General features: G+C 37.0%; 3 protein-coding genes across 4 annotated transcripts; all 3 read right to left on the bottom strand.

The window, feature by feature from the left end:
* Positions 1–9724: 9724 nt before the first annotated feature.
* Positions 9725–12998, bottom strand: LOC127119138 (pentatricopeptide repeat-containing protein At5g40400). The gene is made up of 2 exons (XM_051049330.1): positions 10712–12998; positions 9725–10039 (listed from the first exon to the last, which is right to left on the bottom strand). The coding sequence occupies exon 1, from the start codon at positions 12880–12882 to the stop codon at positions 11011–11013; it is 1872 nt and encodes a 623-aa protein (XP_050905287.1). The 5' UTR covers positions 12883–12998; the 3' UTR covers positions 9725–10039; positions 10712–11010.
* Positions 12999–28656: 15658 nt separating this feature from the next.
* On the bottom strand, positions 28657–41747 carry LOC127119144 (protein RST1). Of its 2 annotated transcripts, XM_051049336.1 has the most exons (25): positions 41255–41747; positions 40219–40503; positions 39998–40081; positions 39602–39878; positions 38990–39240; positions 38556–38739; positions 38271–38455; positions 38051–38151; positions 37496–37571; positions 36831–36962; positions 36669–36750; positions 36439–36511; positions 35967–36126; positions 35729–35859; positions 35195–35286; positions 34765–34856; positions 34475–34690; positions 34282–34359; positions 33704–33886; positions 32466–33356; positions 32067–32363; positions 30379–31038; positions 30061–30211; positions 29794–29912; positions 28657–29392 (listed from the first exon to the last, which is right to left on the bottom strand). In XM_051049336.1, the coding sequence occupies exons 1-25, from the start codon at positions 41645–41647 to the stop codon at positions 29027–29029; spliced, it is 5559 nt and encodes a 1852-aa protein (XP_050905293.1). In that variant the 5' UTR covers positions 41648–41747; the 3' UTR covers positions 28657–29026. The 2 variants fall into 2 exon arrangements, with proteins under 2 accessions (XP_050905293.1, XP_050905298.1); XM_051049341.1 differs by lacking the exons at positions 39602–39878; positions 41255–41747 and having other exon boundaries at positions 40219–40273.
* Positions 41748–63671: 21924 nt separating this feature from the next.
* Positions 63672–64220, bottom strand: LOC127093629 (inositol-pentakisphosphate 2-kinase-like). Its single transcript, XM_051032574.1, has one exon. The coding sequence runs from the start codon at positions 64218–64220 to the stop codon at positions 63672–63674; it is 549 nt and encodes a 182-aa protein (XP_050888531.1).
* Between the last annotated feature and the right edge of the window lie 7869 nt (positions 64221–72089).

Genomic DNA, 72089 nt, shown 5'->3' on the forward strand with positions numbered 1-72089 from the left:
CACTTCTACAGCCTCCTTCCCTAGCTCCCTTTCTATAGCAACTCTCCTCTGTATAACAAATTTCCACTTTAATTGCTATAAATTCTCATGAATGCAAATCCCCAATTTCCCTCTTAAACATTCAAACTGATTAGCATCTAAAGCTTTTCTAAATATGTCAGCTAATTACATTTCAGTAGTAACATGCTCCAGTGCTATGTTTTTCTCTTCTATAAGTTCTCTAATAAAGTGATGACTAATATCAATGTGCTTTGTCCTGCTATGCTGAACAGGATTTTTGGAAATAGTTGTAGCACTCAGGTTGTCACAGTACATTGTCCTAACATCTTGTGTGATATTGTGTTCAGTCACCATTAGTTTCAACCAACCCTGTTGAGAACAGCTACTTCCAGTTGTTATGTATTCAGCTTGATATATAGCACAAACACCATTTTCATCTTTGAATACTTTCGAATGTGTAGGAGCAGGAGTCCTTGCACTCTTCATGCCAATCTTCTTAACATTGTTCTTGGCACATTTGCTTTGAGATAGAAAAATAGACTCTTGTATCTGCTTGACTTGTAGCCCAAGTCCAACAAAGCTCTTCCCAACTTCAGACTGCATTTGACGAGCAACATGTTCTACCATCTGATCTGACCTCTTACCAAACCTAATATTATCCACATTTGTTTGAGCCACCATGAGCTTTTCTCCTTGAGGTTTCAAACAACAATCTTTGAAGATTTCAACCACATCAGGTTTATTTTTGGTCCAGATGTATCTGGAGAAATCATCCACCACTACAAACTTCTTTCCACCAAGGCTTTCCACTTGCATGGGTCCCATCAACTTCATATGGAGGAGTTTCAACCCTTTGGAAGTGATGTTAAGTCTGAGTTTTTGGTGTGACATCCTTGTCTGACATTTCCCACAGACTTTCAATTTGGGAGTTTCTCTAGCAGATATAATCATCTTCATCCCTTTCTCCTTGACTGAGGTACATTTTGAGGAGTAACTAATTTGAGAGTTCCACATGTAACAGTTGTCGTTGGTTCTGACTCCTTCCATGATTACTTCACTTTCTTTGTTGGTAATCAGACATTCAGTTTTAGTGAAGTTAACATTTAGACCTTGGTCACATAGTTGACTAATGCTTATTAGATTTGCAGTCAAGCCCTTAACCAGTAGGACCTTGTCAAGTTTAGGCACTCCAGGACAATCAAGCTTGCCTATCCCCTTGATTTCACCCTTTGCTCCACCACCAAAGCTTACATAGCTTATGGCATGAGGATGAAGTCCAGTCATGTGTCTGGAACATCCACTATCAAAATACCACTCTTCTTTGGCTGAGACTCTGCGGGGAATGTGAGCTATTAGACTTGTAACATTAGTCTTAGGAACCCATTGCTTCTTGTTGACAGGCATGTGCTGTTTGGGTTTGGGTTGATAGTGAGTCTGATGATGAACAGGGCTAGGATAACCATACAGCTTATAGCAGAAGGGCTTTAGGTGACCAAATTTCCCATAGTAATGGCATCTCCATCTTTGGTGTTTCCCTTTTTGTTGTCTTCTCATATGATGTGACATCACAGGTTTGCTTTTACTATGGCTGCATTTAGGTTTGGCTTGAGGTTTGCAACCAGTGTAACTGCACTCAGGCTTAGATTCATTATACCCAATGCCAGATTTGTCTCAACTTATTTTTCCAGTTTGGAGAATCTTGTCTAGGGAGTCATATCCATTGTTTAACATTCTTACATACTTGGTCATCTCTTCTAGTTTAGAATTCAAGAACATAGCTTCAGTTTTTAACTTGGAGATGATTTCCACATGGTTTGCCTTCTCATTCTCCGGTTGTACTATCTTCTGGCTTTCATCTTGTTGACTTTCATCTATCTTGGCCTTCAGAACCACTACTTCTGTTTTTAATTTGGAGATGGTTTCCAAGTGTTCTACCTTCTCATTCTCAAGTTGAGTTATTTCCTTCTTCTGGCTTTCAACCTGTTTACACCACTCTACACTTTTGAGACACAACTTTCTGTAGGTAGTGGCCAACTCTTCAAAGGTTACTTCACCATCACTTGAGTCTTCATTATAATCCCATCTTCCAGTCAAGACAGTCATAAGATTTGCAGATTCTTCTGTTTCGCTTCCATCTGACCAAGTGGCAGCAAGATTCCTCTTCTGTTTCTTGAGGTAGGTCCCACATTCAGTTCTAATGTGTCCATACCCATCACATTCATGGCACTGAACTCCTTTTTCTTCTTTGGGCTTTTCATCTGACCTTGTTCTTCTTCCAATATTGTTGGATTTACTGATGTCAGATGCGATGTTCTTGACATTAGCCTTAGATCTTTCATCCATCTTTTTCACTAGCTTGTTGAACTGTCTTCCCAGCATTGCTACATCATCTGCCAGATCTTCATCAATATCTGGACCACCTTCCTCCTCTTCCTCCTCAGTGTTTGACTTGAATGCTATGCTTTTGGCTTTCTTTTCAGATCCATCACACATTCTCATCTCAAATGTTTGAAGGGATCCAATTATCTCATCAACTCTCATATTGGAAATGTCTTGAGACTCTTCTATGGCTGTCACTTTCATGGCAAATCTCTTCGGGAGTGACCTGAGTATTTTCCTCACTAATTTTTCATCTGACATCATCTCACCCAGGGCTCCTGAGGCATTAGCAATTTCAAGGATATTCATATGAAATTCATGAATATTTTCATCTTCTTTCATCCTTAAATTTTCAAACTTGGTAGTGAGCAACTGCAGTCTAGACATCTTCACTCTAGAGGTGCCTTCATGAGTGGTTTTGAGAATGTCCCAAGCATATTTAGACACTTCACAGTTGTTTGCCAATCTGAAGATATACTTATCTACACCATTGAATATAGCATTCAATGCTTTAGAGTTCCCAAGGGCTAAGTCATCCTCCTCCTTGGTCCATTGTTCTTCAGCCTTCTTATCAGCAGTAGCTTTTCCATTCTTGGTAACAACTGGATGTTCCCAGCCTGTTAACACAACCTTCCAAGCCTTATTATCCAGAGATTTTAGGAAGGCTACCATTCGAGGTTTCCAGTAGTCATAGTTGGATCCATCCAAAATAGGTGGTCTGTGAACAGATCCTCCATCTCTCTCCATAGTACCAGAAAGTATCGTCCCTAGATCTCACCCAGAACCAGAGCAGGATGTCTGCTCGGATACCAATTGAAATTCTGGTATCAGATATGAGATGTCGAAGGTAATGTCACGACACTAATATCTGAGTTATGCAAACAGGATAAAGATAAAGAATAGTAATGCAAGAGACACAAGCAATTGTTAACCCAGTTCGGTCCAACTCACTTACATCTGGGGGCTACCAAGCCAGGAAGGAAATCCACTAAAATAGAATCAATTCAAAGACTCTTCGTACACTTCAACAAGTTACAGTCTTTCTCACCTAATCTCTACTCGTGCAATTTCTACCTAAGCACTCTTAGATATGAGAACCCACTCACTTCCCTACAATCACACCTGTGATTTTAAACAACAATCCCTTGAGAAAAGAAAACACTTTTCAATAACACACTCTTGATTTTACTTCATAATTTCAATAAAGAAGACACACACTTGATCTTGCTTAACAACTTTGATCAAGTAGACACACACTTGATCTTGCTTCACAGCTTTGATCAAGTAGACACACACTTTTGCTTAACAGCTTTAGAGTGACAAATTACAACCACAAATCAGTCCAATTCAATCATCAAAAGATGACTTGTATGGCTTACAAGTCTCACGACTAAACAGACACAAACCCTAGCTCTCTCTCTATATTTCGCTCAGTATTGGTTGTGTTGTAAAACAGGTTTTCTAAGTCCCTTTTTATAGAAGCTTTCAGCTGGGCTTGGACATCTTGAAAACCCTAAATCTATTTTCCAATTAAATCTTTTCATAACAGCTGGTTAGATCTCCTTGGAAAATAAGTAAATCAGGTTGTAATCCATGATTGAATGCGCCTGCAAATCAGATCTTCAATCATACATAGATTTCCATTAATTGTGCAATCACAAAACACCAGACATTCATACTGAATGTTCTGTGTATAGGATGTCATGACATCGGGTCTGACATCCTGGAAAAATCCTGCCTAATTCCATAATTCCTTTTATAAATTCCAGCAGGTACACAAACATCAGATGTCATGACATCGTGTATGACATCCTGATACAATCCTGCATAATTATGTTTTTCCATTTCAACTCCAGCAGGAACACATTACCAAAAGCCATGGCATTGTATATGACATTCTGAAACAATCCTGCATGATCATGTTCTTGAACTCCAACAGGTACATAGGATATCTTATGTTAAGACATCACACATAACATCTTGTGAACTCTCTTTGTTTTACCAAAATTGCTGCCAACACATAGAACCAACAAAGAGGTCTTGTACATTCACCCTTTAAGTATTGTCACTTCACCTATCAAGCCTACTATATCAAAGTCAGATGGTGTCGTGACTTTCTTTGGTAAAAATTCAAAAACTTGTAAAAATAATGCTTTCAAACCACCAGGATTTTCTTCACAAAAGCTAAGTTGTAGTGATCCTATGAGTATAGACACATCTTCTGTGTCTATTCCTTCTTATTTTATTCACTTATGAGGTTTACTTGTGTTTCCTTCTTATGCATATTCCTTCTTATGCTAGGTCAAGAAACTGATACCAAAGAATAAAGTGAAGAAAAATGTTGATGTGACGGGTGCAAAAAGAAAGAGTGACAGACTAAGGATCCTGACAACAAGAGACATATATGGCCCTACTAAAAAACCCTGATGATCCATTGGTGATTACTGAAGTGGAAACCACAGAAGATGTCAATGGTGGTGGTAGGAACTCAAAAAGATGAGCTGGCATTTCCAAAGGGCTAACTCAATGAAGACTATTTGAAAATCCATTTGAATAAATTTATGTTTAGTATTTCTTACTGTCATATGTTGATATTTATGTTTAAGTTATGAAGATATTTATGTTTTGAAGAGATTTTAATGGTGTTGTATCACCACCATGACATATGTATTGTCATTTGACTGGTGTTCAAAATGCTTTTTAGATATTTAATGTAATGAATTGAGCAAATACTCTTTTGATATTTACTGTAATGAATGGAATAGCTACTTTGATTTGTACTTTAACAGATCAGTTTGGCCATACTATGTTAAAATATGTCAAAATAATGCCAAATTATAGGTCATACTCTGTCCAAATAATAGACCACACTATGTCCAAATTATACAAAACCTTATGTCCAAAATATAGGCTACACCATGTCAAAAAAAACAAGCCCGGATCATTTCAAAATCAATCCATACAACATTGCATTACTGGAACACCTTTTGAACAATATTTCGTCAACAATTGAACATTACATAACTGCTAGCATTTGAATACCATTTCAACAACAATTGAATACATCTTAATTAGAACAACATTGGAAGAGTATTTCAACAATATTACATTTCAATATATCCATCGACATTACACTTGAATAACAAGTACATGTTGAGCATAAACGAAAATACAAGACAGACTTACTTCAATTTTACAGAAAATGCCTCTGATTTCATCTTCAGATGCAGTTTCTTGTTCTTCTTCATTGAAGATTCATGCAACTCCTTCAACATTTCAACAAATTGCATCTCTTTCATCTTGCTCTCATCTTTGCTTAAATCTTCATCTACAACTTCATAAACATCCTTTTCTTGTGCTATATATTCATCCCATATGAATAAATTGTAAGTTTCCCCACATTGCCAAAATGGGCATCTCTAGAAAATCCTCTTTGTCGGTTCTTGCAATGGTATGATACCACACGGACATTACACCTACGCCTTCTTCCTGGATGGTTGTTCACACTTGTAGATTGATAAGAAATTGATTTGTTTCGCCTTGATGAAGATAACATTTGATCAGGATTTGTGAACTATTTGCAGTGAAGAAGAAGAATGGAACGACTTGTAGTGAAGAAGAAGAAGAAGAAGAAGAAGAAGAAGAAGAAGAAGAATGGTACAACATGTAGTGAAGAAGAAGGAAAATGGAACGAGTTGCATAAGGTTAATGAAATGAGGACGTGAAATTTGATCGTGAAACTACGGTTCTGTAATTGAAATATAAATAAACAAAAAAAATTACAAAAGAATCCAACATGTCAAAAACAAATCTCATTTGGGCCTCCACGTAGGCAACCGTTAAGTCATTTTAACGGAAGGGACCAATACTCTGTATAGAAAAATTTAGGAGGACCATTATTTGAAGGAAATTTTTGGAGGGACTAAAATTGAATTATGGGATATTTATGAGGACCTCAGACATATTTAACCCTATATTATTTTACATCTCCTCTCAAATTCACAATACATTAACAAATCAATCTCCCTTCAAATTCACAATGCATTAACAAACCAATGAAAGTTTATCAAACAAAAAAAAGCTAACATCATAACCAACAACAGAAAATAAGAAATAACAAACAAGAAGATGAACCATCATAGAAAAAAGTGGCAGCCTAAAAGAGAAACCAACATATAAGACAAAAACAAATAAAAAGAGGAAGCAAATCAAATAAAACATAGGCAAAAAATTCAAACATAAAAACTTATATCAAGAAGTAATCAAAAATAAATAAACACATTCAAACATAAAAGAAGAGTACTCTCCACACTCCATGGGGTGCTTCCACACCACAATAAAAAGTCACAAGTGCCCCTAAAATCCAGAGATGCATCGTCGGACGCATCATTTTTACACACTCATCAACGCAAATTGTTAGTCACCCTTATTCTTCCAAAATTGAGTCCATAGATGCATCTTTGTATTCGCATTAGGGTTAGTACGGAGATGCATCTCCATAACAATCCTTAATTCAAAACTCAATGAGTTTACAGAGATACTTCTCTGGAATATGCTATATTAGGTCAAACTAGAAAGAATTGTAGAATGTTGGAAAAACAACAAAAATTAACACTTAAATACTTAACATTGCATAGATAATAGTTAACATAACTTTAACATTACATTTCATTACAAACGGGTGTTTCAGGACGTTGCATTATCTTTAAAATATCTTCGGTCGATCTTGCAATCGTCGCATCCACTTCAATCGGACCATTTGATGAGTAATGGTAAAATATACTCCACATAACCTTTAAATCTTCATTCTTCTTCAGGTCAAGCTTGGTGAACCATATCTTCCCTTCGTCGTCAATCGGAAATGAACGATAGTCGAGCTTGACAACGATTTAATTTTCTGGATATTGTTGAATAATATTCAGTTTGAATTTCATATCAATGAGAGGTATGTCCTCAAAGACCCTAAATTAAAGTGGGGGGTTTTGCACTATTGAAATACACAAATGAAAGATGAGGATATATATTGATTCTGGTGTGTTGTATTTTTGTAAGGAACATGGGATGAGAGACCCCTTATTTATACAAGTTCTAGATCAATTTGGATCTTAGAAATATTATTATGTCATCAGGGCATATTTCGGATATGCATATCCGGATACGCCTATTTTTTTATAAAACAAGGATTTCTACGAATATGCACATCCGTAAAATCTCATGTTTAGTTGTTTTTACATTTAAAATAAGGTGTATCCGTAGATACATATTCGTAAATATGCAGGGCCAAATTTTGTAACAGAAAAAGTGTCTAAAAATTACTCCTAAATTATATAGCATTAGTGTAGAATATACATTAGTATGTCTCGAATTGTATCGAGATTACATCATTGACAACATTACATACAAAAAAATGAGTTACGTTGTTAGATAAAAACTAAAATGTATCAAAACATGTGTCACCATATAAATTTATATCTATTGTTGGTTCCTTCTTTGACCTTTCCTTATTTGATTCTTTTTCAATGTCGCTCAACTTGGTGAACTCTTCCATCCTTTCTAGAAAGTGATTTGGCCAAGTTTCATTGTGAAATATATCATCCCCTCCGGTTATGTCTTTGGTATAGGACACCCCGATTTCAAATAAACTTGAACAAAACGTTACGTTTTTGAAAGCCACCCAATACACATGATGTGTTAGGATGAATTCTAAGATGACTTATTCCGAAGTGGAAAAAATGCATGTGATAAACCACATTTTTTCAGATCGATACACACCCTATCATAAGCATTTTCTATAAGATGATTCATTTGAGGGAAGCACGTCCATTTTTCAAACGGTGTTGGGTCGCTAACACAAGGAACAAAAGTATTGAGAATTGCATCGTAATTTTCTTTTTTCGCGTATAGCGATGTGAATGATTCTCTATGCGTTGTCAAATTTTGTATAAGATGATGGCGAACAAATCGGTGGTTCTCCTCTTACCGAGCAAACTCAAAACAACTTGAAAATCACATTTGTCGTCACCTTCAACATCTACAACATGCTCAATGTATTTGTGCATAAAAAGTAACATCTCTTCAATGTGGGTGATTTTTGATAACGATGGTGGGGGGATGGTTTGCTAATGCGATCACCTTGAGAAGAATTGGTGTAGATTTAGGAGTTGGAGAATCTAAAAAATGTGAATCAGCATGTTCAAAGTAAGAATGGAATTGTCTAGTAGAATTGTCATTCTCTGTCGGTTTGACCTTTTTAGGGGAACCATTCGTTTTAACCAATTCCAAAGGTGGTTTCAAATTTGCGGTTTCAAGATAGGCAATATTGCTCTTTGATGTGCAATTTCATATTGTCATCAGCTTTCATGAATCTCTCTAGGATCGGATATCACTCGTTCATGATAGATATGTTTAATTTACCATCCTTCATCGCACCATCATCATCAAACTGAATCATTTTCCAATGAGTGTAAATCTCACCCATACGTATCGGTGTGTTGACATTCATTTTCTTTGCAATTAAACAAGCACATGGAAGACCATACGTCTTTCTAAGTGTACATCGTCAATTTAAGCTATTTGAACCTGTTTTATCTACTCGTTTGGCTTCGTGAAAAATAATATTCAATCATGCATGAGATATGTTGCCAACCAACTGTGAATAAAGGATGTTGTCTTTGAACTGGTGTTCTAACACAGTAATACTCCGACCAAAATATGTTAGTATTGGTGTTCTATTAGAACCATTGTCCAACCTTTCAATTATAACGCCAAATCCCAATTTCCTAGCCTCCACGTGGACCCATTGTAGCATATATTCATGAACAATAAACTCTTGTTTATTTGTAAATTGTTCACGAACATCTACCTCGACAACAATCGGTCTAGCACCCGATTAACATCATCATTCACTTCATCCGATTTAACAGTATCATTCACTTCATCTGATTTAACATTCTTCCTCACAGTAGCTTTGGAAAGATATTCGGATGCACCATATCTAACACCAGTTATAACAACAAAACATTAAAAACTCAAAGTATCAGGAAAATCTAGAGATACATATCCGAAACACATGAAAATTTGTCTGGAGATGCATATCTGAACTCAACGTTTTTTTCAGCTCAAAAACCAGATTAATGCAAGGAATGAGGATGTAATGAATGAACTTTACCTTAAATTTCAGCTTAATTTACTCTTTTTTATGTGATAAAATACAATAATGATGTTTTGGTGTTGAAAAGTTGATTGAGAATGGAAGAAATTTTTTTAAAGGTTTTGAGAGTGAAGTTGAGTTTGATCATGAGGAAGAAAAACATGTATTCAATTTTTAGGTTGACATTTTCGGATATGCATCTCTGAAATCGTCACTAAGTTGTTAAATAAACCAGCTTAGTGGATAAAAATATCATAAATGAATACAGGAGATTTTACGAAGATGCATTTCCGAATTCATACCATAAAATATACGAAAATGCATCTCTAAAAAAGATTTTGATAAAAATAGAATGGCTGATACGACAACTAATATAATTTTAGATACGTCCAGAGGTGCATCTCCAGTCCAGACATCTGTAATGACATTTTTGAGTTTTCGGAGGTGTGGGTGCGCCTAAGAAGAGGGATGAGTATTCCCCACATAAAAAGCCATATAGAGAAGCAACCACTGTGAGATAAAAACATCCAAACATAAAAACCCAAAAGAAAAAGCAACCAAATAGAAGACTAAATAAATGAGCAAGAAAACAAAAGAAACAATAAAGAAAGGAACAAACAAAGAGAAGAATCAAACAAAACTTAATAAAAACAAACCCAAAAAAAAACTAATTAAAAACAAATCAAATCAAACATTACATAGAGATTTAAATCACATATATAAAATAAACTACCTTACCCCAATTATGACAACAACAAAAAAAAAGACTCTACATATTATCTAAAAGTGGGACTTGATACAAGTGCACATGACTAAATAAGTATGCGAATAAACTTAAACATGTTGGTCTTTAGAGTAGGAAATTGATGAACCTCCAAGTCAATTTAGGATTACTAATTTCACTAGTTTATTGATGATAATTTTAATGATGATTCATTTTTATATTTATATTAATAATATTAACTTGTATTTTACAAATAGACACAACTTGATGATGATGTCAAAAATTAGATTAAAACATTGATCAGACCATAAAGACTAAATACAATTTAGGACTGTAATGAGATATCTGCAATCATTTATTGATCGATTTATATAATTTGACACAAATTCTTTGTCATGGTTGGTTAGTAGTGTGCTACATCTATGGACACTAATCTGCATATTCAATTTCATACATACCCGGAAGAATCTCAAACCTTGGCAATGGCGTTTGGGTTCTTCAATGGTGGCCCGAGCTTTGCTATCATAATTCAATTTGAACACATATTTGGACCAGATCAGACTCATTCAAACGTTCAAAAAGTCTCTATTTATCTTGGATTTATCAAACGGTTGACGTGTTTGCAGTAGAAAATGTGGCAGATTACGTGCTGCTGAGGAACTGAATCCTTAACTGGCTTGGTTCTTACCATACCATCAATTTCGCTCCCTTCGTAAAGTGAGGTGAGTTGACGAACGCAGACCTAGTTCGGAACAACTTAGACTTCAAGCATGTCGCGGTCCAATATATCGTCATCGAGTTCCATATCTTTCTGCAATCCTCGGATAACATACTTGCATGTTAAACTATTTGGAACAAAACCTATCTTGATAAGCTCATCTTGAAGTTCCATCAACTCAGCCACATTACCACCCTCACAAAAAACTTTAACAATCGCATTGTAGCTAACGGTATCGTAAACTTGAAACTCCTTGGCAAAATATTTCAATAACAACACCGCTTTTTCAACATCATTTTCTTCGCAATAACCATTTATTAATGCTCTCTTTATTTCTAAATCGGGTAAAATATCTAAACGAACCATTTCTTCCAACGAGCCTTCAGCTTCTGAAGTTCTTCTTACTCTACATAAGCAGCTTATGATAGCTTTATAGGTAGTGAGATTCAGTTTCATACTCTTTTTTGTCATCTCAGATTTCAAAATCAACGCTTCGTCCGCATTATTGAATCTACATAGAGACTCTACTAGTTCAACGTAAGTACTCATTTCCGGCACATAACCGTCTTGAGATATCCTTATCAGAAAACTTTGAGCCGCAAACGGTCGACCTTCTTTACACAATGCAACTAAGAGATAATCATATAAATTTTCAGGAATCTTAATTCCAAATCTCTGAAGCTCCGCAACCAAATTCAACGCCGACAAAAGCTTTCCCTCCTTTGCATATCCTTGAAAAACAATCCTACATGTGACACTGTCGGGACGGATCCCGATCCCTATCATTTCGTGCAATAGTGATCTACACATTTGCATCTTACCTTCTTTGCAATAACCGGATACAAGAGTATTATACGACACAATGTCCGGATCAATTCCTTTCTGAGCCATCTGATTAAAAAGCTGATGAGCCTCCTTGATCTTCCCTTCTTTACAAAGACCGTTCATCAACGCACTATACGAAATCAAATTAGGAACCACGCCTCTAATGCACATGATCTTGTAAAGATAAAATGCATCCTCCAACCTTCTTTTTCTACAATAGCCATTAATGAGTGTGTTATACGTAACCAAATCCGGTTCAAATCCTTCTTCCTCCATTTTCTCGAGGAATCCGTTCACTTTATCGGTATCTCCATCTCGACACAAAACATGTGTCATAATATTGAAAGTATAAACATTCCTATGTATTCCAAGTCTTCCCATTTCTTCATACACTTCCCAACATGCATCAATATAATTAAACTTTGACAAACCACTCAACAAACAATTACAAGCAACAACATTCGGAACAAAACAAGCCTCAACATTGTTCCTAAAAGTTTCCAAACCTTTATCAACCATGCCTAACTTCACATAAGCCTTAATAAGCATATCAAAGATTACAGGATTCCAATTACAATCCTCAGTGAAACCAATCAAATTCTTATAAATATCCTCATCAGGAACATTCAACTGTATCAACTCAGACAACAATTTCATAGCTTGAGAGAAAACTTGAGACCAAGCAAGTATGTGAACAATTATGCAATAATTTTGGACACTGTGTGTGATGTTCAAATCATTTTTAACCCAATTGAAAAATGTTAGTGCTGAAGAATAATCAGATTGGCATCTGAGCAAAACCCTAGAAATTTCATGGGAACCCATGTGAGGAAGAATCTCTTTGATTTCATTTTGAAAAAGGGAAAGATGGAAACTTTTCTGTTTAAGGATTGAAGAAATGAGGTTTACAATGTTGTTAGGGTTTTGGGTGGGTGGAAGAAGATTGTAAAAAGGACTTGAAATTGGTTTTGATTCAGAATCATGAAGAGTAATTAGAGAAGAGGAAGAAGAAGAAAAGAAAAAAGAATTTTTAGTGAGAATTAAGTGAGAAAGGGAATAGATTGAATTTGAGGGTCGAGGAATCATGGTGATGAAGAAGAAAGAGCATGGAAATGAACAACGTACCAGGTCATGGCAGACAACGGCGGTCGGAGTAAGATGAAGACATGAAGTTGCAGCGTAGAACGTTATTTGATGTTTCAATTTTTTTATTTTAAAATTATATGGAAAAAAATTAAGTTATTTTATTTTTAAATTATCGAAAATTTTAATTTTTAAGAAATATATTTTGATATAATTTTTTTTACGAAGTAACTTTTTTTATCAAATTCAAACATGGTGTTGAAGAATTGTTAGACACTAAATATAAATAAGTCTTGTTTAAAAAAAAGTAAAATTCTAAGGACTTTTTATAAATAATTCTCAATAATAAATGGTAGAGAAAAGGACCATGCACCTATCGTATAAATTATTTTTACACCAATGATAATTATGTATTTCGCTAAATCAATCAATCAATTTTAAATTATTTATATAATTTAATAGTTTAAAATAGAATATATGAATAATATATTTTTATAGTATCCTATTAATAAGCTCTAAGTTGTATGGGAATAAAAATATTAAAAGTTATGTTTTGGATATATTTTAAAAAAATATTTGAAATATAACTTCATATTTTTAGGAACATTGATAGTAGGCATGACAAGATATCGTATTTGGGGTACTCATTTAAATTCGTCTTAAATTTGACGGGGAAAATCCATTTTAATTGGGGATTTTTTTTTAAATAACCAATATTTTGGATAAAATACTGAAATAACCACGTTTCAAAACAGATGCGTCAGATGAACTAGCGCATCCATTTTAAAATAAGAGGAGGCGGCACTGGTGTTGGTGCATGCTTTCAAAGCATTGCATGGAGGCGCCAGCAGCCATGGCGCCTATGTTGGCCTTTGGTGTATGCGCCAATTCATCTGGCGCATACATCTTTGTATTATTTATTTTTTAATTTTTAATTGTTTTTTTTAATAAATAATGAAATATAACATTAAAAAAAATATACTCATGATATAATAAAAGTTACATGAGATTGACAAAAATTTAATGACCGGGCCGATCGAAACGTCTCCATGTTCCACATCCAGGTGTGTTAGTTTGTCTTCGAGGTCTCCCACGATTTTCTTGAGGTGTTTGGAGTCTTTGTGTGTTGACCTGATCCAATGATGGTTGGTGTGAAGGTCTGGCGGAAGTTCCAACAGTATTTGATAGATGTGTCATCATTTGTTCCCAATAGTCTTAGGGCTCTGGCCAACGACACTTCCGTAATGTAGTTCGGTGCCCATGTTGTCGTAGTTGGATCGATGTGCTTGGGTGAATTGTGGACGGTATAGTTGCCCGAATTGGGACATTTAATCGTTTTGGAAATGAAGCAATGGTTCATGAGGTGTACTATAGTTAAACAATGGTTGGCTATTTTGGTGATGGGATGTTTGGGTGGTCATTGTTGGGGGGGCTACGATGAAGTGACTCATATGAATCATCTGGGCTATAGACGGTTGTGGTTGATGCGTATGGTTGTTGGTGGGTAGGGTTTGATTTTTGATTTTGTGGTTGGGTGGGTGGCATGAATGGATTGTGAGGTTGGGTGTTTGGTTGTTGGATGGGTGGCATGAATGGATTGCGAAGTTGGGTGTTTGGTTGTTAGGTGTATGTGGTAGGTTGATGGTGTGAGGTTGGATGTTGGGTTTAGGTGGTTTGACATTGGTGTTGGACGGAGACTTGTTGTTGGGCGTATGATGACGAAGCTAGTTGGCGTGGATCAGTCAAATACCGTGGCTCAGACACAAATTGTTGCGTTGTTACCGACTTAAACCATGCCATATATTCTTGAGTTGGTCTAGCACCATGTATGACTGGTTCGTTTAAGATGTGTTGTCATCGATTCCTCCAATGACGACACATCTCTTTTGCGAAGTCTCTCCAGTTGGAATAATCCCATTGGGCGTCGACTCTTTTTTTATGCCAATCTCCCAAACACGTCGGAGGTTCTGGAATTTGTTGCTGCATGTCGAACTACAGTTTTACCTAGTCACTTTGGTGCATCTCCACAATAATGGACCGGATAATTTGTGTCTTTGATGTCCAAACTGCAACATCATCATGGTTAACCTAATGATCAAGATCCAGATATAGCCTCCAGATAAACTGTACAACAATATGACACGATTAGATGATAAATAATTTGATAAGTATCTTTAAATTAAAATAGAGTTGTGTAGGAGTATTACATTGTCTTGTCCAATGTGATCCAATAGATTGCGATAGACTACTATAGTGTGTTTCAAACATTTATTATAGTTCATCCCTCTAACTGACCACCTAGATCATAAACAATTGATAAATATTATGTCCAGTTAATAGTAAATAAAGTCTAATTAATTATATGGTAAAGTTTTAAACTTACTTTGTTGCAAACGGGAATATGAATGGCTTCTCGTTTACCTGGGCGAGTGACGACGTTCTTGACCAACCTCATGCTTGTAGCAAATACGCACATGAATAAAAAGTACAAGTATTTTTTTGGCATTTTTACACATTGCACTATATAGATGGGTCAGCACGGCTGAACCCCAACTATATGTGCTTACCTTATTAATGTTGCGTAACAACGGTAAATACATAATATTTACTGTATTACCAGTACTTTTTGGAAATAAAAAATTGTCAAATAAAATCATAATATAACACCAAGCTTTAATTATTTTTCGTACTCGGTTGATTCTTCGGACAATATTATACTCGCATAATATTGTTTAAGATATTTTAAATTTATACCTTGCCCCCTAGCTTGACCGGATAACTCTCCCTCAGTTTGGTCGTCACACAAAGGGGCATCCAATAATTCATTGCAGATAGAGTTGTCCTTGTTAACTCTATCATCACTGCCTTACCATCTATACGTAGGCCCAACAACATGTATATGTCCTCAAGTGTGATGGCACACTCACCGAAAGGAATATGAAATGTGTGGGTCTCGGGTCTCTATCTCTCCAACAAAGTAAGAATAAATTTGTAGTTCACCGAGTACGAGACTATGTTGAGGAGATTTCCAAAACCACATCCTCTAATATATGCTTTTATCAAAGGATTGTGGGGTACATATTCATGTACACGGCATCAAAATCGGTTTGGGTCCTAATAAAACATAAGTAAGAAATAAAATAAGAAGAAGTAATATATAATAAAAACATAGATAATAAAGATATACAAAATAAATATGAAATAAGTAAACAGAGAGTAATAACATACAAATATCAAGATATTGTTGAGTGTTCCTCTGTGTTCATCACCCATAGTCAATAGAGACATAATGCTGCAGAGGTTGAGTGTTGCAGAGGTTGAGTGTCGTAAAGATGGAGTGTTGCAGAGATTGAATGTTAGTGTTGTAGATGATGAGATGTTGTGATTTGATGCCCTAGTTATAGAAGAGGAAGTCTTTACTAGGTTGAATAGCTACGCAACATGTGATTAGATACGTGCATGACATAATAGAGGAGGCAGCATAGCCTTAGGCGCATGCATGCAATATTCACATGTAAGGTCACATGTGTCAAGGCTAGTGGCGCATGCGTGTGAATTTTGCCATGCAATAAAGAGACGCAAATAGCATGGGCGCCTAGGTTGCTTTGTGCGCCATTGAAATAGGTGCCTGCTTTGGACTATTAGGGCATAGATTTTTTTGAGATTCCTTGTATGTAGACGCATGCTTTCTGTGTGCAGAGATTCTACCAAGCACATGCATTGTATTATCTTGTCTCTGCATTGATTATTTTCATTGCATTGTCTTGTCTTTGCAGATGAATTGCGTGATCAATGCATTCAATGTTTACCCTATTTAATGGCATGTGAATAACACATCAATGCATTCATCATCGGTACCCATACAGATCAATAGAAATACTAAAGTTAGATTTAAAAAAATGTCTTCCTCACCACATTACATGATCAGTGCCCATATCGAAGGTGAAATATTTGAGCATCAATTATTCGGTTTTTGTTTTTGCAACACAGAGGTAACTCGGTTTACAATAAATCGACGATCAAATTTTTCACATCTGAAACAAAGAATAGAAAAGAAATTGCAGTGCAGTCCTGTGGGCCAAATCATCTATAAAAATCCGGTTTGGTTTGCAGAAAACAAGGTGAAGTTTTATCAGAAGGAAAATCGAGATGATGACGATGTTCATCATATGTTTGTCAATCATGAACAATCTGGGTACAACGATATAGATTTGTATATATCACCACAACAACAACAACAAGTGTCTCAATTCATTGATCAGTCACAAGTGTTTTGTGAAACTGATGGCGACGAACAAGCTGAGGTGAATGTTGTAGATGACGAAGAAGAAGAAGCTGAGGTTTTGGTTGATTCAATGTTGAACGCTGATGAAGAAGAGGAGCCATTACCAACTAGTCATGTATACTGTCCACCTTAACACATGACAAGGTTGAATTTGGGTTCCGATGGACCTTCATCAGATATATGGTACAATCCTTATGTGCAAATGCAAGGATCTTTGAAACAAGGAGACACATTTCGCACAAAAGAAGATTGTGTAAAAGCCATTAAAAAGTTTCACATGGAACTATCAGTTGATTTCAAAGTTGATAGAACTAATGCATTGAGGTACAAAATTTATTGTCCAAATGAGCACTGCCTTTTCAGGTTGTCAGCTTCGTACCAGAAGAGGAGTGATTCTTGGGAGATTAGATCCATGGGTCTAGTTCACACATGCATGCTCACAAACCCAATGCAAGACCATCCGAAACTTAGCTCTCAGTTAATATGTGATGAAATATTGTCTGTCATTGGCGACAATTCGTCGTTAAAGGTGAAATTCTAGTAACAGACTATCGATGTCACACTAGATGTTATGACATCCAATTCTGCGCAGACAAGAATGATGCAGAACGTAAATGTAAAGGATAGTAAATAACACAGACAATTGTTTACCTAGTTCGGTGACAAACACACCTACGTCTGGGGGCTACCAAGCCAGGGAGGAAATGCACTATAAGCAGTATTAATTAAGGACTTAAACCAATTGTTTAATCCTATCACTTAAGACCTACCCAATGCAATTTCAATCTTAAACTAAGACCAGAGTTCCTACTCACTCCCCCTCAATTACCACAGTGATTACAACCTTTAATTTGTTTAAAGTCAATGGCGAAGTTATACTTCAAACAACTCTTGATTGTGCTTAACAGCTTTAATCAAGAAACACAGCACTCATGCTTAAAAGCTTAGAGTGACACAACAGTTACAACTCAATGAACACCCTAGTCCAATGCAATCATCTAGGTGATAATTGCTTGGCTCACAAGTTAAACCTAATACAAGACACAAATAAAAATACAACAGTGAAGTATGATGGTATAATAAATTCTTCACGCTTCAAACCCCTGAGTTGCTGAAAGTAGGATTGCCATCCTTTTATAATGCAACACTTGGGTCTTGTACTTGTATTTCCTAAAATTAAGGTTAAGCAAGTCAACCTAATTTCCACACATTAGGGTGCTACAAAATAGGCTATATGTTAGGCCTCTTAATTGTATCTCAGTTGTTAGTTTCCTGGATTTTAGCTCAGCTGTTAGATTCCTGAAAACTAGCCGGAGAAAAATACTGAAACAACAAAACTAACTAGCCTACACTTTAGCATATGCTGTCAGGAATGAAAGTCATAACATTCAGTTTGACGTCCAGAACACGGGCCATATGCTAGGTCTGTTATTCTCCTGAAAAACAGACTGAAATAAATACTGAACTGTAGCAGAAAAACCAACCTGCCTATAATTCAGTATCTATTGTCAGGGATGAATGTCATAACATTCAGTTTGACATTCAGACAATAGGCTATGTGCCAGGTCTGTTATTCTCCTGAAAAACAGACTGAACTAAATACTGAGCTATAACAGAAAAACCCAACTATTTTATAGTTCAGTATCTGCTGTCAGGGATGAATGTCATAACATCCAGTTTGACATTCAGTAAATCCTGTATTAACTAATCCTGCAGCATACTACTCCAGCATGTCATGACATCAGTCAAGACATCAGAGTACAGTTAGTGTTTTAACACAAAATGCAGCCAATCAAAAACATCTACAAACTCCCCTTTTGGCAAATTTTTGGCTAAAACAACTTAGCATCACAACAGAGCTCACAGCAGCGGAAAACACACATCCAAGAAGAGAATTAAATTAGCTAATACACTCAGCACACATAGAAGTTGAATAGCAACACACTTAGCACACATAGAAGTTAAAAGAACCTTCAAACAGCAGCAACACAAGTAGATGACAAAACAGCAACACACTCATCACACATAGAAGTTAAACATCAAGCTGCAACATAACCTCTGGATTAGAGGACCTTCAACTTCAGATAAAGTTGTTCAAACAAATCTGTTGTCCTGGGGTACAGGTGTTACTCCCCCTTTTTGTCAAAAATGTTGCCAAAGCAACACTTAATATTACAGACCCAAAACAAAATAAATTACACACAAATTTCAGAAACCCAGGAAATTCTCTATTCATCTGACTCAGAGTCAGTATCATCATTTGTGCCATCATCAGGACTGGCATCCTCTTCTCCCTTTGCACCTTGTCTTGCAGCTCCTTCTGCAGCATCAGCAGCTTCACCAAGCACATCACCTTCAGTCATCTCCAACTTGGTAATCAAATTTTCCAAAGTGAGCTTCCTTGCCTCTAACTCCTTGCACGTTTCTTTGAGTATTGCAATGACAGCAGCTTTACCTGGTTGATTGCAAACACTTGATGTCTCTCCTGTTGCCATGGCAATGTCAGGAACATGCCTACCTAGGAACAGTTTATGATTGAAGGCCAAAGGGCTGTCTCTTCTCTTCACATAATCATTCTTTGTTAATATGTTTGGAAATTGATTCAACACAATACCACATATGAGGGAAGGAAAGGCTATAGGCCCCTCCACACTAAAGCTTCCTGCATGCTTCAAGGTTTGATCAAAAATATAGGATCCATAATCAAAATTGGCTTTGGTTCCAACAACATATATGAACTTTCCAAGCATTACAGCCACTATAGATTTATGATTGGTGGGCACCCAGTTAGCAGCTCCAATTTTGTGCAGCATTGCATACTTGACACTTAGTTTGCTGGCCACCAACTTACCTTTGAGAGGCCACTTCCTGACTTGATTAGCAGTGATGACTTAACAGATTTTGTTTTCAGTCACCTCAAGCTCAGGTTGAGCTACATCAGGTCTTCCCAAATACATGTTGATTACTGAGGGAGAGAAGTTTACACACTTTCCTCGCACATATACTTTTCTGAATTCCTTAGACTTTCCATCAGCATATTCTTCAGACACGTTGACAATAAATTCCTTTACTAACATCTCATAGCACTTTGAGAACTGAGTCACAGTCTTCATTAAACCTGCCTCTTGAATAAGGTCCATAATCTCCTTACATTCTAGGACATTCTAAGCCAATTCCCTTTCCAAAGCCAGCCTCTTCTGATAAACATATTTCCACCTGTTTACACTAGAAGCAAAATGGAACGATATGTTGTCAATTGGCACCTCAGGGACACTAGCTGCAAGCTTGCTAGTGGTTGGCTTCTTCTTTGACAGAGTGGCAGTGACATCACATGGAACATCTGAGTCAGACTCCACAACAACAGACTTGGTCTTCTTTTTCTTGGGCACCCCTTTGCTCCAAGATTTTGTTGGACCATGACCTTTCCTCTTGAGGGAACTCTCTTCCACCTTTGGATTAGGAGAGGTTGGCACATCAATCTTCTTTTTGGGGGACCTTGCGCCACTGTTTTCTTTTCTCTCCTAGTCCTAACCCTTTTGGCTATGCTAGGGACAACTGAGGACAACAACTCATTATCAAAAAATTCCTCCAGGTCTACTGTTTCAGCTTCACAGTTAGGGTTGTCACTGACATCATGAGTGACACGGACTTCCTCACCACCCACATTATCTAAGGGTTTGTCAATATTTGATCCCTTATGAGCATCAGTTTGCTCAGCATCATCAGAGACATTCTTTCCTAAGGAGATTGTATTTTCTTGACAAACAACATTATCAGGTACAATAGTGTTTAAGGGAATGGAAACCCCAAGAACCTTATGATTGCCCGACAGTATTCCAGTCACCATAGTTGCAATGGCATTGTGAACATACCTGGAACCTTCTCTAGTTTGTTCATCAAGCGCGATTGCTAAGGAGAAGCCTGAGACAGTTTCTTTAGGTCTTCTTGCATGTGAGGTATTCGCAGAGTCAGCAACAGGATCTTCCCTGTTAGGGTTGCAGGATTCAGAGCTAGAGGAATCAGACATGGTCGTGGAGGAAGATGAGTTGGATTGGTGCGACATGATGAATATCTTAGAGGCGAAATGAAAAGTTTCTTTGAGAGAAAGCTTGTGAGACTGAAAGTTGAAACGATGGAAGAGGTAACGCTTGTTGCACGAGCAGTATCTATTATTTGTTGACCAATCAGAGCGAACTCTCAAATGTTTAATAATTTGAATTATTAAGCAGGAAATAACTAACATCATTAGTTGCTATAATTCCTCAGAAGGACACATTCCCACTTTGCCCCTTATATTGTCAAACTGAGTAGCATCCAATGTCATGACATTCTGAGTGACATTGTGCTCAGTCTGCATCTGGTTCATCCATACCAGTGGGGAACAACTGCTACCAGATGCTAGGTACTTAGCTTTTGCAGTGGATAATGATACACAATTCTGTTTCTCCCTTGCAACTACACCATTTTGATGAGGACTAATAGGTGAGGACAACTCATGACTTTCAATCTGCATATGTACCATTAAGTCCATGGGCAAAAGTTCCAGGGTTTTGGATGTTTTTGGATGTCCAATCTTGGGATGTGACATCTTGGCTAGCTTGCCCATCTGACATTTTCCACAGACTTTTCTGTCATCCCTAAGCAGATTTGGGATTCCTCCAACTGCTTCCTTGGATATGGTCTTCTTCATTCCTCTTAAATGAAGTTGTCCAAGTCTTCCATGCCACAGCTTCACTTCCTGTTCTTCCTTGGCTAAGGGGCACTTTGAGGAGTAGGTTGAGACTTTAGATTCCCACAGATAGCAGTTATCTTTGGATCTGGATCCTCTCATAACTTCCTGATTACCTCCATTCATCACCACACATACTTCCTTAGTGAACTATACATTGAAGCCTTGATCACATAGCTGGCTTATGCTGATGAGATTAGCAGTTAGTCCTTTTACTAACAGTATATTATTCAGTTCTGGAACTCCAGGATAGTCCAGCTTACCAACACCTTTGATTTCTCCTTTAGCTCCATCACCAAATGTCACATACCTGGTAGTATGAGGTTGTATATCCACCAATAAGTTACTCATCCCAGTCATATGTCTTGAGCAACCACTATCAAAATACCAGTCTTCTCTGGTAGATGCCCTTAGAGATGTGTGAGCTAGTCTAGCAACCCATTGTTGTTTCTTGATGGGGGCATTATGCTTGGATGCCTTCAGCTTAGGTCTGACTTGAGGGGTCTGGTTAGGATAACCATGAAACCTGTAGCAGAAGGGTTTTATGTGACCAAATCTACCACAGTAGTGACATCTCCATCTCTGAAATTTCTTCTTCTGATGGTTACTCCTCCTGTTTCCCTGATGTTGTGACATTGGTTGTGACTTCTGCTTGAGTTTCTGAACTTCAGCCTTTGAGCTTTTGAGTTCAGTTGCAGATTTCTTAACAAAGCCTAAACCAGACATGGTTCCTGACTTCTGTCCCACCTTTAGAATCTCTTCCAAAGTGTCATTTCCTTTATTCAGCATTCTGATGGATTTTGTCATTTGTTCTAGCTTAGAGGTCAGCAAGGTTATCTCACCATTTAGACCATCTATGACTGTCAGATGCTTCTTTTTCTCAGATTCCAGCTCCTTGATGAGTTTCTTCTGCTTTTCTCCTTGTATACACACTTCTGCACTTTTGACACATAGCTCTTTATATGAAGCAGCAAGTTCATCAAAGGTAAGTTCATCTCCACTTGAGTCATCATCAGAGGCACAAACACTAGTTAGTGCAGTGACATGTTTAGCAGATTCTCCTTCAGATTCACTCTCAGAGTCTCCTTCAGACCAGGTGACAGATAGCCCCTTCTTTTGCATCTTGAGGAAGGTAGGGCATTCAGCTCTAATGTGACCAAAACCTTCACATCCATGGCACTGGATTCCCTTGCCTTGGTTGACCTTTTCTTCAGATTTTGATCTTCTACTGATGTCAGATGAAGAGTTCTTGACATTAGGTCTGCCCTTTTGATCAACTTTCTTTATGAACTTGTTGAATTGTCTTCCAAGCATGACTATAGCTTCTGAAATGCTTTCATCACCTCCAATATTTCCTTCTTCTTAATCCTCTTCAGTATTTGATACAAAAGCTATGCTTTTGTTTTTATTTTCAACATCCTCACACAATCCCATTTCAAAGGTTTGGAGAGAACCAATAAGCTCATCAACCTTCATATTGCAGATATCTTGAGCCTCTTCTATAGCAGTGACCTTCATGGCAAATCTCTTGGGCAATGATCTGAGAATCTTTCTTACAAGTTTTTCTTCAGACATTTTCTCTCCTAAGCCACCATAAGTGTTGGAAATTTCAAGAATATTCATGTGGAAGTCATGAATAGTCTCATCCTCCTTCATCCTCAGATTTTCAAACTTGGTGGTCAGCATCTGAAGTTTAGACATCCTCACCTTGGAGGTACCTTCATGAGTTGTTTTGAGAGTATCCCAAACTTCTTTAGCCAGCTCACAGTGATGCACCAGTCTGAAGATGTTCTTATTTATCCCATTGAATAGTGCATTCAAGGCCTTAGAGTTTCCAAGGGCTAATGCATCTTTCTCTTTGTCCCACTCTTCTTCGGGAATTTGCATAATAATTCCATCTTTGCCTGTATTCGTTGGATGTTCCCATCCTTTGTTGACAGCTCTCCAGACCTTGCTATCCAGAGACCTCAAGAAGACTATCATGCGAAGTTTCCAGTCATCATAGTTAGAACCATCCAACATGGGTGGTCTATTTGAGAATCCTACATCCTTGTCCATGGTACTAGAAAGTAACGTCCCTAGATCTCACCTAGAAATTAACAGGCAGGGTGCCTGCTCTGATGCCAATTGAAATTCTAGTAACAGACTATCGATATCACACTGGATGTTATGACATCCAATTCTGCGCAGACAAGAATGATGCAGAACATAAATGTAAAAGACAGTAAATAACACAGACAATTGTTTACCCCGTTCGGTGACAAACACACCTATGTCTAGGGGCTACCAAGCCAGGGAGGAAATCCACTATAAGCAGTATTAATTCAGGACTTAAACCAACTGTTTAATCCTATCACTTAAGACCTACCCAATGCAATTTCAATCTTAAACTAAGACCAGAGTTCCTACTCACTCCCCCTCAATCACCACAGTGATTACAACCTTTAATTTGTTTAAAGTCAATGGCGAAGTTATACTTCAAACAACTCTTGATTGTGCTTAACAGCTTTAATCAAGAAACACAGCACTCACGCTTAAAAGCTTAGAGTGACACAACAGTTACAACTCAATGAACACCCTAGTCCAATGCAATCATCTAGGTGATAATTGCTTGGCTCACAAGTTAAACCTAATACAAGACACAAATAAAAATACAACAGTGAAGTATGATGGTATAATAAATTCTTCACGCTTCAAACCCCTGAGTTGCTGAAAGTAGGATTGCCATCCTTTTATAATGCAGCACTTGAGCCTTGTACTTGTATTTCCTAAAATTAAGGTTAAGCCAGTTAACCTAATTTCCACACATTAGGGTGCTACAAAATAGGCTATATGTTAGGCCTCTTAATTGTATCTTAGTTGTTAGTTTCCTGGATTTTAGCTCAGCTGTTAGATTCCTGAAAAATAGCCGGATAAAAATACTGAAACAACAAAATTAACTAGCCTACACTTTAGCATATGCTGTCAGGAATGAAAGTCATAACATTCAGTTTGACGTCCAGAACACGGGCCATATGCTAGGTCTGTTATTCTCCTGAAAAACAGACTGAAATAAATACTGAACTGTAGCAGAAAAACCAACCTGCCTATAATTCAGTATCTGCTGTCAGGGATGAATGTCATAACATTCAGTTTGACATTCAGACAATAGGCTATGTGTCAGGTCTGTTATTCTCCTGAAAAACAGAATGAACTAAATACTGAGCTATAACAGAAAAACCCAACTATTTTATAGTTCAGTACTGCTGTCAGGGATGAATGTCATAACATCCAGTTTGACATTTAGTAAATCCTGTATTAGTTAATCCTGCAGCATACTACTCCAGCATGTCATGACATCAGTCAAGACATCAGAGTACAGCTAGTGTTTTAACACAAAATGCAGCCAATCAAAAACATCTACAAGAGGTGAGTACAATAATCTCGCATATTGTAGCACAATACCACTACACTTCATCATATAAGAAGGCTTGGATAGCTAGGATAAAGGTTGTTGAAAAAGTGTAAGGCAATTGGGAGGAGTCTTACAAACAACTTTCAAAATACATGTTGGCTCTTAAACAATATGCTCTAGAGACTATTGTCAAGTTGGAAACGTTGCTCGCGTATACACAGACGAGACGTGTGCTATTGGAAATGGAATATTCCATCGTCTCTTCTGGGCGTATCAACCATGCATCAAAGGTTTTTCTTTCTGTAAACCTATTATACAAATTGATGGTGCATGGTTGTACAGGAAATACAAAGGAATGTTACTGATGGCAATGGCATAAGATGGCAACGACAATATTTTTCCAATCGCCTTTGCCCTTGTTGAAGGGGAGACTGCTGAGGGATGAAGTTTTTTCCTAAGAAATCTCCTATTGCGTGTTGCACCTCAACCTAACTTATGTTTGATCTCTGACAGACACTCTTCAATCATCAGTGCATATAATAACATTGATAATGGCTGACAGGATCCTCCTTTGACGTATGTCTTCTGTAATAGACATATTACTCAGAATTTTATGCAAGAGATCAAAGACAAAACGTTGCGCAAGAAGGTTGTCAACGTAGGTTACGCATTATCAGAACCTTCTTTCAAACACTACCGCGAAGAAATAAGATTTTCAAGCGCAGATGCAGTACGGTGGATCGACAGTATTCCATTGGAGAAGTGGACTAGGGCATACGACAAGGGTCAACATTGGGGCCACATGACAACAAATCTTATGGAATCAATGAACTATATCTTCAAAGGCATCTGAAACCTATCTATAACCTCTTTGGTGCAGGCAACATATTTCAGACTAGGGGCGTTGTTTAAGACCATGTGTTCTAAATGGAGTTCAGTGTTACAATCTGGGCAGTTGTTCAATGATGCTTTAATGAAATTCATTAGACATGAAGTTGTCAAAGCAAACACATACGTGGTCACGGTGTTTGACCGTACTAAAGGTTGGTATAGTGTTGTCGAGTCCATTGATCACAATGAGGGCATGCCGATAGGACAGTACATAGTGGAACTAGATAGAGGTTGGTGCGACTGCGGAAAGTTCCAAGCCTTTCGTACGCCCTGCTCCCATGTCATTACGGCATGTTCAAAGGTTCGAAGGGATCCATCCTACTTATTATCTAACGTTTACAAAGTCACCAGCCTATCAAATGCTTACAAAATTAGTTTTTCCGTAGTGGCAAAAGAGGATTACTGGTAAGAATATCAAGGGGACATTGTCTGGAACAACGAAATTATGCGAAGGAAGAAAAAGGATCGCCCAAACAGCACCCGTATTCGAACCGAAATGGATATGGCGAACAAAACGGTTAGATTATGTAGTTCATGCCGTCAGTCAGGTCACAATTGTACTAATTGTCCTAGTGTTGGAACGAGTACAACAAGATAAATTCACATGTACCTTTGTTACAATATATAAAAAACTAATTTTATTTCATATTATAAGTTTGTGAGGAAATATCATTACATAAACAACAATACAAACAACTAAAACAATTAAAATACCATTACAATAACTAAGCGATTACAACCATCAAAACAATTTTGAACATGTAGTGCATCATCCTATGAACGTCTCTGTCAGTCTTAATATCCACTCATTCACGCACTTCTCCATTTTGGTTGAACGTGGACACAAGTCATTGGATTCTTCTAATCCTTTCACCATCTCCAATTTCTCCATCTAACAAAGTGTTAAACGTACGATTAAGACGTTCAAACGAATCTATATTCCAAAGTTGAATCTTTATCGGAGAAGCAACGACGGAAAATATTAAATTGGGATTTCACTTGTGAATGTATTCAGACATGGTTAAAACTCACAAACTGGAAGGAGGTTGAAGTTGAATGAAAGAAAATGTGGTTGTAGGGTAAAAGTTATGTGAAAAATATGGCTGAAGGGCGAAGTATTTATAGAAGAAGTATGAAAATGCATGTGTCAAAGGACTAGGCGCCACACATGTCAACACATGTAGGCGCAAGCACATGCAACCACATGCATGCACCAGCACCCTTGACGCCATCGTGCATTGCTTTTAAAGCATGCACCAGTGGTGCTAACCCCTCCTCTTGGTTTAAAATGGATTTGTCAGTTCATCTAGCGCATCTATTTTGAAACGTGATTATTTCGGTAATTTTTTTGAAATATTGGTTATTTTAGAATTTTTTTTGAAAAAAATCTTATTTGGGTTTGAGTTCGAGTTTGGATTTTTCTCAATTGTAAAATTTGAGGTCAGATCAAATAATCGGGACACCAATCCCACTCAAATTCGTCCCGAATCTTTTCCGTTTATTTAACTATGTACTTTACTATATTTAATTTTGATAATTTAAAATATTAAATATGTGTTTAATATTTTAATGTTTTAATAATTTAAAATATTAAATGTGTTCAATATTTTTATATTTTAATATGTATTTATTATTTAAAATGTATGTATGGAATGAGATTGTTTTATTTTGTGATTTGTAATATTTAATTTTAAGAAAAATATATTTTTATCAAAAAATAATTTTATTAGATAGATAATATTAGGGTGGGGATATCCGAACTCAATTTAAATTCATTTAAAATAGGTTTGAGTTTTAAGGAGGTAAAAACCATAGTTAAAAAGCTGTGAAAATATGTAAGTTATTAAGGTATTTTATTTTCAGAAACCTTTATGTCTGAAAATAACTTTAAATATGAGTATAATTAATTTCTAATTATTTCTTGCTGAGAATATAATTCTTAGACTTCAAACAAATACCTCTTAACACTTTTGTTAACGTTTATTTTGGATATAAGTTACGTGAAAATAAAAATATAAAAATTTAATTTACAAATATTTTTTAAAGAAATTATTTAATATATAATTTGATATTTTTTTAAAAAGAATAGTAGTTATATTTTCTTTTAAAAAATGTGAAATTCCGTGAGAAAGAACATTTTCACCTTCTTTTCTTGAAAATAAAATTATAAAAATAATGAAAGTTATATAAATTATTCCATTTCAAAAATTAAAAATATTTTTTCTCAATCTTATATAACAAAAGTGAAGGTATGAACTTTTACAGTAAGTGAAGAAAGCAATCAGATAGGACCTTCAATAAAAAAGTTAAAGTAATGTCAAAGATGAAAACAACATTTCAACTAAGTTGAAACTCATCACATCACAACTACTCAACTCTAATAAAGTTTGGAATGACGGCCAAAACTCAAGATAACACAATGCAAACCAAAATAACTCGTCAAGTGTCTCACTAAAAACTTTAGCAAAGAAAATCCAATAGGATAAAAATTTGATGAATAGAAAAGAGTGTAGCTTATATACAAAAAAAATAAATCATTGCTTAAATCTAAACTCTGGAGGACCAAATCTATTACGATTGGAAACTTCAAAAACATCTTTAGTTGAAGTTAGAACCATTCAAAACGAAAGAGGCAATCTTGTTAGCACAAAGGTTATATTCACTATATCTACAGCTGCTTCTCAAATTGAGTGTACTAGAACTTTTGAGCAACTCATGTTTGTGGAAACAATTTCCACTAATCCACGTTTTACATTGGCATCATGGTGTTGGTGTGTGTTGCTTTGAGCAAAAGATATATGGCAACAAGTTTCCTTTTGCATTTTCATGCAATTATCACAATTCTCTTTCAAGCAACAACCATGCCTGCAAGCTTAAGCTGCTTATCTAATGGCAAGTACTCTTTTAATAACACACATGTATGATGCATCACTTGCAGTAGAAAATCCCCCACCATATGATTCTCACTTTCATCAATGGTTTGTGAACCTTCAACATAAGAGCTGTCTGCTATGTGCATTGTCCAATCATATATGCGTTCTGTCGATGAAAAGAGATGGGAAACAACAGTTTCTGCAACAACATTCCAGCTTTTATCTGCTAGAAGAGACACAAGTGTGACTGGTAGATCATTCAGTACCGTTTGTTGGTCAACATTTATAAAAGGCATGTATTTGCAGCAGGTAGCCGATAGCAGACCAATAAACTGCAGTGCCTGCAAAATAATGAAAATTATGGATATATCGTGATTAGGGGCTAAAACAATTTCAACTTGTACATCAAGGAGTAAAAGATATTTTCTTTAGTTCATAATATAGAATTATACTCAAGTCCAATAATGGAGAGCAGTGGCATAGAAAAGCCAGACAATTCATATGTACATCAAGCTTATAACAAAAATTTACACTAAACCAAGATAATTTAGTTTTCCATTGAATGTCTTAAAATCTATGTATCATATACTTCGAATAAATGAAATATCAACCATTTGATCAGATATTAATTTTACGGATTTATTTTTATTCTTATTATAATTTTGAAATTGGACAAGCAAGATCTGCATAATAATTACTACCCAACAAATTTTAATAAAGATATCAATCTTGAGTTTCCTACCGTAGAAGGAAAACTGGACACACAGCTAATTTCAAGAGCATCAATAAGCCACTGCCTTTTAAAACCTATCTCTGCATGATACAAAACAGCCGCAACTTCCAAGAGAACATCCCAGATTCCTGCAAAAACTTAATCTTAGCATCGACATTTCCAGCTCAATATGTTGCCAAGTTCCTACCATTTTTGAAGTGAATGAATAAACAACAACTCTGATTCCATTTAGGCATAACAACTAATCTGAGTTATGATACAGAACAGAATACTAACCTTGTGATTTGGAGCTCAATATGTAAGATTTCATTTTTCCTAGTTCAATTAGAGGAAGAGAACCGGTTTTCACAATCTTGATTTTAGCATGAACCTTCTTTTGGACTTCAAAAGATTTGCATGAACTCTGAACAAACTCCTCTTGTGAAACCTGTGTATATAAATGATCATTTCTATCACATAACTCAAACAGACTTACAGACATCGAGTATCCAATAAGCTTGACCTCAATCAATTATAATCAGTGGCAAGGACGATTAACTTTAAGCAAACAATAAAACATAACATTTGAACATAATTGAATCAATGCATGCATACCTTCAGGAAATCCAATAGCCAACCCTGTGGAGCCTTCCCTAAGCATCTTACAGCCTCAGACCATTCCTCTACAGAACTTGTGTCCCCTGACATTACACTGCCAGAAGATTTCACAACTGGTAATAAGGTAAATAGAACCTCCATGCATCTCTCAGCATGTGATATGTGGCTCGAAGTGTCCACAGAAACTTCATTTAGGCACTCATAGAGACCCTTCCAGCATGAAAGGCGCAACAAGCATTTTTTGTAGGTGTCATACTCTTTGTATGAATTCAATGAAGACAAGTGATAACCCACATCGCCAAATAGCTTCTCAAGCCTGGAGCTTGAATATACTTTTACAAGGTCTGCTAGATGATTTAGCAGACAGCACTGCAGATTTATTTCTAGTGTCTTAAACCGAGAAAAGTCGGACAGCTCGTCAAGAAAAGTTAGCAGTGAATCAAATTGGTTTGCATGAGCTATTGCAAACAGCACGCACTCCTCCCTTAGAGTTCCTTTCTTACAAACAGAATCTGTTGCTATGGAATCAGTAACCTTGGCCTCATATCTCATACAACGCCTAATAACTGCCCCCCAATCCATGCTTGGTAACCTGGGAGCTCTTGAAAGGCACCCTAATATAGCAACAATTGTACCAGCATGTATAGTACTACCTTGCTGAATTTGGACAAGACATAAATTGAGAAAAATCAGACCACTAAAAGCAAACAACTTGGTTAATGTAATAAACTTGTTAAGTATAGGAGGTATATAAATATCCTATCATATACAACTATGCCAGCTTAATCTAGAACATAGAGTTAAATAGAAGAATCATCGTAGCAGATACAGCTCTGTGTAGCAATATGGTAGGCACCAGATGAAGTAACACAAATGTGAGTTTCATGGATGAACCAAAAGCAACAAAATTCAAGATGACTATGTTGTTTAAGCACAGCTGTTGCAAATAACGCATGCACTTGTGCATGCAGAGTTGCAGCCCCAATTACACTAGGAAAATAATATTGACAACGACTACTATAATATGTTGTAGCATAGTCATTAGTATTGAAATAATAATAATAATAATAATAATAATAATAATAATAACAATAATAAACTTATATAGTTTACAACAATATTGAAATGATTTTAGCATGATTAGTATATTTAACAAGACGAAAAAATGAAACCAATCAATATTAAACAAATATATGAGTGATCTCAAATATTGATTTTACGTGTCATGTGATCTTTGAAAGAAACGAATTTCAGCACCCAATTTGAATGATCAACAGAGTTACTTATAAGTATAACTATAACATAGTTTCTGTAATTTAAGAATGATCAGCAGATACTTATAAGTATAACTAACAGTTTCTATAATTTGAAGAATGAATTTTAGGATTTAAGCTGCTAAAGTAGTTAGTTAATTTTCCAACTCCCAGACATGAAACATAAACACTTCAGATAATTCAAAGATAAAATGTTTACATCAACTTCAAAATTAATTACACAGGAACACAAACCTCACATCAAGCAAAGAAATGTATCACGAAGGGGAAAAACAGAGTTACAGAGGGAGAGACACACAAACAGATAATGAAAGACAAATAACGAATATTTTATACTTAAAAAAATATACCATTCACTCAAAAAATAAGCACACTAAATATTTGCACACAAAATATGGGCAAGAAATCTACCTCAGTGTTTTTGAACTCCATAAGCCACAAACTAAGTTTAAAAACCACACTGTCCTCGGGAAAATTATGAGAGACGGGTTTTGAATTAGTTTCAGTCACATTACCATCACCATCAGCCCCCAAAAGTTCCTTGGACCATAAATGATGTCGAAGGAAGGCGAGTGCCCAAGAAGCAAACTGTTGTAGCTGATGATTATCGGGATTCTGTGCCACAAGAAACATTTCTTGCACCAATGATGTCAAATATGGCTCACAGACAGAGCTTGAAAGGAGGGGAGTCGTGACAGAAGAAGAATCCTGCAGTTTACATTACGATATTTGAATTTGAATATGAAACAAGGAAAAGAGACAAATATACATTGAGATAAATGGTAACAATTTTATGACAAGGTAAATTACCTCCTGATAAGTAGATTGCCTGGTGTAATTTGGAAAATTCATATAGACCAAAATCCCTGTACCAGCTCCCATAGCAGTAACTACTCCCAGCATACCACCAAGATGAACAAGAAAAGGGAAAGGATTGGAATAGCATTTCCTGAATAGTTCAAGTAAACATTTAACACACTCAACTTCAACAGAGTGAACACCTTCATTCAGTATACACGAAATTACTGTCCCTGCTCCAATGCACGACGCCATCAGTAAACTATGGTGCAAAACACCAGACTCTTTCACAGATATTAACTCAGAAATAAACTTTTTAAAGCCAAGCGCAATATGGTCCAACTCATTATCATCCATCAGTTCCATTCTTTGGCAAAAAGTCACTACTGTGGGAAGTGCAATACAAGATCCCAATGCCAAAACAAAATCAGATTTTCCCCTTTGCAAATCAGAGCTTTGAAATAGGGAATTCATGTAAGGAAGCCATGATATTATCAATTTTTTTATCTTGATAACAGTCTCTATGTCTCCAGCTCTGTATAATGCACTTATAGAGGTAGCCAAACCAAGAACAAGTCCAGCAACACCCCATATATCTTCTTCCAAGTCTTCATTGTCCTCGGAGGACGATTGAAATATGTCAGCATGCACATCATAACCAAGTGGAAAGGTTGAACATAAACTATCCAAAGCATCTAAAGAGCATTTGGTTCTCTGTTGTATCATTGTAGCTAGGGCCCCGACAATTCTTCCTAGTAACTTGGATTCTGGAACCTTTTCTGTTTCCTTTTTGACAGTAGAGTCATCAGCAGCTTCAACTCTGGTAACAAGATCTTGGCACAAAAACCCCAATCCAACACCACATGCACCTTTAACAAGGGAACTTTTGCTAACAAAAAGTACCTGGAAGATCACAAAATCAGTGAAACACTGCCCTATAATCTTATTGGTTAACTCCTCTCAAAACGAACCAAATAAATAAAATTGCAGGATACGTTTCACAATTAATGCTTTTAGCTTCTAAGTGAGTGTGTATATGTGTGTAATATGTATGTCATAGCCCCCTTCATTTTTCTTAGAGGTCTGAATCTTAACTAAATTCTCCTAAGAGTTTTCACATGACTAGTAAAAGCTACGGAAATGGAATAGGGCAGAGTAAAATCTTTCAATATCTAAATGTAAGAAAGAAGACTATCTATATCTTAAAAAACATAGACAATAGACAGACAAAAAGAAGAAATAAAAAATACCTCAAGAAGTCCTGTGATGTTATGATATCTTTCTTTATGATCGGTTACATGAAGGCAACTTGAGATCAATCCAAGAGAAATTGCAGCAGACCATTGACGATGTTCATGTTCATGTTGGAGCAACCACTCCAAAAGAAAATTTGAAGCAGCGGATTTAACAGTGTGAACAGATGGAGGCAAAACCTGACAATAATAATGTCAGACTGTAAAATCAAATGCTATTATGCTATATGTTACCAACCAAAAAGATTATTAGAGAATTGGCTCACTAATTCAATACTTATTTAATTAAGCATAGCTCTAAGTGAAATCCTATATATTGGTTAACTACTTACTACAACAGATATGGGATTGGATTGGGGGATATACAATACAATACTCTGAGACTGAATTACTTCTAAGATCATCGATATTGTAAAACTGTTCATTTAAAGTGTTGTTAAAACCCATGGAATTACATTTCCATTGTCCCAACAATGGCTTATAAATGTTGACATTCCATAACATTGCAGAGAAGATAACTAGTCTGAATCTATAAAGATGAAAAATGGGTGCACAGCCATGAAAAAGCTTCTCACCACACAAAGTGCACCAATGGCCAGTGCGATATTTTCGGCAGCTCTAGGTATAGCCTCATCTGCTATTACTGTCATACTCTGCATGAAATTCATATAAGAAAAATCCTACATCAGATATGACATAAACTTGGACAGTACTTGCAACTAAGGAGGGACAGGGATATTTTTTAAATGACAAAATACAGATCTTGACCTTCAAAATATCGCTAGCAGCTTTAGAAGTTTTATCTAGGACACTCAGTTGTGCCTTAGCATCATAAGACATAATGTAAGCCTTCACCCAACGTCGCATGAAGTCTTTCCATGATTGCAATGACATAAGCGCAAGCAAGATATTTCTTGAAAGGTGAAGAGAAGCAGATATTTCCTTGAGAGCATTCTCATAAGCAGCGTGTACATATCTTGGCCTCTAAATGCTCATAAAATCAGATTAAAAGTACAGTCAAATATAAAGAGAATATATCTAATGTACGGATATCTTACTTTTGATGCCTGAAGTTCACTCATGTTTTTAGGAGTGAAAGAAAAACACAATAAAGCTGCACCAGGTAATTCTATAGCCTCATTTATCTTTCCTGCAAAGATAATGCTTACATATCAAAAAAAATTCAAATAACATATGAAAATTACATTAAACCAGACAAAGTTTGATAAAAATAATTAGTGGCAGAAACTTCACCATTCCACTGAAGAAACCACTCACTTTTTCGATTATTAAAGCACTTAGTTTTTTTTCAGATTTCAGAAAATTCTAAAAAAATTGGTTTTTATTCATTTTATACATGTATGGCAGATTAAAGAAACACAACTCAAGCATTTTATTTTATTTTTCCACCAAGCTGATCTGAAATTTTTCTCACAAGTATTCTTGAAGGAAATAAAAACACAAAATGGACAGCCAATACCACCATACCAGAAGAGAATATAGCTTGTGGAAATACATCCATCAACTTTTCAATTTTACTTCCTGCAACTCTTTTCCCCTTGACTAACCTTCGACGATTGCTAAAGCAAATGAATGGAAAAATATCAAATTTTAACATACTATCGCATTCAGCAGATCAGTAACTGGATTGTAGGATTATTAGGTTTTTATAAAGAGTGCCACGCCTCACGTTACGAGTCATAATAGAGACACTAGTTGAGTAATGTCTTTATTGTGGCTTGTAAGGTGAAGGGTGTCAGTCTTTATAAACTTATTTCAGACCTTATCTCTATTCAATAATGAAATTAAGTTTTTCCAACAGACTTCCCTCACGCCCAACATTATTGGGCGTTGATGCGTGGAAATTAATGGTGGGTGACCTGATTGATAGAATATTTTTAACTTTTATACACACACACAAGCGGTGTCGGTGTCCTATGTTTTTGACATTATCGGAGTCGATGTTGTGTCGTGTCCCGGTGTTCATGTCGGAGTCCGTGCTTCATAGGATATAATACTTACATGTGTTCATATGTTATAATCTTGACATGAAAATCCCCCATAACCTTGAGTACCATGGGACTTGTCTCAGAAAAGAATAGCTCCAAATTCATTTTCTTAAAATCTGGAATAATTTTTTCAAGCTGTGGCACCTACAAATTGGAAACGCAGTTATTAATGGAAAAAGAGTAAATTACTTATTTTTAAACAAAAATTAGTTGTCCATTTGTGTAGAGCAAGGGTTGCATCAATGTTATACTTCATATTGAATAAGTGCCTCCAGGGCTGCAATTTTAGTTTTTTCCCACTTTGTCCCATGGCTAGAGGTAACTAAATCCCAGAGAGTTAACATCACACCCTTTGATGCTTCTGGATATGCTTCTGCGTCCATTGCACCCCACCTTAGCAGAAGGCAAGTGCTGCCATAAGACAAGAAGTGACTTTTATTAAGAATGACAAATGATATTTTGAAACATATGTTAATCTAGGGGAAAAAACAATTCAATCAAAGTTTGATACAGGTGTAAAGTTCATAACCTAAAAGTTTTATAATAAAAAAAAAAGTTATAAAAACCTAAAAAGTTGGGATGCAAAAGCGCAGGGTTTTAAACTTCAAATATTCCATTTAGGCTCTAAACCATCCCTTCTATTTTTCTGGATGAAATTACACCACATCAATGTTATAGTCAAAGTCTCACTATATGTCGGCTTAGAGCCTTAGAAATGCTTACCTATGTGCAATAATAGGATCCTCTTTGTAACCTTGCACGTGCTTTGCAATGACATCCCATGCAGTGTAAAAATCTAGGCACATGAGACAGCATTCACTTTTAGAATGCTTTCATTGTATATTAAAAATGTAAAATAAAAGTAACATAATCTACTATCAGATTTCATGAATAAATAACTATTCCTAAATATATTATTTCGTTAAATATATTTTGATAGTAACATCCATTACCGATCACATCTGCTTCACAAAGGTGGACAAGGCTTTGCAAGCCTAGAGCTTTAACTATAGGATCTTGACACTCAATGCAAGACTGTTTTTATTCAATACAAACAAATAGTTCTTAGGAAAAAACACAAGGAAAAGGAGAAAGAAGAAAATCGCCCGGCATACCGAAACAGTCAAGATAAGATCAACACCCCTATCAGGGCTTTTATGGCAAACATCTCGAATGGAAGCAGCCAAACTGATACAGATAGCTCTGTCTGATGTGAAATCAGTGAAACCTTTTGGGAGCAAGACACCCTAGATATGGAGAAAATATAGAACAATTTAGGAAAGTTTGATAAGTAAGACTTTAAAGAAACAGCAAGAAACCGTATTAAAGAGTAAACAAATTGGTAACTCAACAACAAAAGGCTTTGAAATAGGCAGCCCAGAAAGAAAATACAGGAAAATCGAAAGTTATTAGATTGCAAGTAAAACTAGAAAATTTGGGCAGAACTTTTTATGACCCTGCACTGGTCAGCAATACAGTATACTGGTGCAGAAAAAGTTCATATTTGTTGTCGGAAATTTGAGGCATGAAGGAATAAGTTCTGCTCTTAAGAGATAGCATATATAGTAAACCAAGAAAACAAAAAAGTCCATATTGTTGCCGGAAAATCGAGGCATGAATGAATAGGTTCTGCTCTTAAGAGATAGCATATTTAAATTTGATTTCATTTCATTTAAATATTCTCATCTTCTGCATAAAATAAATATAAATATGTAGAATACACCCATAGTAAAATGTGGTGGCATGGGATGGACAAGAAAGTGTGGAATAAAAAGCTCACTTGTAAACTTCCAAAGGCTCTATCATTGATCTCCCATGTTCGACACAGCAATCGAGTTCCCACAGCATACAATGAGCTGCATTTAGGGAGAAACATTTAAAGATGAAATGCATTGATATTCGATATTTTGAAGAATACATGGGGACCAAATTTGAGTTCTACAGCCAGAATAAAAAATGATGACCAAAATGAATTTTCTATCTTAAAACCAAAAGTCATCTTATTAATGAGGTGAAAAGAAACATTCAGCTGTACAGTCATATTTAGAGTTCTAAATTTCAAAGAGTACTGTTTTAGGCAGATGAGCACAGCTACAGATAGAACAAATCACTCACAGAATATGTCAAACCAGTAATACTTCTGAAAATAATCAAAAGGAATAGCAATTATGCACAAAATTTGGCCTTTAATTAACACTGATGCTCAATTTCAGAATGCTAAAAAAGGACCTCAATGGTACAACATGGTTGAAAACAAAAACAAGATACCGCAAGGCAACACTAATACCAAAAAAAATTATATGACAAACAATACACAGTCTAACAGAGTACCCACTTTTTTGCATCTTTGTTAAGCATTGGCAAGATAGTTTGAACTACAAGTGGAGTCATTGCTGAGTGCGAAGCAAGTGATGGCAGCATCTCAAAGATTTTTAGCTGCAACAAGATTTAAAAATAAGGGAAGCAAAAAATTTATAGACATAACAAATGACAGAGACAGCAGAACAAGATAATAATGCCTCACAATAAGTGTCATTGCTAAAGGGAGGACTTACCAGCATATCATGGCAAATGATATCATTTCTTGTGAATATATTACTATAGAACATAATTGCTAGCAACAAAGGAACTCCTAGTTTGGGATCCATAATGGCAATGGAAGACAGAGAGTCAACAGCAGCAGCCCCCATCGATGGATGTATCAACAAAACACTGAGAACAGCACTGAGGAAGGGCGTCTCTGCAAGGGAAGACATTGAGCACATTAATCTCTTACATCATTACATCATTTAACACAACTATGATAACTAACGCCATTTCCAAAAGCTAAAGGGTTATACCAGTTAAGAATAATTCTTGAGGAAGCAAGAGAGGCAATGTAGATTTCCTACGCTCAACAATTGACAAACAGAACCCTCTTAGATGAGAAGCCCAAGATAGTGGTTTGTCATGCATTATTTCACTTTCATGCATGCCCTTTAAAGCCAGATTCAGAAGGGAAATCCTAGAAGAAGATTCTCCATCCTGAAACAACAGAAGCATAGAATTTCTAAACTAAAATTATTGCTGGGTGCAAAACTATAATTAGTATTGATTCTCATTAATTGAATGCCCTCTTTGTACGCACAAAACATGCAAACTTGCATATAATCATATGTTCATTCAGAACAACAGCATACTAATGCTTCCATCCAGAACAGAAATAAATATCATTTATTGAGATCATCTACATAACATTTTAAACAGGAAAAATCTGATATGCCAGACAAAATACCTGATACCACAGTTGTCGCAAAAGTCTCAAAACTATAATTCCTGGTGTGCTAAGATAATGAGTTTCCTCATCAATGATTGGTTTATGTCTTGGTGCCACCAACATCTTGACAAGGAGCTTCTCCAAGATGAGAATCAAATCAGTAGCCAGTGCTTTCACATATTTAGAAGGAGATGACATGAGGCTGACACAGGGAAGTAGAAACAAAATCTCTTCAAATGGAGAGGACATATTTTTGGCAATAGCATCATCTACATAGGAAATTATTACAATAAATTAATAAAATGATGACATTGAGAGTGAGCTTCAAAGGAGCATAAGTACATGGATTATTTAATGAATTTAAGCATGAGAAAATTAGGGCACAAATAAATGTTTCAATAGAAGATAGTTCTGTGTATAAATTATATAAGGTGTTCAGAATCCTTGAAGACAGATTCTATGAAATTATGAAATATGAATCCCAGGGGTATAGATTACTTAGACTCAAAGGAAAATTCGAAAAATAAGTGTTGTCATTTCAGTAAAAGAAACCCATGCTTTTGTTCACATGGGTTCAATTCCAATACTTGCATAAACCCTAAAACTGGTATAGCTATAATAAAAGTTCACCCTTGTCGTATTTCCACTTCAGGATTAAGAGGAGGAGTTTAGATATAGAAATTTGTTCATGCTCAAGTTCCGATTGAACAAGGATTGTAAATAATGACGCCATGGTCGTTGACAGACCAGGCTCCCATTGCAAACCGAGATCTTTCTGAACAGAAAACAACCGCCTTGAGAGTTCAATTATGGGCTCATGACCACCAGAGTGCCACTGAAGACATGTCAACAGAGACAGAACTGTTCCCAGGAATTCAACAGCGCGTAGTTGAACCTCGGCAATCAGCTATTAACAAGGATCAAGATCAATACAAGAGAAAGGCATAAATTACATTAATCAAGAAAACTAAATTATTACAGCGGTGAATACAAATGTGAACATTAAATTACAAGGAAGATACATACCAATTTCTCTCCGGCCATAGACTTAAGTACCACTATATACGCCTCCACCATATGTTCTACAACAAATACTAATTTCATATAGTCCTGAGGAGTCCCAAAAAGAAAACAGCAATAAGATAATTATATCATTTCACCTACTACAGTAACAAAACGTAATGACAAGAAAAAAGTGTAATTTAACTAATATATCTAATGCTCCTTCTCAATATTAATAAACTTACTTCAGAGGTCTCGTGTGGAAGATACTTAAGGCACCCCATTAGCAGCTTAAGAACAGGCATGGACTCACTCGGACACGAGCAACAGAATGATGCCATAGACGATACGAGTTGCAATCCAAATGAAGAAGAGGGTGACTCTGAACCTAACAATCTTATGATCGAAAAATCCAGCAAGGGCTTTACAAACTCACAAACTTGTACCATACCCAGATGCTTATTCTGTAACATAAACAGCAACACTTGCTGCAGGAGTTCAGACTGAACTTCCACCCGGCAGGACAACATCTGTCAAACACCAAGACACAACAGTTAAAAAAATAGTTCAATAACCATACTCTGAAAAAGAAAAAACTTGCTTTTGAATCTAAATTTACTTTTCCGAATGGACGAAAATAATTCACCAAACATATCACGAAAACTCATTTTCTGTGGTCAAAGTACGGAAATCAAACATGCTCGCAGTTTGCTTGCTCACCAAGGTTCAATCATTCAATGGGTTATTTCTTGGTATGCTTTCATGTAAACCAAGGGCACAAGTTAATGATACATTTATAGAAATATTCATTTGGAATGCGTGCATTTGATTTCTTGAAACTTAAAATTTTGTTTCATTCCACACAAAATTTATAATAATAGTAACCTTAACTTATGCCCCAAGGGCATAAGTTAGCAAAACCCAAACTAAAAACACCTTCACAAACTTCCACTCATACATTATATAACACCGACACTTCAAGATTGTAAGCGTGTCTAGCATTTGAGGAATATCATTTGGAATCACTTCCGTTTTCTGTGTTTCATTTCACAATAGGGAAAGTCAAAAGTGATTCCAAACACATAAAATTGATTTTAACATGTTTGAATGATGTCCAATGAAATTGATTTCACCTATATAACTAATTCTAACTTGGAGCTAGAATGTATAACTTTTGACTTCAAACTTGATCAAAAATGTTAACAATTGAGTGTAAGCATTATTTATATGCATAAATTTGAAATGTGAAATTCTAAAGAGATAGATAGAAATGAAGTTAACCATAACAAAAGGATGAGTAAGAACCGAAGCAAACTTCCAACCACCATTGTTCTTCTGAAAACCAAACCGAACAAGAAACCCTAAACCCTTAACAAAAACGGGCACAAACTTCGGGTCGGATCCTTCAACCGCAGATTGAAGCTCCAACAATCCATTAGTAACAGAAACAACACCGTCAGTAACAAGACGACACAATTGACGAACAGATTCATCGACAACATTGGGGGAAGATGAAGTGAGGCATTGAGAAATAGCGCGTTTTCCAGGTTCGGATTCTGAATTGAGATGATTCGGCGATGATCGAAGCTTGGAGAAGATTGAAATAACAGCGAGTTTTTGAAGAGCGGGTTGAGGGATTCGAGTTTTTTCTAGAAGAGGAGCGTAAGACTCCATTCTCACTCGAGAAATGGAAATTGAAACTGATAAACTTTTAAGCTCACTTTTCTAGTTTGAAACTGATGAACTTTTAGTTTGAAACTTCACGCATTCTCAATGTCCAATTTTAAATATTTTTTTTAAGAATGATCCAATTTTAAACTTTGTTATTTGTGTATTTTTATTAATTTTTTACTCAAATAATCTATATTTTCAACTTTATTTTAAATTTTATTATCAAAATTATTCATGTTTTAAGAGACCACTTTCAAACAAAAAAAAAATATTTGAGGTGTAGTGGTGGTGTCAAGGGGAGTGGCGACTTCAGATATTTTTTTAAAGGTGGCGCCAATTGAATTGACGTTTGCATATAGTTTTGTTAAATTTTTAATGGTGACGTCAATTTATCTGACGCCGGTGTGTATTGTATTTTTTTAAACAATAGACTATATAAAGAAACGAAAATATTTAATTAAAATTACATTTACATACGAAAATAAAAATAACACTAAAGAAGATGACTGAGTTAGCAGTTGCATTCGTCTCTTGAATGTTCGATCCTCGAAAAATTGAAATATATCGGTGAATCATCCGAATGAGGTCAAACTTTGGAGTCACCCTCTATTTGTTGGGAGAGATGTCCATGCAAAAATTCGGATTAAAATTCGTTGTGTATGTCATGGTTATGTTGTTTCCGCCCCTTGAATGGACAGTCTGACCTGGTCACTGGCGGTCCGGACCGAGAAATTGTTGTTGACATGAGGACTAAATTGGAATTTGCACCCTATTTGTCGGGAGATAGATCCATGCAAAAAATCATCTCAAAAAGTTACGCATAGGTTAGGATTTTGCCCAGAAAATCGAAATACACCGAGGAATCGCTTCTGGTCCATCATGCATCACTAGTTCTGCTTACCAAAAATGTCACACTTGGAGCTCTCAATTCCATGGCATGGCTCAATATAGCAATCACACAGTCTCCACAGGCATTTCAAGAACCTAGGTTTGGGTCGTCGTCATAATTTGCATCGGTCGATGTCTCGAGTCGATTGGTGGACCGACGTAAATTGTTCCACATCTCGAGTGGCTGAGGACGCTTCTCCATACTACAATTTGAACGTTGAGGGCAGCCGATTCTCATGGTGGGCTTATCCTAGTTCGCTCGTCGTTACTAAGGGAATCCTTGTTAGTTTCTTTTCATACCGAAGGCCGGTATGACCAACCCGGTCGTCCTCGTTAGTGTTAGTTTTGTTTTCGTATGTAAACTTAATTTTAATTAAATATTATTTCATTTTTTTATATAATTTATTGTTTAAAAAAACACAATACACATTTGTGTCAGATGAATTGACGCCATCAATGAAAGTTTGTACATTAGCATCAATAGGGTTGGCAACACCATATGCAGACGTCAGTCCAATTAGTGCCACCATTGAAAAAGTAGGTGAAGTCACCAATTTGTATGGTGTCACCACTACGTCTCCAATTTTTTTTTTTTGAAAGTGTGGTATTTTTCGCTGGTGTTTTTAGCGAACAATCACGAGTTTAAAAGTTAGTGAGATTAACTCAAAAAATCTCAGGAGCAATTATGTGCAAACACATTTACAAAAACGTATGTATATGAAGTGACTATGAATGTCTGTGTGCAAACAAGATAAAGACAAAAAATCTTTAATTAAAGTAAAAGAGCCTTGCAATAAACAACATTAAATAAACGCAGTAAATGACAGAAAGTAAAGATGTTTCAATTAAGGAAACATAAAGATAATATAACAAAAGAGACGTTGACTCACATGTTACTCACAAATTGTTTTTCACTTTGACTTTAGTACTCCAGTTCTATAGAGAAAGTATATGAAATTTGTGACTTTGATTACAACATATGAAACTACTATATATACTAAACTAAGGATTAATGTCTCTGACAATTTACTCCTACTGAATCGACATGTCTTCAAAGACATGCAACTTAATCTTCTGATGCATTGCCACGTCGTCAGTACTTAAAAACTGCTGAAAATCATTATCCCACGTTCATAATTGCTCTTAGCGACTAGTAATTGTCTGCTCATCAAAGGTGGTTGGTTATAGCGTTGAGTCCCTTCTTCAGTCTTTGGTTTCTTCAAACTTCTAAGTGTTTGGAGTTTGTCGAAAGCTTCAACCTTGACATGGTGTCGAGTGATAAATAAGACATGTTCCTAATACTCCTTCAAACCATATCTCAAGATTTTCTCTTGAGATTCTTTCAAACCATGTCTCAAGATGTTAGTCGGGACGCTCTAATTGACGTACCCATTTCTGTCGACTCATGCCAATCAATGCTAACACTTAGCATTTTCCCAATGCATCACTCAATTGACTTTTCCAAAGTAGAAATTTCAGGCTAACAGATGCCCCCCAAAAATAACATTTTGGATCATATGGTCAGATGGAAGAAATCTGGCATTTTTATAACCCTTTGACACTGTTTGCTGAGTATGCACACATCACACCAATGGAACATCTTACTATTTAATTATTATTCTTTGGTCATTATGACCACTTTACACCAAAACGTCATGTCACAGACCTGTGTGCAATTGATCATTAATAACAAATGAAATCAAGACAAAAACTATTTTGATTCCATTTTTCATCTTTCCCAATGGCCTTTAGCGCTAACTATCGACTTGAGTGCACCACGTGTCCAAAAACATTTCGTCTTCTCCCTTTGGGTATTTAACATGTTCTCCCTCTTCTCTTTCACCATTTCCATATTTCTGAAACATGGGTAGAAAAAAGAAACCTTAAGAGAGTTTTTTATGTTGTTTTTCTTCTTCTCCAGTACGTTTCTTCTCAAGAAACCTTTGGAATCAACAATGGCTCCCAAAGTTTACTCACATCCTCATTTTGTTATTGTCATTGATGGACCACTCTTCTTGAATGAATGCACCTACATTCTTGAACCTCCCATGGAGGATGGAAGAAGAAACATATGGTATTGTGCTTCTTTGATCCTCTACTTTATTGCAAGTACCATTCATGTGTTCATTGGTCCTCTCCCCAAGTGCATCAAGAAACCCCAAATATTGAGATATTTCTTCCCTACCTTCCCTGGTTATGAACCCTTAGTGTTCGTTGATGCCCCATTTGATTTTAAATATCTTTAAGAACCCTTAGTGTTCGTTGATGCCCCATTTGATTTTAAATATCTTTAAGAATAAGGTCTTTTATTCTTCTCCTCTGACTAGGGATGTTGATTACATCAAATGGTTAGATAGGGCCAAAGAGAAAAAGAAACATTTTTTGATGGATTTGGGCATCTTTAACCTAATCCAAGTGTCACGAGTTGGACTTAAATACAACTCGCATATGCTCATTGTAGCCACGTGCTTATGGGATCTTCGACCAACATGTTTCACCTTCCTTGTGGGATGATAACCCTCACACTCTTTGAAATTGCTGCTATTATTGGCCTTCAACCAACTAGAGAGACCTTTAAGATTTCAACTAAAACAAAAACAAATCTTAGGTTTACCTTGAACATATTTAATTACAACTCTTTCATCAAAGATCATCGGGCTTCAACATATCGAGTAGATTCTCAGGAACATATTGCTTTCCTGATCTACTGGATTTCTAGGTATGTTTTTTGTGCTTAATCTATTCAGGTGGCAAAGAAGTATGTCCCTTTAGCTACCCAATTTCATGAAGAGAGAAAAAATTTCCTCAGTAGGTTAATTCTTTGTGGCCTATATGAATATATAGGGTTTGCCTCCCAAGACTTAAAGAAAAGGACGAATCCTAATAGCCTTCAAATAGGTGGCCCTATTTGGCTTTTGTAGTTGTGGGTCAATGCCATTTTCAAGTCTTCCCTCAAAACCAACATTCCTCTTAGCTCGGAGGTGGGAGTCAAAGGTCCAAGGCTGGCCCAACTTACTCCCGACGATGGCAAGGTTGTATCCTTGGATATCTTCGAGAGTTATTTCCAAATGATCTATAGGTGCAAGATGTTCACTTTGACTATGGCACCATTTGCAAGTCAAAATTATGGTCATGAATGGTTCAGGAAACCATTTCTCAATTTGTCTCGATAAGAAGAGAAGGATATACATGATACTTTGCTCACATACTTAAATCCCACGGCTCTGTAGAAAAGCCTTACCTCCTCTAAGTCAGGACTAAGGGAATCTCCTTACCAGCCAAACTTGTTAGCCAGGCAGTTTTGTTTGAGCCAACTACTTCCTAAGATTTAGTTCCTCGAGGAGAGGCTTTTTTCTTCTCCACCAACACACCAAACGAAAAGTGGCTTAAAATATGCCATTTATTTTGCAAAAGGAAATAGGTTTTCCTTAGTTCTTTCGATTACTCTCTATCTTATCACTGCACCCGAGAGTTTAAGGACTGGTGGGCGCTTCATTATGCTAATGTGCCAGATCATACACTCATGGCATAACGCTTGATTGATGCTTTCTCTTTCTTGAGGGACCAAGGTAATCTTTGTCGACTAGCTCTGAAGTGATAGTCGCCTTGTATCGCCTTAAATTCCTTTTGGATTCTAATGCATTTTTGTCTATCCTTTACAGGTGTTCCCTCCAATCCAAGGATGTCAACTGTTGGCTTTCAAGGCACCAGCACTACAAGAACTTCACATATAAAAAGTATTTATAACCTTATCTTCCTTTAGTCTTTTCTTGTCAACTCCTTTATTCGTTTTGTTCCTTCAGAGTCGAAAGACATCAAAGACCTCTACTGTTGTCGAATTTACTCTACTTCTGACGAGGAAGTTCTGGTTTTCACCTTCAACTCTACTTTTACTATAATTTTTTAACTTTTTAACTTCTCTAGCATTGTCAACCAAGTTAGTCTCCTCAGGAAGAGAGTGAATTCGACATCAATCATGACAGTATGCAATCTCCTTCTCCCATCCCTCTAAAATATCAAATGAGCGCGACTATCAAAATTGTTGAGGACAATGTTGCGCATCAAGAGGCAAACAAAGCCAATGCCGAAACTTTTAGTCTTAGAAACAAAAAGAGGGTTAAGCATGAAATTGTCACCGTCTTCGAGGATGATGGGACATATGAGAGTAAAGTTCAAAGATAACACTGAATCCTATAGTTTATTTTGACTCAATTTGCACATGTTTTAGTATTATTTTGTTATATTTTATAGTGTTATGCTGGTAGTTTATGCATGTTTCAAGTACTTTACGAGTAAGAGTCGATTTATAAAGAAACCGGATGAAAATGGCGAAAACATAGAAAAATGGAAAAAACTACACACGTGGCCACCTACATGGCACCCTCCATGACTAAGTGAAATTCTAGTTATCAGACTTTGGATGTCACACGGGTTGTTATGACATCCAATTCTGCACAGACAGGAATTATGCAGAACTTAAACGTAAGTGCAGTAAATAACACAAGTAATTGTTTACCCAGTTCAGTCCAACATGACCTACATCTGGGGGCTACCAAGCCAGGGAGGAAATCCACTATTAGTAGTATCAATTCAAAGCTAAACTCACCCGTTTACAACTTATCACTTAATCCCTACCCAATGCAATTTCAATCTTACACTAAGATCAGAGTTCCTACTCACTCCCCCTCAATCACCTCAGTGATTACTACCTTTAATCAATATTAAAGACAAGTTGAAGTCACACTTCAAACAACTCTTGATTGTGCTTCACAGCTTTAATCAAGATACACAGCACTCACGCTTAAAAGCTTTGAGCGACACAACACTTACAACTCAATGAACACCCTATGCCACAACAATCATCTACTTGATAATGGCTTGGCTTACAAGATACGTCTAATACAAGACTCACAAAAATACAGCAGTGAAGTATGATGGACACACAAAATCTTCACGCCTCAAAATCCCCGAAACTGAATGAAGGAACGCCTTCCTTTTTATATTGCAGTACCTGGGCTTTTGCACTTGTATTCTCCTGAATTTAAGGTCACGCGAGTTCCCATAAATTCAATATCTAGGTTACTAACAAATAGGCTATTTGTTAGGTTCATTAAATGTAACTTGGTTGTTGATTTCCTGGTTTTTCTCTAAGCTGTTGACTTCCTGAAGAATAGCCCAAGAAAAGCTGAAACAGAAAACTGAACAACCTACAATATAGCATATGCTGTCAGGAATGAATGTCACGACATTCAGCTTGACATCAAGGTCCATATGTTGAGTCTGTTTTTCCAGAAAACAGACTGTACAATTTTGCTGACCTGTACATGATCAAAATGACCATACTACAGTAGCAGCTTACATTAATAAATGTCAAAGTGTCCAATTTAACATTTACACAGTTGGCCTTAAGTTAGTTCTGTTATTCTCTTGAAGAACAGACTAAGTAACACGCTGAAGTATAGCAGAACACCACTCTGTCTAATATTCAGTATATACTGTCCATGATGAATGTCATAACATCCAGTTTGACATTCATACATTAGGCCTTATGCCAGATTTGGTTCTTCCTTGATAACCAGACTGCAAATGAATACTGAGCTCTAACAGAACACCAGTTGTTCTATTCCTCAGTAGCTGCTGACAGGAATGAATGTCACAGTCTCCAGTTTGACATTCAACAAATCCTGTATTAGCTAATCCTGCAGTAACTACTCAAGTGTGTCATGACATCAGTCAAGACATCAGCCAAGACATCAGAGTACAGTTAGATATTCTAACCTACAATGCAGTCACACATACACACCATGTCATGACATCAGTCAAGACATTAGAATCCAGCTAGTGTTTTACCATATAATGCAGCCAATTAAACACCTACACTAAGCAAGCGTGGAACCCACCAGAGAGGAAAAAGGAAGGTTGAAGACGAAGTCAAAAGCTTATGGCGGCTCATGGCGTTCGTCATGCGCATCAAAGAAGACCAAAAGCACATTTTGCACTTATGGCGACCGCCACAAGCTTCATGGAGACCTACATGGAGTTCGGCTCCTGAAAAAATGCAACAAAAGGAATCAGTCCTTCCTCATTCCCCCGTATTTCCATCCCATGAAATCTATACGACTAGGACTCGGTTCAGCATTTAATTTCACTATAAAATGTTAGTTTTAAGCAATTTTTGGGATCGAAGTTTTGTACGCGTACATTTTAGTTCTTAGTTTTAAGTAGAAATTACATTCAAAAGTGATAGAGCTCTCGCATTAAGGAACTATCACACCGTAGCTTTTAGAATCTTCTATTGTAATCTTGGATCAAAGTTGTCGACATTTGAAGTTATTTCCCATTCAGTTTAGTGTACTCGAAGTATTTCCGCATTTAATTCCAGTTTACAGGTTCTTTATATAATTAATTTAATTTAATTTTATCCGTTTGAAATTTATTTATTTGCAATGATGATTTTAATTTCTATTACCATGAATCACATATTTATGTTTAATACCATGTTTGGCTAAACTATTTTGAGTCTGATATGTGAGGATCGTCGTTCCGATGGAACTCTTTAATAAGTTGGCGTAAACCTCTTTATAAATCATTTTTTCTGGTTTTGATTTTTAATTGTAATTTTGAAATGTTTTGCACGAGAGTGAAAACATTAAGGTTTGCGTCAACAAAATGAAAGTATGAGACTTAAACCGGATAGTAAAAATTTGGCATTGATCCTAAATACAACGAAAGCGTTTTAGGATTAATTAGAACTTATTGATTTTCAAAAAGTATTTCCTGATGCAAATGGGCTAGCGAGAGCAGGCGTTTGATTTGGAGGTATAGCTAGAGTCAACAAAATGGGAGTGTGATAAAGACTTTTAAATTAATATTTCTTTACTAAAAAGTGATTCAATACATTAACACACGCCAATGAATTATTGAGTCCCCGAGGTACAATGGGGTCCATGTTCCGGCCTCTCCTTTCTGCTATATTTTCTAAACTTTATTTTAACTTTAGTATTAATTTCACCCAAATCAAATTTTCATTATCCTTAGATTTGCATAGCACCAATAGATAGTGATAAGTTTGATTTTTGGTCCCTGTGGATTCAATATCTTTTAAAACTATGCAATATAATTGTGCACTTGCAATTAGATATTTCAATAGACTCACTAAGTCGCGATCAAGTTTTTGGTGCCGTTGTCGGGGACCAATTTAGTCAATATCGTAACTCAGTTGTTATGCAGTATAGACTAAGGCAACTATCTTTTTCTTTTTATTTGTTGGTTGCATGCCAGACACTCGTTCCTCGGGGGACGAGCTAATACAACCCATAAACGATATCGAGTGTTTTATTCTAAGACGCCGAGTTAGACAACTTCGTTTAGAATACAATATCCCAACTTCAGATATGGCTGCAAATTAGAATCGTCCTCTCAAGGACTATGCTTCTCCATCCGAAGAAGAGCCACACTTGAGCATTGCACCTCCTGCAAATGAGGAAAATTATTTCAAGTTAAAACCTTCGACGTTGCAAGTTGTGAAACAAAACCTATTCTCTGGTAACCCTACAGAAGACCCGAATCTTCATTTGTCAGTGTTTGTGCAGTACGTAGACACATCAAAAGTCAATGGTGTCAATCCCGAAGCCATAAGATTACATCTCTTTCCCTTCTCTTTGAGAGCTTAGCTCCAATCTCTACCATCTAATTCCATAACTACATGGAATTAATTAAAGAGAACTTTCTTAGCACGATACTTCCCACCTAGAAAAACGACTATGTTAAGAAGCCAAATTAACGAATTTAGGCAAAGAGACAACGTATCTCTTTTTGAAGCTTGGGAGAGATACAAGGATATGTTAAGGCTCTTCCCACATCATGGACTTGAGCCATGGTTGATTATTCATACTTTCTACAATGGTATCTTGTACAACACCAAACTAACCTTAGACGTCGCAACTATCAGCACTCTAATGGATAAACCCTACAAAGACGCCTATCAACTCATAGAAAATTTGGTGCAAAACCACTATCAATAGGGAGGTGGGCGAAATTCTGCATAGAAACCACTGATAAAGGGTGGAATGGACGAAGTAAATAGCATAGACCATGTCAATGCTAAAGTGGACACCCTCACTAAGAAGATCGAGAGTTTAACCATAAGTCCAACAGCTACTATAGCTACTACAACTTCTAATTATGGGTTATGTGGAACCCCTGGACACAACACTCCTAAATGCCACCTATTAGCTGACATTTTGCCTGACCAAGTAAATTATGCCCAAGGTAACCCATACTCAAATACTCATAACCCTGGATGGAGAAACCACTCAAATTTCTCCTATAAGAATAATAACGCATTGTTTGCTCCAAACCCAGCATCTGTTGTTCCTCCAGGTTATAAAAAAGGAGCCTCCGCTGCTCCTTAAGCACCTAAGAAGTCAAACCTTGAACTAATGATGGAGAACTTTATTGCAACCTAAAGCCAAAAAAAACAAAGAGTTTACTAACCAGAAAGTTCACACGAATAAGCTGATTAAGCAATTGGCAAGTAAGGTTGACTTTATGGTTACTCATAATAAAATGTTGGAAACCCAAATTTCTCAAGTACCCTAACAACAAGCAGTCACAGCAGCCCCAGTTGGAACATTTCATGGCCAACCATAACTTAACCTAAAGGGCCATGCTAATACCATCATACTGCAAAGTGGGACAGAATTAGATGGGCCATCGAATCCAAAAATTCAAAATCTGCCCATGTCTCAATGAAATGAAAAAAGAAACTAAAAAGGTAACAAACAATGAACAAAATGACATTGGGCAGGATAATAAAACCAAAGAGGCAGTTGAGAAAGAGAAATCGTACATGCCTTTGCCACTATATAAACCACTCATTCTTTATCCTCAAAGACTGGATAAATCCAAAACCGAAGTTCAGTTTAAGAAATTTGTAGAGCTTCTGAAACTGCTTAATATTACGATACCTTTTACAAAAGCTATCACACAAATGTATTCCTATGCCAAATTTATCAAAGAGATCCTGTCCAACAAGAAGAAACTTGAAAATAATGAGACAATGACACTCACTGCAGAGTGTAGCCCCCTAATTCAAAACAACATGCCCCCTAAGTTAAAAGACCCAGATAGTTTTTCCATTGCTTGTGTAATCGGAAAATTTGTCATAGACAAAGCCATTTGCGACTTAGGAGCTAGTGTCAGTTTAATGCCACTTTCAATCTGTGAAAAACTCAAATTAGGAGAACTAAGACCCACGAGAATGTCTCTCCAACTAGCTGACTGCTCTGTTAAATTCCTTATGGTATGCTAGAAAACATTCCCATACAAATTGGTCAATTTTACATTCCCACTAACTTCATAGTAATGGACATACAAGAATATCCAACATTCCAATCATATTAGGAAGACCCTTTTTAGCCATTGTTGGTGCCATTATTAATGTGAAACAAGGAAAAATAACCTTCGAGGTCGGTGAGGAGAAAATAGAATTCATTCTTTAAAAAATTCTGAAGGCACCGACTATAGATGAAACCAGTTATTTCATAAACACATTCGACGAATGTATAAAAGAAATGGAGATGGAACCACCTAAGGATACTGAAGTCCTAAAAATCCCAGCACCTCATATATTAGATGACGATGAATGGCATATTCCATATGGATGACAACATCAAAGAATGTCTCGCACTAACTCCCAATCATATGCCTTGCCCAAAGAAACCTTATGTGGAACTTAAGACATTTCCCAAAAACTTAAGGTATGAATTCCTAGATAAAGAGCTTGAACGCCCAGTAATAGTCAACGCAGACTTAGGTCAGAAAGAAATCGAGAAGTTATTGGATGTTTTAAGGAAGTACCCTATAACCCTAGGATATAACATCTCTGGTCTTAAAGGGATCAACCCCTTTGCGTGCATGCATCGAATTATGCTAGAGGAAGACTAAAAAACCTCAAGAGAACACCAGAGGAGAATAAACCCTATTATGAGTGATATAGTAAAGAGGGAGGTACTAAAGCTACTAGAGGAAAGGATTATATACCCAATATTCGGCAGTAAATGGGTCAGCCCAGTACATGTCATACCTAATAAGGGAGGTGTTACAGTAGTCAAAAATGACAAAGGCGAAGTTGTAGCAAAGCGTGTTGAGACATGGTGGAGAATGTTCATAGACTATAGAAAATTAAACAAAGCCACCCGAAAAGATCATTTCCCTTTACCCTTTATCGACCAGATGCTTGAACGATTCGCTAAGCATCTCATTTCTATCATCTGGATGGCTACTCTGGATTTTTCCAAATCCCAGTTCACCCTGATGACTAGGAGAAGACCATTTTCCCATGTCCCTATGGCACATTTGCCTACTGATGAATGTCGTCCAGATTATGTAACGCTCCCGCAACATCATGAAAGTGTTTATGTATGACTTCTCAGTCTGCGGGCAGAGTTTTGAAGGATGTCTTGCGAACTTGGAAATGGTACTAGAAAGGTTTGTAAAGGTCAATATTATGCTCAACTGGGATAAATTCCACTTCATGGTTCAAGAGGGAATCATACTTGGATACACAGTGTCAGACAAGGGGATTGAAGTCGATAAGGCAAAGATATAAGTAATAGAAAACCTTCAACCTCCCAAAACGGTTAGAGAAATACAAAGTTTCTTAGGTCACCTCAGTTTTTAACGATATTTCATCAAGGATTTCTCTCAAATAACTAAAACCTTAACTGGTATGTTTATGAAAGACATTGAATTCATCTTCGATGACAAATTCTTAGAAGCGTTTAGAATTCTCAAACAAGCTTTGATCTTTACACCCATTATACAACCTCCATATTGGAATGAACCTTTGAAATAATGTGTGTGGCAAGTGATTTTGTTGTCGGTGCTGCCTTGGGACAACATAAAGATAAGAAGCTCCACGCCATTTATTATGCGAGTAGAACCTTGGATGAGGTGAAAATGAATTATGCCACCGCAGAAAAGGAACTCTTAGCTGTAGTATTTACATTAGATAAATTCCGCTCTTACCTAATGGGAGCTAAAATAATTATCTATACTAACCACGTTGTTATTAGGTACTTATTAAGAAAAAAGGATGTTAAGCCAAGGTTGTTAAGATGGATTCTAATGCTACAAGAGTTTTATTTAGAAATCAAAGACAAGAAAGGAATTGAGAATGTTGTAGCGGATCACCTCTCTAGACTCGATAATGTAAAAGCTGACCCAATGCTCATCAATGATGACTTCCCATTTGACTGGCTTATTTCCCAATTAGAAAATGACATATCTGAATGCTCTCAAAAAGTTGATCCTTGCAAAAATGGAAACTACGAAATTGAAAATGAAGAAATTGTGGAAGCCGCTTATGCTCAACAAAAGAAGAAGAAAAATCCATTACCTAAACACTATTGTTGGGATGAGCCCCTCCTATTCAAGAAAGGCGCCGACAATATTTTCCATTGATGTGTCCTTGAAGAGGAGATAGACAACATTATAACTCATTGCCATGTTGCACCTTATGGAGAGCATGCAAGCACGTCCAAGATCTGTGCAAAGATCTTACAATTTGGCCTTTATTGGCCAAGCCTATGGAAGGATGTTCACACCATAGTTCTCAAATGTGACAAGTGCCAACGCACTGGAAACGTTTCTAGACGTGACGAGATGCCATTGAAAAACATCCTAGAAGTAGAAATATTCGACGTATGTGGTATTGATTTTATGGTCCCCTTACCATCCTTATTCGGAAACAAATTTATACTCGTTACTGTTGACTATGTGTCAAAGTGGATCGAGGTTGTAGCTCCTCACACAAATGACGCATGAGTCATGATTAAACTTGTCAAGAACATCATCTTCCCTAGATTCGGTGTGCCTAGACTCGTCATTAGTGACGGTGGATCTCATTTCATTTAAAAAATATTTGAAAAACGGTTGCTTAAATATGGAGTCCGACACTGCATAACAATGCCTTACCACCCACAAACGAGTGGTCAAGTTGAAATTTCCAATAAGGAAATTAAGAAAATATTAGAGAAGATTATTGAAACATCTAGGCAAGATTGGTCCTATAAACTTCACGAGGCTCTATGAGTCTATAGAACAACTTACAAAACTCCCATAGAACCACACCCTTTAAGCTAGTTTATGGTAAATCCTTCCATCTTCCGGTTGAGTTAGAACACAAAGCTTATTGGGTCATTAAGGCCCTAAACATGGACTATGTTGCCGCTGGTGAAAAGAGAATCTTAGAAATTCGGGAATTATAGGAATTAAGATTAGACGCCTATGAGAATGCCCAAATCTATAAGGACCAAACTAAAAAGTGGTATGATAAGCGTATAACAAGGAGAGAATTCAAATAAGGCTAATTAGTTCTTCTTTTCAACTCCCGATTGAAAATCTTTCCAGGAAAACTCAGTTCTAGATGGTCAGGACCTTTTGAGGTTGTCAAGGTCTTCCAAAATGAAGTCGTTGAAATAATAGGTAAATCTAACGAGATATTCATTATGAACGGGAAGAGACTTAAACATTATCATTGTATCGATGACACGAATTATTATACTAGCTTAAATTTAACAAAGTTGCACATCGCCTTGCAAGATTAAATGTGCAGGAAAATTTGTCGAGCTACCGAAGTTAAACATTGTGTTGTATGAGAGGCAACCCACAATTTTTGAATCTTATTTCCCCGATATAACAAAAGTATATCTATTTTTATTGATCAATACTAACTTGACTCATGTCTCCTTTCAGGCTACAATCTTGCCAAGCTTATTCTCCTACTAACTCTAGAGATGTAGAACATCATAATATGGAGATCCCTTTCAGAAATAAGGCCCAATGGCAACATTATGAGGCTCTGTTTCATAGAGAAATGGAATTAACTAGGTACCCTGATGGCCCAATTATGTCCACCCTAGGAATTAGAGAGAGTGTCTGTTTTATGCTTAACCAAATTGGTTGGGATAGTTTTGTTGTGACGAGGAGATTTTGTACGTTCCATAAACTAACCCTTAAGTTTTTGAGTTCCTTCTTCTATGATCCAAACCGTGGGATAAGTTTTAATAGAGGCTTAACCACATTTAGGTTGTCTGGGTATACCTACTGCTTCAACCATTGTGAGATGACTGACCTTTTAGGATTCCCTAGTGGCCCAGATGTTTTTACTGAAGCACGGGAGGATAGGATTATGGACAATGAACTTGATTAATTTTTGGGTAGCATTTCTGGGAACTCACACCCAGGGCCCAATTCCATGGACTCGAACAATATCCACAACCCAACTATCAGATATTTTCACATGATCCTGGCCTATACCCTTTTCGAGAAACAGGAGAGCATTACCTATGTGTCCCGAAACGAGTTATTTATCTTATTTTGTGTTTTTTAATCTAGGCCAGTCAATGTTGCCACTTTTATGATTGCTAACCTAGATAGAATTGCACATGCTACACAGGGACCCATCATGATAGAAGGCCTTGTTACCATGATTGTTGTGACCATTAGTCTTAAAACTCCACTTTCCCATTTGACCCCTCTATGAGGTATCCAACCAATGAACATAGTATTCTGCTTCAACCATAGGCTTATAAGAAACCTAGGACCCGATACGTATGAATTGTTGATTAGAAATGAGGTGGTACACCATTTTACTTTACCTAACCATGAGAGGACCAATGTGCACAATAGAGATAATTGGCTTTATGGCCTATAAGATCAGGGTGAATCACCCACTCCACCTGAGACCCCTCATACCTGTGAATACCATCCAACACCCCTCTCTGACGCTCATTCGCATGCCTCTGCTGCTCATGCCATTCCTCATGTCAATCATGATGGTGCACTCGACGCCCTTAGGATTGACGTTGCCACTCTTCGAGATGGTGTCACTACCATTCGCTTAGATTTCCATGGTTTTATGGATGTTACATATGAGCAGTTCAATCATCTTTATTAGGAGATCTATTATATCCGCAAATTCTTACATCCCAATGTCAGACAACGTGACTGATTCTTTGTTTAAGTACTACAACATTCATACCTCCCATTTGAACAGTGAGGACACTGCTCCTTTTATGTGTGAGGGAGGATATTAATTCCCGTTTTTTCTAGTTTAGGATTGTTATGCTTTCTAATTTAGGACTCATTTTAAAATTTCAGTCGAGCTACTGACATTAAACTTAGCGTTGTGTGGGAGATAACCGATAATTTCCAATTTCTTTCATGTTATGTTATGATATTTTTTCCATTATATTTATATTCATTTTTATTACTCATCAAGAATAAAAATTTGCACCACTAACAATGATGCAGGCCAAATATAGCCCAGAAGCCCAAAAGAGAGAGCCCAAGCGCACTAAAGGGCATTGCGTTTGCCACACACCTTGTGGTGTTTGCCACAAACTCTAAATCCCGAAAGCCCAAAATTATAAAAGCATGACATTTTTCATACACCCTATGGCAGTCGCCACGAACTTGCAGAATGCAAAAATTAGTCTGAAACCCATATTTTTTACTTTCCCACTTAATCCTCTTAACTTTCAAACTACCCTCATTCATTAACCCTTTCAAATCCTTATTCCCCAAAACCCCTCATTATTTCTTCACTCTTTCACCTTTCAATCTCATTACTATTTAAACCAACACCTACCATCACCAATTTCACCACTCTCACTCTTACATATTTCTCTCTTCACCATACCTCACCTACAAACTCTAACAATGGCTCAAGGAGGAAATGTTGATTCTAATGGAGTAGTCTTTCGTGAGGTTAGAGACGGTCAGAAGCAGCAAAAGCACTACGAAGCTCTACTGACCCGAGACATTGTTCTGACAAGGTATGTAGATGACTCTTGCTTACGTAGTCTAGGTCTGTACGACATTGTATATTGGATGATAAATAGGTTGAGTTTAACATATTTCTATGCATGCAGATATCCCACTTATGTTAGTTTGACCTTAGAGTTTCTTAGCTCCTTATTTTAAACTACAAATAATTGGACTGCCAGCACAGTAGGCACTGTTAAATTCTACATGTTCAACAAGGAATATAAGTTTAATCTTAACTAAATGGCTGACTTGTTATAGTTTCCTCACAGAGAGGGTGTTATTTGTGAAACACCCTTGGATACCCATTGACCACATGAAGTTGGTCCATTATGGGAGCAACTAATAGATAACCAGACTGATAGTTTTGAGGGTAATAATTCCACATAAATCTATAACCCGACCATATGTTATTTTTGTCAAATGTTCTCGCACACCACCTTTGGACAGGAAAATAAAAGTAGGATTATTGTTAAGGAGTTGTTTTATATACACTCTGTTTTTGAACTTACATGGGTTAATTCAGCCCCATCTTCGTTGGCCCACATGCAAGCGGTTTGCACCGCTAAGAATGGGCATATCACATTTGGAGGACTCATTACTTCCATAGCTCGTGCCCTAGACCTACACGTAAAGCTTTCTATGCTTACCTCTCTACCCATGCTCTCCCTAGATATTGATATATGCTGCCACATGTGGTTAATTGAGAACATGAGTGGTGAGAGGTTTTCATTGATGATAGCCAACAGGGTAGTCTCTAGTATTATTTTACCTTACCCGAACCGCACTGATGTGTGAGTGAAGGCAAATTGGATATATAACCTGAATGTCGGTGTTAAGGCCAGTCTAGAGCCCATGGATATTCCTGAGAATGTCGTTGTTGATGGCGCTACCGATTATGAGTATGATTAGAGAGAGTGAGTCTCCCATGTACACTAGTCTCCACCATACCGCTCACCCCATATTCTTGCTTCACCTGTACACATCACACATTTTTTGACCATTTTGCAGGTACTTCCTCCAGAGCTACGCATGCCTCACTTGATGACATACTCAATGAGATGAGTGCCCGAAACACCGTCGACAACAAATAGGTATGATGCAACATATAGGCCAAATTCAAACATAATAAGCAACAATGATGGAGCATATGGGTCAGATGCAAGCCTTTCAGACTAATATGACAAACGATGTGCACCTGATCCAAGTCGCACAAGTTTCGCTTCTAGGGTGCCAGCGACACTTAAGGGCAGCCTAAAACACCATGTAAGGTACCATGCAGCAGGTTCAGACATCACAAACCGCCATGGTGGAGCAATCACAATAATGGCAGACCTTTCAGGGTTCTATGGAGCACCACCACCAAGAGATGCTAGAACATCTCCAATTTTCTCAAGCAACTAAGGATCACTGTAACAACCAAATGGACTATTTATTTGAGCAGTTGGCTAGCATGGAGGTCCAAATGCAGGTAGAACATGGTCAAGGTGGACACAAACGAGGTGGATATGGTCGAGGTGGATAAGGCAGCTGGTGGTAAGGCCAAGGACGAGGCCAAGGCAGATATTGATTCTATCGTCCAAGTTCTTCATTCCTTTTTCTCACTTTCAACAAAATATCAAGGACAATGTTTGGTTTAAGTGTGGGAGAGGAACTTTATCACTTTCATTTTTACTGTTTTTTGGCTAGATTTACTATTTTTAGTTTATTACATGATTTTAAAATTTTATCTGTTTTTTTTTTTACTTTTTAAATACTATCAAGTCTTTATGTGTGGCTTTCTGTTGCTTATTGATTCCCCCACTTTTTTAAGCCATACAAAAAAATTGACTTAGGCTATAGACAATACTTAGGATAGACTGTAGAAACTTGGGAAAACTTTACAAGATTAGTATCATTTAACATCGTGAATCTCCCGAATATGGATATCAATTTGAGTACTTTTCATGTCGCAACCTTAAACTCTTATCCTTTAATTTTCCTTAAGTAGTTTATTCAGCAATCATCACCATCCCAAACACACATTACACAAGAAATCGATGCAAATAAGTGTAGAAATCGATGCAAATAAATTTCCTTAATTTTTTTGACTTATAATAATGATCACACTGAATCACACCGCGTTTTTGACTCGGATTTCACATGTTTATTAGGTCTTTATTACCATTTTGCTTGTGTTATGCTATCTTTTATGTTGTTTTCAGATATTTAGCTCTTTCGGGACCCTTTTAGAAGAAACGAAGCAAAAAGACCAAAAATTAGGGTTTTTCGGCAAATATTGTACACATGGCGTTATGCATGGCGGCCGCTATAGGAGAAGCCATGACTCATCAGTCCTCAACCAGGAGGTAACCGCCACAATCCCATGAACTTACCCATTTCCACACATGGCGGGCGCCATGAAGGGGTGGCGGGCGCCACCTTTGTATTTTACGTTCCCACTAAGGAGAAGTTGAAGGGCACCATGGTCTTTGCAAGCTGCTGAATTCCTCTATAAATAGGTCATTCTAGTTCATTTCCAAATCATCCAACTTAGTTTACAACACTAATACTATAGTTATCATATGTAAAAGCGGTAATTCGTCACATCGAGGGGTTATCGCACCTTAGTGAGATTGAGTTGGAGCACTTCGATTTTGCTGTCGTCTTTATCTTCAGAGTCGAAGGTTTATTTTCCTTGTACCAGATTTAAAGCCTCCGTTTGGAGCAGGTTCTTATTTAATCGCTTTTATTTATTTTACTTGTCATGCTTTACTTTATTTAATTTCTTGCTATGCTTTACTTTATTTAATTTCTCGCCACACTTTACTTTATTTAATTCCTGTCATTGTCTTTACTTTATTTAAATTTATCGCCATTATCTTTATTGCTCGTTTTAATTACTTTATACGCTTTACTTGTTCTTTACGCCTTACATTCTAAAACAACTTTTCATCATGATCAACATATGTGTTGGTTTATATTACCATGTTGTCGCACCTCGAAAAAAATGGGGATACGACTTCAAAGCGAAGCGCGATCGCACGCCCGCAATGATGGACTGAACAGAGTCGCCACCGAACTTTATTTATTCCTAAAAAGGAAAGGGGAAATATCGATAAAACCCAAGACAAATGAAAGGACAAGATATGGTCATCGCAACCAATATCAGGGTTCGGGAGTCGATTACGCAAGGGGAAGGTATTAGCACCCCTCACGTCCGTTGTACTCAACGGGAACCATTAGGTCAGTTGTGTGCGTTAGTGTTAATTAAAATATTAGGCTTTTCAAATTATTAGGTGGGAAAGAATGAATAGAAGAGAGAAGAAATGTTTTTGGATTTTGACGAAGGACTAAACCTAAGTTTTTTTATTAGTGGGCCTGACAAAATTTACAAATCCTGCTCCTACGTATCTCAAAAGAGAAATCAAGGCTTACGTAGTTCTGGGTAGAAAAATGTTTGTTTGTTGGTCGATTTTAGCGAAAGCTATGTTGTATTAATCGACAAAAACATCGTTTTACCCAAAACAGATGAGGAGTGGACGCGTACCACACATCGAACGGATTTATAGATCTACATTCGGAAAAGCGTCATTTATCTCTACTCAACAATCGTGGCCGAAACATTGTTTTGTATCACTTAAGACAATATATCTTTCATTTATGAAAAGGTTTTTGATTAATCGCACGGCGGCGAGAAATGAGTCTGATTGGTTGGATGTATTTTGAGTGATGGCGAGAACTTGGATGAGCGAGATATACATCTCGAATCCTAGCCTCAGGAGTGCATGGTATACACCATGTTCCATTTCCATCTTTATTGAAAAAGTATTAAGGTAGGAATTAGGTATTTTGAAGTTTGAAAGACGAGTACTTGTGACCTACAAGCTCTTACAGCTTGGGGCTAATACTCGGGACTACGTCTGGACATTCCACCCAGGCAGTCTGTTTCTTTCCAATATTGCTAAGAAAATGATTCGGACATTTATGAATGTTTCGGAGGGAAGACGAATATTTATGGCTTGCAAGCTCTTACAGCTTGTGCCTAATATTCGGGATTACGACTGGACATTCCATCGGTAATCTTTTTCTTCACGTTTTATTTAGAAGGTGATTTGAGGTATTTACGGATATTTTGGCGAGAAGACGAATATTTATGGCTTACAAGCTCTTACAGCTTGAGCCTAATATTCGGGATTACGACTGGACATTCCATCCAGGTAATCTTTTTCTTCCAACCATTAAGAAGATGGTTTGAATTTTAGAGAGAAGACGAATATTAACGGCTTACAAGCTCTTACAGCTTGAGCCTAATATTCGGGATTACGACTGGACATTCCATCCAGGTAACCTTTTTCTTCCAATTTTATTAAGAAAATGATTTTTGAATATTAGAATGTTAAAGAGAAGACGAATATTTATGGCTTACAAGCTCTTACAGCTTGAGCCTAATATTTGGGATTACGACTGGACATTCCATCCAGGTAACCTTTTTCTTCACATTTTAATTATAAAAATGATTTGAATATTAGATTAAAATAATTAAAGTATCGAGGTTTGAAATTATTGAAAGTTACGTTGATGTTGCTTAAGAGCTCATTGTAAGAAGGCCCAAGAGTAAGCCATGAGAGGTTGATGGCGATGCTTAAAAGCAATCGACTTACAAGGGTATGAAAAAGGGCTCGATATTAAATCGAGAAAAGTATGATTTTTTTTAGTTTTAAAACGGTGTCGAATATATGATGAAATTAATAAAGAAGCATGGACATAAAAAAAAAACTATTAAAATAAACAAAATGCTAAAAGATAATAAAAAATGGAATGCTAAAAAGAAATGAAATACAAAAAAAGAAATACTAAAAAAAGAAATACTAAAAAAACTATCTACAAGTATTGAACTCACTCCACCTAAGACTATGGAACTACCCCCTCTCCACTAGGCTACTTGGTGTTAGTTGTTATTTACAATGTCAACCAGGCTTTATAAATCAAAAGGATTAGAAAAAAGAAATTTAAAGGAAATAAAACCAAAATAATAACAATAATAATAAATAAATAAAAGACTGTTAGGTTACCCCAAAAAATCCAGCCGCATGGCTGTTGGATTTTTAGAGGTTGGGAATTTGAAAATATTATTAAACCAACGACATTAATAACCCCTGGGAATACTAAAAGGTCAGTTAAATTTCCAAAAAACTTTAAGCACTTAAGGTAAATAATAATATATAAAAAAAAATGAAAAAGAAGCTAGCTTCGTTGAACATAGCTCTTCCCCTCCCAAAGCTCTCAATCCCGTTTCTTTCAGACTCCCAAACTCGTCCTCTCCATCTCTCTCTCGTAAAAACTCTATCAATCAAAAGCTCACACTAGCCTAAATCACTCGTCCTCAACCTTCCTAAACTCGCTCACCATCGCTCTTCTCTCGCGCTCTCAATCCCAAATACCCTCAACCTCACTCAAATTGCAAGAAACCAACGGTTGTAACGAAGGAGATTACCTTCGGCGATGGCAACAATGGCGAATCTCGAGCCTTCCCCCCTTTCGCCTCTTCCCAATAGGTTCGTTTGTTGTTTAGAAATTTTTAGGGTTTTTGTGTTTTCGCCGCTAACTAACCTCCTTCTCTCTGAAATCGCTCTCCTCTATTTATCTCAAGGATTAGGGTTTCGAAAGTGCAATTGGTGTTCAAAGTAGAAAGCTTCAGAAGCGCTTTTCCATGCTCAGAAGTGCTTTCCCTTGTTCGATGCTATCTTCCGGAAAGGTAATCTGTACTTTAGCTTTTCCAATCGCTTTTGTCTTAACTCTGTTTTGGGTTATTTTTTTGAACTTTTAATGCTTTGGTAATTAATTGCGTTTTACTGCAGGTTAATGGCTTGGAACTGGAAATTTGCATTCGTGTTGTATCTCTGCTATCCTTCTTGCATCGTCTTGAGGCTGCTGTAGAGGTCTCGCATTTTTGCTTTCAGGTGTTGAATTCCATGATTCGCTTCAGTTTTCCTCTCAAAGCTCTTAATTTGATCTACATCTTGAACCTTATGCATAGGATGACCAAACAACCTTTTCTCAAGCTCTTCTATTTGATTGACAAGTTCACTATCTCTGAATCTCGTACATCCATGTCCTTTACAGGGTTAAGCTTTGGAAGACCTTGAGGAAAACAATTGCCCAGCTCCTGAACATCAAGGAGTATGCTTTGAATTTGGTTGATGCAGGTCTAATTGTGTACTGTTTTATGTCGTTCATGACCTTCTTTTTTGCCTTGCAACTTTTGTTTTAACCTGTTACGGTATTGATTGATTTATGAACTCTTTCCTTTGATTCAGAGAACAAATCAAGTGGGTTGTACACACTCCGCTGTGAAATCCCTCCACGTTGCAATTTCAGAGCCATGATGCATTTCGAATCGAGTTGTCGTCTTTTTGATAGCAGTTCCTTCAGATATGAATGTTGAAAGAGGAAGAAATCCGCATTTAGGCTTTATTCCAACTGATATACTATGGCTAGATCCTTGACCATCGTGAGGGAAGATTGAGTGATCCGACATGAGAAGAGCAAAATCACATTGCTTATCAACCTGGGAAACATCAACTCGCCCAGCAGGACGCTGACTATCAACATTCTTCTCAACAGTCTTTAGGAATTCCTTGGTTACCAGAATGTGAGTCCCAGCATCAACATATTTGGATCCAAGCAAAGGCTTCATGACATGATCGACATATAGTTGGCCAGCAATTTCCTTATCTGAAGAGGAAATAAGTTTGTGCACTTCTTGCCAGATGAGGCGTTCATGCGAAGACAGAGCTATGGTATTCCTCACTCCTGGCAATGTTGATGCCTTCCTTGGGTTTATTTTCAACAGAGCTAGTAGAAAGACCGGCATCCTTCAATATTGCAGTTGGTAATGCAGGCAAGAATGAAATACCTTTACTTTCTGTTTGTTTTTCTTATTCCTGTTATTCTTCTTGATTGCTCCAAAGCTGTGCAGCTTGTGGATTCACCGGCGAGCTAATGTTTGGCTCTCCTAGCAGGCTTTGAATTGATAGAAGAATGGTTCTTACATCATAGGCAGATGACCATTTATCCTGAAGAATATCTAAGCAAATATTGCCATGCAAATCTACATTGGGGTGGAAGCAGGTGATATCAAATGTGACCTTGGGAGCCTTAAAAGGGTACTCATTGGGAAATGAAAGGGAGAGTTTATATTCTGTTCCCTCAAATACAGCTTCTTTGCTTCCTGTTATTGTTTCTTTCCAACACAATATATTATCCTCCTTAGGGAATGCAGATATACCAGAATCTCCACCCATCATCAAAGCCATCAGTTCAGACTGCAACCTTCTGAGAACAGATTGAGAATCAACGAATTTAGGCGGAGGAAGAGATTGCTTTGAGGGAGCAATGTTGTCTTGACCAGCTTCAGTGTTGTCTTTGCAGGTTAGGCATCGCGCAAGACTTGGCTTTATTGAAGGATGAGCTGGTCTTTTCTTGAAGCTTCTTTGTAGGACTATGTAAGTCTATTACTTGCTATGCCTGATGTTATGGTGTTGGTTTTGGTTTGTCATTTATGCTTTTGTATGACCATTTGATGTGGGATCTGTTTTGGACAGGAGGCTGACTTGTTGCGCGAAATAGCATTGCAGATATGCCAGATTTAGATGGGGCCTCGGTCTCCTTTATCGAGTGACTGCTTGGAGCAGAATCTTCAAGGAGCGATGACTTCTTTACACGCCTGGCACCAGCAGTGGTAGAAACCTTCCAAACTTTCTGCCTCCGTTGGGAATCTTGCTTTAGCAATTCTAGTATCATATGGTTCATGGTAAAATCAAGGTTATGTTCAGCTATAGTTACACAGAATTCAACAAGTTTATCATGCTGAACGTCCTGAGTAAGCAATCCTTTCCTTAGAACTGCTAAAAGTTGTAATGTTACGCTGTCTAGATAATCCCATATACGATTTTGGGCTTGATTTGCCGCATGGACACTCAAGTAAAACCTTAAAACTCGATGAAGACAATCCAAAGCCATGAAACGATGATTCTTATCCCTAAGAAGTTTGTAAAGCAACGGGTACCCAACTGCAATGTGTTTGCTCTGTTTATCCATCCAATGCATGAGCTGAACTCTTATTCGGCCAACAGCTTCATACCATAAAGTAAGTGCAGGCTCTACACCAGAAGGTGGCCACTGGCTTTTCCCACTATCTGCAAGAGGGGAAAAGTTCTATCCAAACTGCTTGAGTATGTCATCAGCATTCCTTTGATCATAACTACCAACAGCTTGTGCACATTGGGTTAACAAAGTCCACAAGTCTACCGGAGTACTTAGATTTTTTTTGTTTGACCCCCTTTTTTGGAACGTGATGTTTTTCTATTAGATCCCTGTGATTGTGATTGTTCAGGATTGTACTTGTATGATTCATGTAATATAATGAACTTGTAAGGAAATATTGAGAAATGCAATTTGGAACATGATTTTGTAATTTATGAAAATGTTGTAATGCTATTTTGATTTTGAAATGTACTATGGATATAAAATGGATTTTTTTTAGAAATAAACCAAGACTAATTTAAATATCAATTTAAATTATAATAAAAAAATCAGTAGGAAACCCAATTAAAATCAAATTAATCCATAATTCGTTAAAATTACTTTTGACTCAATTCTAACATCTATTTGAAAATTAAAATCAATTAGAGTTTTGAATCATTAGTAAAAATAACAATTAAAATTAAATTGAAATTTGGGAATTAAACTTAATTTGAAACAAAAATCAAAAATTGAAAAATTCAAAAGTCAAACGATTAAAATCCATTTTATAGTCAAAAGTACCATGATCAAAAAGGCATAGACAATGATCAATATGTAACAAAAATATGGAGTTGGGAATGTATGCAAATGAACCTTAGACCAAGTGCCAAACAAAAATAAAAAATTCAGGGTCAAAATCGGGGTATGACAGTTGCCCCTATTTAAGTATCTTCAACTAGAGAATATGAAGCAGGACACTCTTCATATGATCATAGTGGGAGATGATTAAATACTAAGAAGACCCGGATTTTGATCCTGAATCCCCATGACATGATGCGATATGATATGATATGCCATGATATGCATGGATATGCATGGATGCATGATTCTTTTTTTTTTTTGTAATTTTTTATCTGCTATGGATATGGTGGACTCTTGACAGGAGATGCTACTTAGACAGACCAAACTGTAGGGAAAGCTGAGGATCCACAGAGAGACAGACAAATGGTAAGAAACAACTTGCTGGGGAGACAATCCTGCTGGAGAATCAGACACACACTGGGGAGTAATCCAAATGAGAATTGATAAACGACACTTAGAATACAAGGGATTTCGGTAGTAAATTCACGTATGACTTACCAAACCCGAATAAAGGAAAAGATGCTACAACAGGTTCATACATGACCTGACAACGCTAGGGAATAATCAAGGAGAAAACTCTTCGGAACAGGTTCATGTATGACCTGACACCGGAATAAGGGTTCAACAACAGGTTCATACATGACCTGAATGGTATTGAACAAACAGAGAAAAATCTTCAGAGTAGGTTCAAGTATGACCGGACCCCGGAATAAAAAGGTTCAACAACAGGTTCATACATGACCTGAATGGTATTGAACAAAAGGAAAGACTCTTCAGAGCTGGTTCAAGCATGACCGGACCCCGGAATAAAAGGGTTCAATGACAGGTTCACACATGACCTGAATAGGATTGAACAAAGGATCTTCAGAGCTGGTTCAAGCATGACCGGACCCCGGAATAAAAGGGTTCAATGACAGGTTCATATAAGACCTGAATAGGATTGAACAAAGAATCTTCAGAGCAGGTTCAAGCATGACCGGACCCCGGAATAAAGAGGTTCAATGACAGGTTCATATAAGACCTGAATAGGATTGAACAAAGAATCTTCAGAGTAGGTTCAAGCATGACCGGACCCCGGAATAAAAAGGTTCAATGACAGGTTCATATAAGACCTGAATAGGATTGAACAAAGAATCTTCAGAGCAGGTTCAAGCATGACCGGACCCCGGAATAAAAAGGTTCAATGACAGGTTCATATAAGACCTGAATAGGATTGAACAAAGAATCTTCAGAGTAGGTTCAAGCATGACCGGACCCCGGAATAAAAGGGTTCAATGACAGGTTCGTATAAGACCTGAATAGGATTGAACAAAGAATCTTCAGAGTAGGTTCAAGCATGACCGGACCCCGGAATAAAAAGGTTCAATGACAGGTTCGTATAAGACCTGAATAGGATTGAACAAAGAATCTTCAGAGCAGGTTCAAGGATGACCTGACCCCGGAATAAAAAGGTTCAATGACAGGTTCGTATAAGACCTGAATAGGATTGAACAAAGAATCTTCAGAGTAGGTTCAAGCATGACCGGACCCCGGAATAAAAAGGTTCAATGACAGGTTCATATAAGACCTGAATAGGATTGAACAAAGAATCTTCAGAGTAGGTTCAAGCATGACCGGACCCCGGAATAAAAGGGTTCAATGACAGGTTCGTATAAGACCTGAATAGGATTGAACAAAGAATCTTCAGAGTAGGTTCAAGCATGACCGGACCCCGGAATAAAAAGGTTCAATGACAGGTTCATATAAGACCTGAATAGGATTGAACAAAGGATCTTCAGAGCAGGTTCAAGTATAACCTGACCCCGGAATAAAAAGGTTCAATGACAGGTTCATATAAGACCTGAATAGGATTGAACAAAGGATCTTCAGAGCAGGTTCAAGTATAACCTGACCCCGGAATAAAAGGGTTCAATGACAGGTTCATATAAGACCTGAATAGGATTGAACAAAGGATCTTCAGAGCAGGTTCAAGTATAACCTGACCCCGGAATAAAAAGGTTCAATGACAGGTTCGTACAAGACCTGAATAGGATTGAACAAAGGATCTTCAGAGCAGGTTCAAGTGTAACCTGACCCCGGAATAAAAAGGTTCAATGACAGGTTCATATAAGACCTGAATAGGATTGAACAAAGAATCTTCAGAGTAGGTTCAAGGATGACCTGACTCCGGAATAACAACAATTGGACTTTGAAATGAGTTCCAGTAACAACTGAGCTTGGAATAATGCCTAACAACAACTGATTTTTAGGAGACACCAATGAGCCTTGAAACAATTCCAGGGAATGACATAGGGGTTCTGGAACTTCGTCAGAATAAAAGTGACATGTCTGAGAATTCATCAGAGAGTAAAAGAAACAAATTCTGGAAATGCATCGGAATTACAAGTGATATTCCGGAAATACAACAGAATACAGACACATCCGGTAATACATCAAGGAAATTCTGGAAATACATCAGAATATAGACACATCAGAGAACACCTCAGATAGATGGTGAAACATCTGGAAATACATCAGACCAGTTATGGAAATTCATCAATAAACCAAGGAGTAATCCGGAAATTCATCGGATAATCCAAAAAGAAAATGAACCTTAATGGAAAATTTTCTAATAGGTGCCAACTGGGTTGGATTTGAAAATGACTGCAAAAACCGGATGATGGTTTAAGGGCACCAAATACAGACTGGAATCAAAGGTTAAAGGATATAGGATCAACAACAAGACCTGGGTCAATGCAAAATGAGCACGAAGTACATTTCGGCCATGCATGATTTGTATTCTTTTATGCATGATATATGAATGATCATGATTTTGAGGATGCTGACACTTGGCAGACTGGGTGTTTGTAAAGGCTTTTTATGGAAGCTCATGATTCCTCAACACCGAGAACTCAAACAAATATTTTATGATAGATGTTGTCAAAGGAGGATTCTATCCAGTTTGATGGCCACAGCTTAGCCAATGGATCCTTTTGGAGGATTAATGAATCGTGCTAGCATAATTTTCGGGCACTCGTCTTAAACTCGATAGTTGTTGACGTATGGCAGAATTTGTTTGAGCAGTTTGAAAGCACGAAGAAAGAGGTTCTGCCCCTCTGTGGCTCATCTTGCCCCAGTTTGTTGGGTCTTGGGAAATGTTCACCTTGAAAGTGAGTTTGGAAACAACTTTCCATGAGACTACCTCGAGACGACCTGCCCCAAGCGTTTGTAACTTGCAGCGGTCTGAACTTGACTAACCAAATGCTGGAACGGTAGACTCTTGGATAGTTGGACTCATTGAGCTCTGAGGTGGCTTGCCCCGGACTAAGTCTTGAAGCAAATTACTCTTGGCTAACTGAACCATGGAGTGATTGGACTTACTGAGCTCTGAGGTGGCTTGCCCCAAGTGTTTGTAACTTGCAGTAGTCTGAACCTGACTAACCAAATGTTGGAATGGCAGACTCTTGGTTGTCTGTCCTTTGGATAGTTGGACTTATTGAGCTCTGAGGTGGCTTGCCCCGGTCTGATTCTTGAAGCAGATTACTCTTGGCTAGATGACCCTTAGGGTGATTAGCTCGAATCAACTGATGCTCAAAGTGATTTGCCCATGACTAGACTTCTTTCACTCCATCAAGTTCCTCAACTGTGTATTGAATTTCTTTGATGCTAAGTGTTGACTCGCAAATAAGATTGTTCATTCAAAAATGGTAATTTTAATTCAATGCTTATGCAAAAATTTGAAATCAAAATTTATTGATATGAACGGGTGAAATACAGTGAACGAGTCATTGATAAGAACACAATGGTGATCACGTCGTTCACAGTATGCAAGTTGGTGCCATCAAATGATTAACAAAAATCGTTTGGAGTCAGGTTAACACAACCTTGTTGTAGTATGCTTTCAAAATAAACCCTGCCTCAATTAGGTCTTTTAAGGGTTATAACGTGGTCTGGTTCGCGGTTTCTTGAAACAAAAGGATATAAGGCTCAAAATTTATTTTTACCCACCCCTTCTTTTTGATGATCTCCAGATCCTACGTTCAGCTAATTTGATACACGCATTTGACTTCCAAGAGGGTTCGAAAGTGTGATGAGGATTCAAGACGAATTTTCTTGAAATGGCAGTCACCTTATTTTATGTTTGTTAAGGATTTAATGACCTCTTTTGATTGATTTATTTTATCCCTAATTTTGCCTGGACCGTTTTTTTGAAGCTTTCGGTCCATCGGGATGCCCTGACTTTTGCCTAAGTCATTTTGTGGTATTTGACTCAGCGGGCTTTTTTATTTTTATTTTTTTAAAGGTATTGACTGCCACATTATTGGTGGATAAGGATCCACCAACACTAATTTTAGCTTTTCTTAGCTTCTTCGACACTTCAACATGTGCGCGAAGGATAACATGTGGTTGAACCTAATTGGAGGGTGTACATATGGACGATTTTTTTTGAAAGATCGACTGCATGATCAAACTATCTGAACATAACTACCCTGCCCCAGGTTAAGATTAAGGGTTTTAGATCCGAAATAAACACCAACTTCTATGCTCAAAGTGGTTGTCTAGGGATTAACTCCTTATAACTTCAGTGTTTGGGGATTTGAAACAATGCCTTACATCATCGACAAGGTTTTACTCAAAAGCATACCACAACAATTTCAGGTGTTTCGTTTTCATCATCCTCCCTCCAATCTTTGTTAACACAACAGTTTGATAAACAAAAGTGAATGAGAGGAGAATTTTTGTTTTTTAACATAAATGAAAAACGAGTGAATACGAATGGATCAATTCAAAAGATGCATAAACATTTCATTAATCTTACCAATTCAAATAAAACAACAATGTTTAAAAGCAAATAACAACCAACATGCAAGGAAACTACAAAGAAATGCTGAGACAGCCAAATGATTGCCAACTTTAGGGAATTGACTTCTTCAAACTTGAAGGTTGGGATCAATAAACTTTTTGACATTGGCATGATCTTCAAATTCTTTTCTGTCGAACGCAACCCTCTTGGATCCACTACTCACTTCTCCTTTTCTTTCATTGGTATAGGTCGTGACATTGGAAATCCAAGGCGGTATCTCAATGCTCTTACCAGGAAACAATGTTAGCTCACTAGCCACATCCCTGACATCTTCCTTGTGGTACAAAACCTTGAGGGGTTTCAAGGGTCCTTTCCCTTTCTCATTACCTGGCTCAGAAATCAAGGTATATGTACCTGAGCCTTCCTCCTTGAATGTTAGTGACCTTATGTCAATCAATCCTCGCAGTTTGAGCTTAAAACTCTTGCATTCCTCGATGGAGTGCCCCATTGTTCCAGTATGGTATTCGCACTTGATCTTCGGGTGATCTTCTTCAAAGACTAAGCTCTTCTTGTTAATCAGTTCTCGTACCAAATATTTTAGCGCACAGCAAGAATCTAGGTCATGTCCCAATGCCCCTTTATGGAATTCACACGTTGCATTTGGATTGTACCATGGTAGGTATGGTGACACAGGCGTGAGAGCTCGAGGGGTCACCAAAGCATTCTGGATCAGTAGCGGGTAGAGCTTGCTATATGGCACCGGAATCGAGTCATTGTGATCCTTGTTCCTCTTATTCTGATTCTGATTTTTGTTTTGAACCTGGTTTTGGTGACTTTGAGGAGCAATAGCCAGAGGATGTTGATGATGACGCCTTGAGGGAGGTCCATATACTGGTAAATGAGGAGTTGCCACATAACATTTCCCTTGACTTGGGGTAACACCAGATGGATGTGGCGTAGTAGCTCTCTTTGTTGCAGCAGTGTATATTGGGTGACCCTCTTTTCCCAACAAGACTTGCAGGGTTTCCAAGACCCATCTCATTTGGCTCTTCAAAAGATTAAGTTCCTCCTTCA

Source organism: Lathyrus oleraceus, chromosome 1 (assembly GCF_024323335.1).
Source record: "Lathyrus oleraceus cultivar Zhongwan6 chromosome 1, CAAS_Psat_ZW6_1.0, whole genome shotgun sequence".
Lineage (NCBI taxonomy): Eukaryota > Viridiplantae > Streptophyta > Magnoliopsida > Fabales > Fabaceae > Lathyrus > Lathyrus oleraceus.

Excerpts from the sequence above, each read along its gene's own strand:
- LOC127119138 (XM_051049330.1), bottom strand. The coding sequence starts at position 12,882 with ATGATTCCTCGACCCTCAAATTCAATCTATTCCCTTTCTCACTTAATT.
- LOC127119144 (XM_051049336.1), bottom strand. The coding sequence starts at position 41,647 with ATGGAGTCTTACGCTCCTCTTCTAGAAAAAACTCGAATCCCTCAACCC. Across the intron at positions 36,512-36,668 it reads TTGTGAAGCAGATGTGATCG|ATTTTTACACTGCATGGGAT; the intron begins GTAATGGATGTT and ends TCATGTGCCTAG. Across the intron at positions 33,887-34,281 it reads CCATTGGTGCACTTTGTGTG|GTTTTGCCTCCATCTGTTCA; the intron begins GTGAGAAGCTTT and ends TATTATTGTCAG.
- LOC127093629 (XM_051032574.1), bottom strand. The coding sequence starts at position 64,220 with ATGCCGGTCTTTCTACTAGCTCTGTTGAAAATAAACCCAAGGAAGGCA.